This window comes from Lissotriton vulgaris, chromosome 5 (genome assembly GCF_964263255.1).
Source record: "Lissotriton vulgaris chromosome 5, aLisVul1.2, whole genome shotgun sequence".
Taxonomy (NCBI): Eukaryota; Metazoa; Chordata; class Amphibia; order Caudata; family Salamandridae; genus Lissotriton; species Lissotriton vulgaris.
Genome location: NC_141693.1, coordinates 161,025,505 through 161,097,593, shown reverse-complemented (window position 1 = coordinate 161,097,593; position 72,089 = coordinate 161,025,505).

Here is a 72,089-nt window from a genome sequence, read left to right as displayed (position 1 = left end):
AAGCACTCCTTTCCCTTCATGTTTTTAAGCATAACTTGCAAAGTTTGCAAACAGATATAGGAAGTTGGTATTCTGCACATAACTTGCAAAGTTTACCAAAGCATATATGAAGTTGGAATTCTGTTTACTTCGTAACTTTTCTCACATCCCTAGTCACAGGCCCAGATCTCATTTAGGCCAGCATAGTTTTTTATAACCTCCTAAGTTTGATAAAAGCAGAAGCATTTAGTTAGGCAATAATAACACGTCTTACAGCTCTATTCAACAGAGAAATTCTACCTCCTACGACGCAAAGTCTTAAAAGTTCTGCTTGAAAGGTAATTGCCACTGACTGGTGCTTAAAGGGTGGCTTCTGGTTCAAATGATTGTGGTAACTAGGCCCTGGCAACATTTTTTGTTACGTTGGCTGTAGGAAATTTGATTACTGGTTGAGGGTGGGGTGAAACCCAGATCCATCAGGATCCACATTCCATGTCAGGGCGAAGTCACAGACAAATACTAAATTAACCTGTGCTCAGCCCTTGGGTAGCTGAGCACAGAGCAGTCAGGTTTAACTCATAGGCAATGGTACAGTATCTGTATAACACCTCAAACAGTAACACAGTGAAAACACACCACAAAATGTTCTCAAACCAGATAACAAAAATAGAATACATCTTACTCTATAAAACGAGACCAAATAGACAAAAATCTAATGAAACAAGACTGAGAAGACAAAAATTAAATCAGTAAAACTGGAAATATGCAGTTTTAAAGATTTCAGTGAGAATAGCGCCAAAAAGCACAAAGTGCCAACTGGGGATATCTGGTCTTGCCGAACAGGCAAAAAGTCACAAGTTCAAGCTGACCGCAATGGATTGCGGGCTGGCTACAGGAACCAAGTTAGGCCTGCTAAATGAGAGTACCTTATATCCTGGTTTGCAGAGCATTGCAAAGTCCCTCATGAGGATGCGTCGCACAGTCGGGTGATGTGTTGGTTGCGAGGAGCTGTAGAGCTGTGATGAAACATCTTTCAACATCATCAAGGTTCCTGTTGACAATGGCTTGCGATGGGAAGTTGACATTGGGCTGAGCATCATGCTGGATGCTCCTGGTGGGGCCGTTATACCAACTTACCTGCATATCTTCTAATAAACATCTAAACTACATCTACAGCGTGGGACTTCATTACTACAAAGTTTGGTGTCAGGGATGTGCTGAACAGTTAGGCGATGCGTTGGTTCTGAGGAGCTAGAAAGCTGCGATGCGAGAATCTATCTCATCGAGACTGCCATCGATGAGATTTTTCCAATGTGACAGCCTGCGATGGGAAAGCTTTGCACAGGTGGAGGGTCCTCGAGGTCAATGTGGAGTCCTTGTGCTGATAGAACCCTAGCAGCAGAGGCGATGTGTCGGTTCTGCTCAGGATTGCACCGCACAGTAGACAAGATGTGTTGGTTCTGCTCTGGTACACAGATGGGCTGGCAAAGCAGGCTGTAGGACTGGGGTGGCACTGCTTGGCAGGGTAGAACTCAAAATTGGCAGAGTTCAGGTGCTGTGTTTAAGGTTGTTGGAGTCTTCTGTCCCTGAGGCTCTAGTCAATAGGCCAGCCACCTAACCCTTGGAGTAACTTTGGGGTACAGGGTTCAATCAATGCAGGTCCAGTGCTTCTCACCCAGGCAAGATGGCAGCAGGCAGCAGTACAGCACAGTAAGGCATAAGCCCAGCAAGCCATTTGGCCCACAGGGCAGCAGTCCTGCAGAGTAGTAAAGCAGCCCTGCAGAGTAGTACAGCAGTCCTTCTTCCTGTCGTAGTAGTCACAGGTCCAGAAGTGTACTGAAGAGTTGGTGTCTGAGGTTCAATATTTACACCCAGTTTGCAGTTTTCGCTTTGAAGTGCGAGAACTTTCAAGAGGTTTTGCCTTGAAATCCACAGTCTTCTTGCCTTCCCTGCCCGATTCCAGGTTAACTAAAAGGGGTATGCAGCGATTTGTGTGGAGGAAGGACACAGCCTATTCTAGTGTAGTAGGGCTGTGCCTATCTCAACCCTCTCATCCTGCCAGTGATGGCCCATCCAAGTACACTTAAGCTCTCTATTGTGTGTGGCTGTCTAGGAGGAATACACAAAGCCTAACTGTTAGCTACAGCCAGATATTCACAATGTATGCAAGCAAATTGTGATTCCCCTATTACCATAACTAGATAATCTGGATTTCATTAAAGACACGTAGGCTAACATTATTCATATAACTTTTAATGCAGACCCAAGCAGCCGCATACATCACAAAGCAAAAGTTCCACATTAGAACATTAGAAAACATATAAAAGGCATGAGCACTAGGCAATCAGCCTCTTTTAAATGTGGTGTAAAGAGAGGAAATGTCCAATAATCTTCCAGGAAAAGTCCAATAAACTTCAAGTAAAACTCCATAAGTTCTTTAGTGTATCATGAAGAAGAAAGAGATGAAAGATGAATAAATTGATCCGTAGGCCAAGATCATGAAGTTCCGAGAGATTATCTGAAAAATAGAGGGAGATATAAATGTTTCAAGAAAGAAAAATGCAAAAGAGGAAAAAACAATTCTGTAAGGAAGTATAACCATTACAAATGCAATGTAAGCATTCAAAATAAACATATCACAGTAGTAAATATAAGATACAAAGTATGTCAAAGTATACTGTAAAATGCAAAGAACAAGATGGCTGGGTAACAATTGCGCACAATTGTAAGAAAGTAAGTTGAGTCCATATAATTACAGCTCAAAGGATAAGATGACGGCCATCCACCATTCACCAGATGGTATGAAAAACCATACCATTAAGTAAAATCAAAGAATATATCCTGAGCTTATAGTCCCAATAAAGAATCCTTAAGGACAAGATGATCTTCCCAATCTTCTTTTTTTATTTTGTGGTATCTCTTCAGCACAAAAAGATCTAGCCGCCAACATGTGTTTCGTCCTATGTGGTGTCAGCCACGGACTTCCTCAGGGCTAGAAGATCAATAAATAAAAGTCCAATTACTTACTAGAACATACATAGAGTTGACATATATGCCATTACAATACCACTTGCATCAGAACCATAGTTATTTCACATTAGGAGAAACGAGAAACTTGATCAAGGAGCCTGGCAAATTGCTCATAAGGTCAGAACCAAGAAAAGCCTTATTTATTTGTTCAAGTGTCTCAGTTTTTTAGGTAGATACTCTGGGAGTTTTTTATATATATAAGATGAGAAAAAGCACCACATAAAGTGTATAACAAACCCACACCACCAATGTGACAATATAGAATAAATTGCAAAAGTGAAGAGATAAAAATTGTGTGAAAATCGCAAGTCATACCAAAACGTGCACAGACAGTTCCAAGTCCTAAGACACACATATTTATTGTGAAGTCAAACCAAGAACCATTCGTGAGTTGGTTACATATATTTAGATAAATCAAGTTGGTATAGTTTTACTCTTTATAGATTTTAAATAGTGATACTGTGTTATAATTGTTTTTAGACTATTGGGTGCTTGACAGATTTTCCTTTTGAATATTATATACCTTGCTGAACATTTGGAACAGGTGTTTTTGGTGATTAGGTGAGTTCTCATTGGTGTTTGGGTATTAGGCTGCCATAATTCCTTAAGCGCGTTTTTGATGCTTAACTAACTCATTATTGGTTCTTGGTTTGACTACACAATTCATTTTAAAGCTTTATTCGACATTTGTCATAAAAGCATTCACCTAACCCTAATACAATAAATACTACATATAAAAGATACTGCTAAAAATACATATTAAACATGAGATGTCGAATAAGTGCCAGATTATAAAATACATCGAAATACATCAAATTATCACAATTCATTAAAAATAGATTTTCTATAGAGTAAAATGCAATAATCCATATGGCACAGTGCAAAAATAAAAATAAAAATATGCATGATTTCGTTATGATGCAATTGCCATTAAGGATCGGGTACGAATTAACCATGACCAAGCAAGAAATTTTGCTACCCCGACCACAAGCAATGTGGAACAATCTGTTTCAAGTATCCTGAGGGCTTCAGATTGGCTGCGGGTTCCCAAGCTTGAGCACACAGGTTTTAACCATTTACGTCTGGGGGACGAGTACAGTGAACAACAGAACAAGAAGTGGGAAATGTGTTCAATTTGCTCATTACAATGGTGACAATGTTCATCCCATGCCGGGGTCCAATGTTTCTTAAACGCATTCAGCGGGAGTGTACCTATGCGGAATTGAAAATAAAGTTTTCTATCATGGGGTTTTTCAATAATGTCCCAGAAAGATTCGCAAAAAGGGTACATTTTTACATTTAAGAAGCGGGATGTTAAATTTGAGTTTGTACTGTCACAAAACATTGAAAAATAAACCATTTCCCAATATAGGTCTTTTAACTTTGCCTTCGTAGGGAAGCAGGTTACATCTTTGGTGTCCCATAGATAATCCAGTTTCAATTTTATAAGGAGTCCCCGAAGCTCCCTTAACCATGGAATACTATGGAAGCGGTCAAATTTAATGACATCCGTCAATGCCGCTGCATAGTGGCTCAATTCTGGGGTCACCATAATCCGTCTCCAATATAGAAGAGGGCGTAGCCTTGCTATGTCCTCTATGCATTTTCTTCCCAGATCTAGTTTTAACGGGATAGTCGGTGTGCTTTGGGGGACCATCACAATCCCTCGTAAAAACCTGTTTTCAGCTCGGCCCAGTTCTCTTAAATTAGAAAACCCCCAGAGTTCAGAGCCATATAAACAAGCCCCCAGGACTTTCATAGAGTACATTTCCAGCACACAGTTTACTGGCTTTGTCAGCGAGGTGCGATGTTTTAGGCTAATTGCACCTGCTAGCTGCCTGAACTTTAATAAGGTAGTGGTAATATGTTGTTTCCAGCTCATGTTTTCTTGTAAAGTGATGCCTAGGTAAGAGAAGGAATCCACTCTTTCTAGGGGTGTACCTTTGTATTTTATTACTCCTTTGAAGGTGGACTGCTGGTTAAGGCACATGAATTTTGTTTTGGTGGTATTCAGTTCAAGGCCCCTCCCATCACAGAACACACCAAAGGCATCAACCACTTTTTAGAGCCCCATGGGGGTGCGGTAAAGTAAGAGTGTATCATCCGCAAACATGAGGACTGGTACACGAGAGCCAGCAATTACTGGGGCGTCACTAGCAATCTTCTCTAGATGTTCAACAATGCCATTTATATAAATTGAGAAGAGAGTCGGCGCTAGGACACACCCTTGTCTCACCCCACGTTCAACCGGAAAGGGATCAGTTACTTCTCCCTGTTTGCCCCACCTTATCCTTGCAAAATTATTCTCGTGTAGGCGAACAAGGAGAACAAGGAGTGTAAGCAATTCCTGGCTTAGGCCTACGTCCGCCAAGGTCTGCCAGAGTTTTTCTCTGGGGACCAAGTGTTTTTGGTGATTAGGTGAGTTCTCATTGGTGTTTGGGTATTAGGCTGCCATAATTCCTTAAGCGCGTTTTTGATGCTTAACTAACTCATTATTGGTTCTTGGTTTGACTACACAATACATATGTATGTCTTAGGACTTGGAACTGTGTGTGCACATTTTGGTATGACTTGCGCATTTTACACAATTTTTAACTTTTCACTTTTGCAATTTATTCTATATTGTCACATTGGTGGTTTGGGCTTTTTATACACATTATGTGGTGCTTTTTCTCTTCTTATATATATAAAAAAACTCCCAGAGTATCTACCTAAAAAACTGAGACACTTGAACAAATGAATAAGGGTTTTCTTGGGTCTGACCTTATGAGCAATTTGCCAGGCTCCTTGATCAAGTTTCTCGTTTCTCCTAATGTGAAATAACTATGCTTCTGATGCAAGTGGTATTGTAATGCATATATGTCAACTCTATGTATGTTCTAGTAAGTAAGTGGACTTTTATTTATTGAACTTCTAGCCCTGAGGAAGTCCGTGGTTGACACCACATAGGATAAAACACGTGTTGGCGGCTAGATCTTTTTGTGCTGAAGAGATACCACAAAATAAAAAAAGAAGATTGGGAAGATCATCTTGTCCTTAAGGATTCTTTATTAGGACTATAAGCTCAGGATATATTCTTTGGTTCAAAGTATACTGTATGTTAAAATCAACCACCCAAGGGAAAGGGTGGGATGGATAATGTTAGCCTCAGCGTCATTAATGAAATCCAGATTCTCTAGTCATGGTAATAGGAGAATCACAATTTCATTACAAGACCGGAGGCTACCATTATACATGTTGGTAGCCTTGTGAGATAGTAATGAGCAAAAGTTCTAGAATTAGACCAATCAGCAGCTTTAGGAATATCATCCAACTTACCACCGGACCAGAAGGACTTACTGGCCATTGCATCTCTGATAGAATGTGGTTTAAAAATATTAAGATTGATACCTGCTAAATTAATAACAGTTTTAACCCATCTAGCAATACAGGCAGAAGTAATACCTTTATGAGGTTTAACAAAGGAGATAAGTAACTGATTCACACCAGACGGGTGAAGAGCATTCATTCTGTAGTCATATTCTTTCGTACAATCTACAACACAAAAAGCTTGGTTAACGGCCAAAATTATATCGCCGAGCTTCGCCTATTTTTATCGCTTAGGAGCCTTGATATTATCAAGGTTTATCTCCTAAGCGATAAAAATCGGCCGAAATGCATGAATATCACTGAAAAGTCAGCGATATTCATGCATTACCGAGCAAATGCTCTTAGCCATTGTATAACATGGCTAAGAACTGCTCTGGGCAGACGTTAGCTTTTGGAGATAATCGCGCTTAGCGCGATTATTTCCAAAAGTTGGTAATAGGGGATAGCGATGTTAGCGACTGTTTCCAGTCGCTAACATCTTGGCACGCCCACTTTGCATGTCATTAGCGATAATTATCGCTGACATGCAAAGTGGGCACCTTAATGCCCGCTATCGCCTATTAGCTGTCGCTAACTGGTGTTAGCGACAGCTAGGTAATAGGGCGATTAAATTATCGCGCTTTAGCGGGAAAAATTCCCGCTAAAGCGGCGATAAGGCCCTTGGTAATATGCCCCAAAGTTTTTTACATAGGCCAAAACTTGGGTAGAAAATCGAATCAGACATGGTCTTAGTTCTTCTATACAGTTCAAAATTGACTCCAAACATATTATAGGATCTATAAGAAATATCGAGAGCATTAACATCAGAGTACCTACGGCAAGATATTAAGCAAAGTAGTGTAGCTAGTTTGATGCAAAGGTTTTTTCTATTCAAAAGGGAATTATCAGGCCAGCTAGAGAAAAGGTCAAGAATTAATTTGATGTCCCAGAGAGATTGGTACCTTGGTTTAGGAGGTCTCCTTAGTCTAATACTTTTCGGAACTCTACAAATAATGGTATTTTTACGTACCGTTTTACCGTTGACCAGAGCATGACCTGCGGATATAGCAGATCTATAGCAATTGATAGATCTATAACTAAGGCCCTTTCAAATTGTTCCACAAGCAAATTAACTATATCAATGATAGGTGCTTCCACGGAATCCAGGTTCCTTTCCAGGCACCAATGTAACCAAACTTTCCAAATGTTGTTATACCGGTAATGTGTTCCAGGGGCCCATGACTTTCCGAGGAGAGTTGTAGCTGTCGACAAAAGTCCTGCGAGATCATTGGATCTCCTGACACTCTCCAGGCAAGAAGGCTCAAATTCCCTGTTTGAACAAGAGGATGAATTTGACCGTCTATGTCTGTAAGAAGGTCCGCGAGGGAAGGAATTAGGAAAGGAAGATCGTAAGTCAGCTCCAGGGTAGTAGGGAACCAGGCTTGGGATGGCCAAAAGGGAGTCACCAGGACAATGCAAGAGCATTGATGCCTCACTTTCTTGAAGGACTCTCTGGATCATGGCAAATGGGGGAAAAGCATAAGCGTTTATCCCTTCCCATTATTGGAAAAAAGCATTCACTGCTAGAGCTCCCGGGTCAGGCATCCAGCTGTAATAATTCTCTAATTGGAATGTGAGACTGCTCGCAAAGAGATCTATTTGGAGAGGACCCCAAAGGTTGTTGAGGGAATTGAACACAGAGGTGTTGAGTTTCGGTCACTGTGATCTAAGAGGAATCTGGAGTTCTTATCCGCACAAAGGTTCAACTTCCTTGGAAGGTATTCTGCTCTTAGAGAGATCTTGTGTTCCAGGCAGAACATGCCAAGTTTCTTGGCTAAGTTCGAGAGGTCTTCCGACTTGGTACCTCCCAGGCGATTTATGTAAGCTAATGCGGACATGTTGTCCATTTTTAATATGACTGACCTGCCTTGAAGAGAGTGTTTGAAATTCATTAGTGCATAAAGACCTGCAGTAAGTTCTAAGAAATGTATATGGTGTGAAGATTCTTCTTGAGACCAGACCTCTCCAGTGTTCTGATCTAGGAGACAGGCACCCCAGCTATGAAGGCTCGCATCTGATTCTAAGATAAAGTCCGGTGTTGAACCAAAGATCGCTCAGCCATTCCAGGCATCCAAATTGTCTAACCACCAGGTAAGTTCCAAAATGGCCTCCCGGGTTAGCGAAACGCAATCTCCATACCACTGGCCTGATCTCAGAGCACTCGCCTTTATCCTTTGAAGGGCTCGATAATTTAGGGGGCCCGGAAAGATAGCTTTTATAGAAGAAGAGAGAAGACCCAGGAGTCTGGCTAATTCCCTTTGGGATAGAGTTTGATGTTTCAGGACATGTCTTATCTCCTGATTTTGGAAAATCTTCTTCAGTGGAAGCAGGAGAAGGCAATTTGTGGTGTCTACATTTAAACCCAGGAATTCCATAGTTCCCGAGTGCGATAGAATGGATTGGTTCTCTAAGAGGTTTACTACAGTCTTGAGGTCTCAGGATCATTTGAGAATGATCCTGAGACATTAAGCATGGGCGGAAAATCCGTTCCGCTCGCGGATTTTGCGGATTTTCGGTAAATTCGCAATCCGCGAGATCCGCGAATCTCCCGCAAAATCCGCAAATCCGCGAGCAGCGGATTTTATGGCTTGCTCGCACTGTTCGCGTGAGTTCGCGGCTTGCCAGTACAACTTCGCACCCCGCGAGTAAGTGCTAAATTGCAGAAATACGATCTTAGCAAAACTGAAACTACTTACCAGGTTCAAAAGTTCAGGCTCATCATTAGTAGCCATTTCCTGTAGTGCTTCCTGAGGGGCCCCTCCAGAGTTCAGTTGCCAGTTGCAACTATTATGTGACCCTGCTCTGAACCTCAGAATAGTTACACATATGCCACAAAGGTCCTGAATTACAGCTAAGGGAGACAAGCAGGAGCCAGGCTGGAAGTTAAAATCCATTAATCAGCCCCTAATTCATTATTGTCAGTTGGGGCAGGGCAGGTGTTGTAACTAATTTTGCAACAATGAAAGCACTTAGCAAGTGCAAAAGATCACTAATCAGGAAGCACTAAGGAAGCAGGTGCCAGCTAAAAAAATATTCTGTGACACATTAATCAGCCCCAAATTAATTCAGGTCACTTGAGGCAGGGAAGGTGTGCTTTGCTTTGCCGAAAATAATGTACACTGGACAACCAGAGGGTGTGGTGATGAAACAGAGGGTGGCATGGGTGGGCCAGAGAATGGCATGAGTAATCAGAGAGTGGCAGTGGTGACAGAGAGTGGCAGTGATGAAGAAGAGTGTCCCAAACAGGCTGGACACGTAGAAACAACAAGTTAGCAAAACTTGCGACCCGACAGGTAAGTTCGCAAATTGCCAAATTGTAAAAACCCTCGCGAACTGGCAGAAACACACGCGAACACAAAAAAAAAAAATCCGCAAATTCGCGGGAATTCGCGGATTTTGCGGATTGCGAGTTCGCAAATCCGCAAAATTCGCGAACGCGAGATTCGCAAAATTCGCCCATGCTTATGAGACATAATAAGGATATCGTCTACATATATGATCATACGAATCCCTTTTTCTCTTAGAGATAAGGCGACTGCCCTCATTATCCTGGTGAAACACCAAGGGGCTGATGAGAGGCTGAAGGGAAGAGCTTTGAATTGAAAAATATGTTTTTTCCAAATAAACTGAAGGAAGGGTTGATGTACTTTGGCCATAGGGATGGTAAAGTAAGCCTTTTTCATATTTAATTTGTTTCAGATCTTTTTTATTTTCAAGCAAGGACACATACCACAGGTATATTTAAACACAGCGTTAAGCCTACAACCCTAAGCAGGGCTGGCCACGGAAAAACTTGGCACTGGGACCTTAAGGCATACACAGGAAAGGCAAGTTGTTACACGGCGTTTTGCCTACAACCCTGCTGGGGCCGGCCGTGTCTCAAGTTACATGCTGTACTAGCTTCCTGGCATTCAAGAAAGCAATACCCCTTAGATCTATTTAAAGGAACAAGAGGGGGACTAGCCCAAAATCTAATGTCAGCCGAGCAGGGCCCAATAATTATAAGAGTAGGAGAGAGAAGGAGGAGAAAAGAGAAACGGAGAGGAAAATAGGAGTAAAGGAGAGGAGAGAGCACAGCAAGAATGAAAATATTGTGCACCGGGGGTGAGCAATGAAAGAGTCCCATGTTCCAGGGGGGACTACGGAAGCAATCTACCAGGGTCAGGGGGAACTATGACATCCTCAAAAAGTTGCAGCGTTCTGAGCCTGGTAGGCATGTGGCATGCATATTCGGCAGTGCAAAGATATAGTGAACTAGGGGCTGCCGAACTGCCTGAAAACGTGTGTCGCGTGCCTGCAGTCGCACTGTAAAAAGCTCCATCATGATGACCTGCCAGAGCTGTACAAACCAAGCTGCTATTGGGGGGCTTCATTTCTCTTCCAGTACAAGGCTATGAGCTGCTTAGACGCTCCCAGCATCTGGAGCGTTAAGATCCAATCGCTTCGGGTGAGCGCCTTCAGGCTGGCAGGTTTGATGCCTAGTAGGATTGTGCTCGTGGCTTCAGGCAGTGGAACCTCCAGTACACCCTTGATGTGGCTAAGGACCTCCTTCCAAAATATGGTCAACATCGGGCACGCCCACCAGATATGAATAAAATCCCCAGATGCAGACCAACACCTCCAGCACAGGGGAGAGGATGCAAGGAACATCTTGTGAAGTCGCTGAGGTATATAAGACCATTGGGTCAAGAGCTGGTAGGAATTCTCCCACTGCGGGATGCTCTGGTATACCTTGGGGATGTTTTGCCATAGTCTACACCACTGTGAAGTTTAAATGTCCGCGCAGCACGCCAGCTGCCATTGGTGCTGGTATGGATGAGAGGGCAGAGACGACGGGTGTTGTAAAATCTGATAGATCTCTGAAATAAGCCCTTTTGGTCTCCCAAGAGCACGCGCCAACCTCTCGAAGGGGGTAAAGTCCCGGGTGGCCGCCTGGTACATTTCCCCTTCGGACACCCAATGCCGCAGCTGAGCATACTGCATTCTCACTTCCAATGGTACGCAAAACTCCTCCCTACATTGGTCAAAGCTCTTAAGTATGCCCCCTCATATAAATCACAGATCACCCTGCAGTCCCCCTGTATCCATTTTTCAAAGGCACAGGTTTGATGGGCCGGCGGGAAGAGTGGATTCCCCTCTATCAGGGTGTGCGGAGAGGGAAATGCTGTAAGGCCTCTGGACACAGCTATGTTGTCCCATATCTGTAAGACCATTCTTGTGGGCTCTGCTATGTAAGCGCTCCTAGAGCGTGCAATCCGGTGCAACCATGTAAGATCCCAGATGGTTCGCCCCATCACTGTTCGGTCCATATGCAGCCATCCCCTCTCACTCTCCCGCACCCCCACTCTACCACAAAGCGAAGGTGCGAGTCCCAGTAATAATCCGCTAGACTAGGGCAGGCCAACCTCCCCTATCCCGCGGTGTCATGAGGAGATTTTGGGAGAATAAAGGCCGCTTCCCGCCCCAGATAAAGGACATGAGCTCATGCTGCAGGCCTCGTATAGGGTGGAGAGGAATAGGAGTGGGGAGGTATTGGAACAAATGCAACATTTTAGAGAGGATCGACATCTTGATGGCATTCAGTCTGCCCAGCCACAATATCATCAGAGGTCTCCACCTCCGCAGGTTGTCAAGGATCGCTCTCCGGCACTCCTGCAAGTTCACCGATGACCATGTTTCCAAAGAGGGGGTCAGCAGTAGGCCTAAATAGTGAAAGTGCTGAGAGGTCCACTGATAGGGCACCAGGTCCTTCAGGGGGGGTATCTCCTCCCTCGGGATGGTTAGATTAAGGGCCCAAGACTTGTCGTGATTGATCTTGAGACCTGAGGCCCTCTCGAAAAGGCACAGTATAGCGTGCAATGCCGGAAGGGACTCTCGAGGGTGCGTGAGGGTGAGGATAAGATCGTCCACAAACGGCGCCACTTTGTTTTCCCTTCCGTCAAGGGGGATACCAAGAATATCAGGTGCCCAGTGAATCATCTCCACTAGGGGCTCCACTACAAGGGCAAACAGGAGGGGTGAAAGAGGGCACCCCTGCCTTGTACCCCTATGAATACAGAATGGCGCCGTAAGCTGACCATTGACCCAAATCCAGGCCTGCGGCCCTATGTTTGGGGCCATGATCCTCGTGATTATCTTTGGACCTATTCCAACCTTCTGAAGGACCGCCCAAAGAAAGGTCCAGTCCACTCAGTCAAACGCCTTCTGCGCGACAAACGATAGAAGGCAGGCCGGGGTCTTCCAGTGATGTGATTTCCTGACAAGATGCGCAAGCTTCGGCACATTATCTGCTCCCTGATGATTTCGGATGAAGCCAACCTGATACGGGTCCACAAGCCCCGACATGTAAGGATCCAGGTGTTTTGCGAGTAGTTTGGTATAGATTTGAAGATCAGTGTTTAGTGGAGCTATGAAGCGGTAAGACCCACAGAGCGTGAGATCCTTCCCATGCTTCGGTATCAACGCTATCTCCGCCATGCCCATGTCAGAGGACGGTCCCTCCACCTCCGTAAAAGAATTAAACAGCCGCAGAAGGTAGGGTCGAAGCTGCGATTGGAACATGCAGTAGAATGACAGGGGTAGGCCATCCGGCCCGGCGTCTTCCCAAAAGGGAGGTCCCTCATGGCTGCCGTTATCTCCTCCTCGATGATAGGGTTCTCCAGGGTCTCTGCACAAAGCGGGTGTAGTGGTGTCCCCGCGTAACTATTCAGGACATGCGCCACAACATCTGGGGGCGGAGTCTCCTCCTTGTACAGGGCGGTATAATAGTCCCAAAACGCCTCACATTTATCTCTCCCAGAAATGACCCTGGTCCCATCCGGCAGCTGTATATTGGCTATGTGGGCCTTGGCAGCACGCGCTCTCAGTCTGCCCGCCAGCAACTGGCCCACCTTATCGCCTCCCTCAAAATATCGCTGCTTCAATGCCAGTACAGAGTGTTCTGCCATTTTAGTACGCAATAGCCTGAGCTGACCTCTCAGGTTGGCAAGCCGCCGCCAGGACTCCAAAGAAGAATGCTCCTGGTCCTTTAGCTCGTCCCACTTTATGTCCTTTGCCAAATTCTCTTCCAACTTACAAGCCTTGTGCCTCCGCGCAATCGAGAGAGAGGTGATGTGGCCCCAGATTGTGGCCTTAAAAGCATCCCACACCACAGGGAAGGGTGTCTCTGGGAAGTAATTACTAGCAAAGTAAGAGTCCATGGCGACCCGGATGCTTTCAACGTGGGCTGCATCCCGGAGAATACTCGGCGGTAAGCACCATCGTGCCTCCCAAGCAGATCAAGGGGCCAGGTCCTGCAGGAGCAGTTCGACATGGGCATGATCAGACAGCGAGATATCCGAAATAGAAGCTCCAAGCATTTCCCACACCAGGGCATGCGAGGTAAAGAAATAATCTATGTGACAGTATGAACGGTGAGCATGAGAGTAGAACGAGTAGTCCCGCAGCCCCGGGGAGTGGTAGCACCATGCATCCAGCAGCCCCAGCTCTGTTATCTGTGTGCGCAGCACAGAGGACATGGCCCCAGTTCCGCTGAACGAGGCGCCGCTACGATCAATTTCTGGGTCCTAAACTAAGTTGAAGTCCCCTCCCAGTATCAATGAAGTGTTGCCATATGGAACGTGTTCCTGCAAAAGTGTCTGGAGGTATCTATCCTGCATCTGGTTGGGCGCATAAACATTACACAGAGTAAACTGGCGCCTTATAATCTCCACAGTAACTCTAAGGAAGCGCCCGACCCCACTCCTAAAAGGCCAGTCCTGTACAGTATCGCCACACCCTTTGTTTTAGTATCTGCTGCAGTCTATAATTGGAGAGGATATTTAGCGTGCGCCATGCGCTTCACATCCGCTTGCAACAGGTGGGTTTCCTGCAGGAATATGATGTCGGGATTCTGCGGGAGGAGGTAGCACCACATTTGCCTCCGTTTATTGGGGGAGTTCAGACCCTTGGCTTTGAGCGTTAAAACCTTCAAGGCACTAGGTAAAGTCGCAGTCATGTTGAGTGCCAAGCGGGGCCCACCCACACCCCTTCAGTCCACCACTGCAGAGACATAGACACATAAAGGGGCCCCTCCAACCCAGCCCATAAAGAAGGCCGCACCCACCGGATTCCCCCACCCATCGCACACTGAAAGGAGAAGAGAGAGGAGAAGAAAGACCAGTAGGGTCTTAGAAGAGGAAGAAAAGATCAAGCGTCCCAAAGGTGGCCAACAGGGCCACACAGCAATGGATGTCAACAAAGGCCAACAGGGCAACACTGTACTGTCCCAGTCACAGAGCATCCTAAACCCAAGGGTTCAGATGCACTCAGGAATGTCACTCCCTCAGTAACAGACTGGGGGAGGCCTGTAGTTGTCTCAAGGGCGATCAGCGATAGGATCCCGGTGTCTCCACCCCATTGGCTAGGAACTGGGATGCAGGTTAAGGATTCACTACACATGGCTGACCCAGGGAGGAAGGCACGGTATCAGCAGAGGAGCAGTGTTCAAGACATAGCAAATCGCTGGTCAATTGGTCATGGTGTAGAAGGGCGTGAAGGAGGTTCTTCCCGGTCCCCTTCGAGGGACCGAATGTGCGCAATGATGTCTTGTTTGGCCTGCGAGGCGATCGCTCATCAAGGGGCGGGGAACGGTGGTGGCGCCTGACGGTGGTCCAAGATGGTTTGGCCAGGAGCAGCTCCTGGCGCCGTTGTCGAGAAGGGCTGGTCGACGGCGACTCCGGCAGTCGAAGCAGCTGCGCCGCCTCCCGGTAGGACCTTATTACTCTTCGCTTGGCTTCCCACTGGAAGATGAGGGCAAAAGGGTGGCCCCATTGATAAGAGATGCCTAGGCCCGCAGCTTCTCCATCACTGGCCTGAAGGCTCGGCTTCTGCGCAAGGTGTTGGGCGCTAAGTCTTGAAAAAAAATCTGTATCTTGTGCCCCTCGTATCTGAGATCTGGCTTGTCCCTTGCCGCCCTTAATATAAACTCCTCCTCGGTAAAAAAGTGTACCCGTGTCAAAATTTCTGGGAGAAGTCCCAGTCTCCCCGCGGGCCCAGAGACCCTGGGCCCGATCTAAAGCCGGCGGGGAAGCGTCCTCATCCCCCCAGACCTCATGGAGGAGTTTTGCTGCGTAGGTCATCATGCCCTTCCCCTCTGCCCCGATAGGAACCCCCCAGATACAGAGGTTGTTCCGGCAGCTCCAGTTCTCCAAGTCCTCCTGCTTGACTTGTAGCTCGATGTTCTGCTCTTCCAACCCTGCCAGGCACTGCCACAATTGCTCCTGGTCCTCCCTGCGGGCGTCCACCGTTTTTTATAGCTCGTCTACCCTATCCCCCAGGTCGGTGACATCCTTCCGAAGTTCCCACACGCAGGATTGAACCTCAGAGCGCAGGGTGCCAATTTCCATCTTAAGTTCAGACAAGAAGGAGGTCATAAAGGCCTGGGTCACTGGCTGTGAATCCCCAGCAGCTTGCGGTGGTCCCTCAGCGGGCGTAAACGCTTCTGCTTTACCCCACATTGCCACAATTGAGTTGTCCCTGGGGGTTGCTGCCTGGTCGGCATTACCACCTTTGGAACGTGTCATCGCCAGTTCCACAGCGGCGGGCCGGCAGCCAAGCAGCGCACTCTGTATCTGTCAGGAGTTGTGTGCCAGGAAGGAACCCCATCCAGCCCCCGACACCGCAAGTCCTATCTAGCAATGTTCAAGGAAGCAACTAGAGGACCAGATGCGCAGTGGCCCCCCCTCAGCCCCCAATCCCCCAGTACTCAGGTACCGCCTCCCTAGAGGCCCTTATCCACCCCACCTCCCCAGAGACGGGATCACAAGAAGGACCCTGTTAACCCTGTTAACCCAGAGTCAACCCCCCCTCCCGGGCCAGCAAATTCAGGAACCCACTATGCAGAGATCCAGCCCTCCTCACCAAACAACATGTACCTCCCCTGCCCCCCCTGCAGTAAGGTATCAATGAGCGCAGTATAATCAAAGAGTTTGTGCAAGATGCGTCGCGCTATCCACCTGCTCCACAACCTCTCTCCCCCCCACCAGTCTCCCATGCACGGAGGCAGACCAATGTGCGGGGCCACTCAGCAGGGGGCCCTAATCGAGGGGGTGTGCCGGTTCACACCACTACTTGCTGCCCAATCCAGGCCGCGTCCACACCACCCCCAGCTCACCAGTCTCAAGGTCCACTTTATCTCCTCACAACAAAGGACGTAGACCCTCACAGCGCCACCACCGTACCACCAGATCAGCCCTAGACTCCGTTCCAGCCCCAATACAGCAGCACAGGGGGAAATAGGGGGCCCCAGCCGCAACACCAGTCTCCGGGGGCAGCAAAACGCCAAATCTGGGTCTCAAAATGGCGGCGCTCACCTGCAAGTCCTTCGGAGGCCTGCCACTTACTTCAAGGCCCCAACGAGTCGATCTGCTCTTTGCCGACAGATGGCCTCAGCAACCCCACCAGGGAGAGAGCCCAGGCCACTCAATCCAACGAGAGCAGCAGATCACCGCCACAGCAGAGCCGGCCGTCCTGAGTCCCGGGGCCGACCCGCCGCTCAGAATCAAGATGGCGGCACTACCACCCCGAGTCAGGGCGCCCCCCTTAGCATGGAGCCGATGCCCAAATGGTGGCACAGGGGGAGCGGAGAGCAGGGCCCCGGGGGCAGCAACACGCAATTTCCAGGGCCTCCTAGTGCCGACCAGGCCAGCGCTCTCAACTATGGCCCCCAGTCCTCACCACGCCACACCTGCAATAGGCCTCGGTGACCCACCGTGTCAGACGGTCCTCTCTCGGAGTCTGTCTCCCGCACCACAACCTGAGGGGCCCACCGGGGAAGCCACGCCAGTCCACGATGCCTCCAGGCCGCTCCTCTGGCTACCCCAGTGCAGGCCCAACCAAAGCAAATGCCGGGCGCTGTACGTCGGTCCTCCTCATCTGCCCCCAGGGGGTGCGCAGTCCTCAATTCCTCTGCTCTCACCTCCTCCAGGGACCGCAGGCCCCCTTGTGTCAGGGCCCAGATGAGTCACTCGGGTAGCGGAGAAGTAGGACCTCCAACCGGGTCCACGCCGATGGACGGCTCTCGCCTCACAGCTGTCTGTACCCAGCCAGTACACCGTCCCTCCGGGCAGCCACAAACCAAGTCTGGCCAGTGAACCCGCTCCCATGCCGCCTCAAACAGCACCCGCCGCAGGGGCGGCCTCCGTCTCATTACAGTTTACTCCACGGGAGAGGCCTCACCAGGCCGCACCGCCGTCTCTCACCGCATCTCCCGGTCGTCCTCTGCCGCGGCTAGCTCCCATCCAAGTTCCGCCGCCTCGGTCCCTCAGTGTACCACTGCCAGTTCGGATCCCACAGCCTGCTCCGGACTCGCACAGGGGACAGCTATCTCGCGGGCGGCACGGATCAGGCTCCTCCACCAGGCTTCACAAAATGGCAGGCACAGCTCTCAGTATTGTCAACCACGGCCGTTTCCAGCCCGTAGGTGTGCCTCCAAGCGATCCACTGCTCCCCACGGTTGCCTCAAGTCACAGTGGTCGACCTCCACCCCGGGCCGCTTTATAGCACCCCAGCTCCGCTACAATAGCTCACATGGGCGGCGGATCACCAGAGCTCCTCAAGGACACGCCTCACTGCAACACCACCTAAGTCACACCCCCTTTCATATATAATTTGACTGACCAATCCCCTTCTAACAAAAGATCTCCCAGAAGATGGATGCCTTCCATCTTGAAGTGTCTGTTAACAAGGTATTTGTTGAGTTCCCTCAGATTTATGACGTGCCTCCATTCCTTTTCTTTTTTCTCTACCAGGAAGAGTGTACTTACGATTCTTAGCAAGTCCATAGGAACTTCTACAATCCGCCTTTCTGAAGCATTGAAGAGATCTCTTCCTCTATTATTTTCTCCTGATCTAAGGTAAGGGGTATTTCCCTGGGGAGTAAATTTTGGATTGAAATGTCTATAAAATCTATAGTAAAACCGTTTACAGTATTTAGAACCCAAGGTTCCTGAGTAATTAGTTTCCAGTTCTGGATAAAAAATTTCTGGTCCCAATACAGCGTAGTTAGGAAATTGGTTAAAACAGATACAGATTAGGTCAGTAACAAGATTAATGCCATGATGGCGCTATGCATGTGTGCACGTGAGTATATACACATATTGGTACAACTATATAGTTGCCAGTACATATGAAAATTAGGGAATGTGCAAAACTTAAAACCCTAAATAGTTACACCAGGAACCAAAGCAAGAAAAGTCCTTATACTTCTGACCAATTCACCCTCTTTCTTGTTTTTTCCCCTCTTTCTATCCAAATAAGGGTGCAATAATAATGTAGACATGTGACTGAATGTATATATCAAATATATCAAGAACTACCACAGAATGTTTAATCTTGGACTGTTGTCAAGATTTGAAAAGTCTATCTTCAGCTTCATATCAAATATTTATATCTTCAAGTCTGGCTAAGGAATACTAGAAAAAGAAGCTCTATCTGACAGAAAAAAGAGTATTTATTAATTGTAACACAATGTACTGTATGTTTTGTGAAGTCTAAAAATGTTTAGTTCTCTACAGAGATTTGGCTGAACAATATTTGTCCTGATGAAGACATTATGTGTCGAAACGCGTTGACAGACAACAGCCCCCCTCATACAATCTGGGATGACTATATTGTTCCTCTAGTATTATTATCAGAACAAATGTCTTTTTTAAAATAATAATCAGAATATTTTATTGTATCAAACATATCATGTATATGGGATTATATGTGTTTAACCTTTTTTATCAATATAATTAAATTTTTATATATCAGTACAGTCCATTGTGTTTCTGTTTGTGTATATCTTGTTTTTTAATAGCCAGTTCCTGTTTTGTATTTCTGCCTGGGCTTATACCTTTGCATTAAAGAATTTTAGCCTGCGTCCCACTTTTGGGGAAGAAAAAGGGGGGTAAAGAGTTGTAGTACTCACTTTGAGACTTGGTGTCATTAGTTGCTCCTCTCGCTCTAAAGCCTCTTGAGCGGAATCCTCTTCCTCTTGGAAGGTAGAACTGGGGTTGATTGAAGGATTGGTAGCCTCTTCCACCGTAACCCCTGGACCTCGAGTAGGGCATGCGATTGAACTGGCCCAAAGATTGGCCCCTTCTTCTGGCCCTGCCAAAAAGGGTATTGGTGTTGAAGACCCTTTTCATAATTTGATGGGCCTTGTCCAGTGCTGTAAAGGTGGATACGTATTTACCTAAGGTTTTGATTAGGTCTTCACCAAAAAGTAAACCTTTAGGGTTGAGTGAGGGCTCCTTGTCGGCTAGGTCACTCAATTTGGGGCTTATCTTTGTAAGAACAACCCTTCTCCTTTCGGAGTCAAGACTGGCGGCATTGCCCAATAGCACTAATGCCCTTTGACTCCAACCTCGGATTACATCTGTGTCTAAAGGAGATCCATTGATATAGCTATCTTCAGCAGCGTTGATGATCTTAGCTAGAGGTCCTAAAACATCAAGGAGCCAGTCTTGGCAAATTTTAAGGGGCCTCTCCATACCTTTTCTAGGATCTCTACCAAGCTTGAAAAGGTATTTTATGAGTTCGGGATCTAGGTTCGGCTTTTGAAGATCTTACCCTCGATAGAGGGTCTTGAGCATTCTGCTCTTAAAAGATTATGGGTGTCTCTCACCAGAGGATTAATAAATTTGCTAACATGATCATGGGGGACCCAATCAGAGCTCCGGGGATGTTTGATGTTAAGAGGAGAGAACATCTCCTCGCCTAGAGGGTCCAAAATACTATCTTTCGAAGAGGAAGGGATATTTTCCTCGAATACATGAAAGTCAAAGTCTTGGTTGTCTTCATCCAAGTCAAGGATGTATTCATCAGGGAATTCTGAGGCATCATCATCATGAATATTGTCATGAAAATGAGTATCATGGTTGAATTCAAGATCATCACTTTGAGCACTTGGATAGTTTGTGCCACAGGGGACACCTTTATATTTTGTGCTGCTGAGGACACCTTTAAATGTTGTGCCGCCAAGGACACCTGAAGTATTTGAGGTGCAAGGACCTCCCATGTAATTCGAGGTACTAGGACCTGATATGGTGCTCTTTGGGGTATCATCGATATTTTTTGTCTTTTTGCTTTTTTTACCCCTTACTTCAATGAGATCATCATCATCCATAAGGTCATGTTGAATTTCTAGAGTATCATCCTCTTCAGGGGAAAAGACTCTTTTTAATGCCATAGCCTTAGACAGCATAGAAAACATACAAGATCTCATTTCTTTGTGGATCATGCTTTTGATTGCCTCATTTTCCATGTTAGGTAGGGGGGCATTGCCCTCGTCCGAATCTATATCAGACATTATGAGAGGAGTAAGGGATAGTTATAGATATATATATATATTTTTTTAAATATATTTTGTTATATATTATTTATTATATCCTGTTTTTTTTAAATAAAGTGTGGGAGAGAGAGCAGATGGGGTAGAGTTTAACTAAATAAGGTTAATATTATTAAAAAAAGTTCTAAATAATTTATTTAGAAGGATTATGGCTATAAAACAGAATAAATCTTTAAATAATGCTGAAAAAGGTCAAGTGGTGGAGAAAACGGCTGATCGTGTGGGTAACTGCTCGATGTCTCGAGCGCGATCAGCTGTTGCTGAGAGATGAACATTGTGAGCTTAAAAAATAGAGGAAAGGCCCCTAGCAAAGATACCACGCTACGCGTGTGTTGCTCATGGCCTATCCTCTAATAAGTGTAGTCAGAAGGGTCGGTGAAGAGCGCGCCGACGGTCAAAGTAAGTCCCCGGGCAGCGGGAGAACATAGCTGGAGTCGGTGAGAGTAAGAAAACACCATCATGAAGCGTGAGGGGCGCGGCGCAATACTTGCACGCGATGCGAGCGCGTGGAACTTTCAAAGCCAAACAAGGTTGGAATAAAAAGAGGACAAGGAAAAGGGCAAGCACGGAGCGACCTCCATACATTGGAGGTCGGGAGGCCGAGTCAGGGGTGGGTTGGGGGACCGTGGGTGAAACAGACTAGCGAGGCAAGTCAGAAGTACACCATTAAATACAAGTCATGAAATATCAGTAAAATAAGTGATCTAAGGCGTAATAACTAAATAGGTTATGAGGAACAAGTAATAAGTTAACAAGTATTAACCACAGAAAACAATTAGATGAACATCAGGAATAAAGTCAAGACAAATAAAATGATGGACTTATCCGCTTGGAGCCGCATTTAAAAGAGACTGATTGCCTAGTACTCATGCCTTTTATATGTTTTCCAATGTTCTAATGTGGAACTTTTGCTTTGTGATGTATGTGGCTGCTTGGGTGTGCATTAAAAGTTATATGCATAATGGTCTTGTAATGAAATTATGCACATTTGAACACCCCTAGTGGAAACCCATCAGTGAACATTAGTGATTTGAAGGCTTACATTGTTTATGTGTACTCTGAAAAAAGTAGTGCTTGTAGTGGCAAAGAGAAAATAGCTAAACAAATATTTACTGTGTTCGAATACCCTCTTTGTAAAGAAACTTAATTTATGATTTTTGCTTGTAAACTTAAAGTTATAACCATGCATCTCAGATATGTTCCTTGTCGCACTAAATTCATGTTGGTCGGATTTGGATAGGTGTAACTGGAGCCAAGAATCTCTGATTCCAGCTGGTATCCCTGCACCTAAATATAGCTATTAAACGTTATAATCCCTGGAATGGCATCACTCTATGAAGATGACCTATAGCACCTTCCTGTGCAGGTGGCAAATGTCAGCAGGGAACCTGTGTGTTTCGGCGGGTGTGGGTGTGCACAAGTGATTTTCAGACCTTGTGATTGCATGGCCAGCTGCGCCTGGATTGGGGGAGGGTTACCTGCATACCTGTGGTCCTGCAGGGGGGCTTGTGCCAAGCTATACTTATATCCATATCCCCTGGTACCTTCTCTGAAATGAATGAATGAAATGAAAATGAGAATTATACAGCAGACTGCTTACTACCTGAGGGTGTCTAGGCGATAAAGATTCAGGAAGGAGGGAGATAAAGAATTTTACTGGGTACAGAACCACATCCGGTAAAATCAAGCCCAAGGTTTTCGTTCTCAGTAATGTCAGAACGCCGAATCACTCGGGATCAGAATGAGTTCCTTTTTATGCCACAATGCACTTAGGCAACTCCACTGTTTCTATCCCTCTTAATTCATTAGGTCTGTACTCGCTCTCTTACTCAATGTTTGGAAATCATTGTTTCCTGTTCCATCTGTATTCTCCAACCTTAAGTCAACCACCCCGTATTTCTCCCGTACTCATCTCTGTTTTTCTATATTTTTCCCCTCGCCTCCTGAACAGCAGATCGTTCTAGCCCTCTATATGTTTCCTCACATCTCTCCTGGTGTTTCCATAAACCAGCTCACTCTCTTTATGGCATTCCTCGATCTCACTGCACCTGGTCTCAGTCTACCAACATCCTCAATCCCCTCTGTACATATGTGAGTGTTATTTGTATAGTGTGAATCCAGCTGAAAGTCGGCAGAGTGCTGTACATGTTCATACACAGAGATGCAATCAAAGGTTGATAGTAGGTGTGTGTCCTGGGCTCTGAGTGGTGCGGGAGGACTGCTTACTGAGTCATAAAGTAGTGTTTGTTAAAGAGGTGTGAGGTTTTGTAATTCTCGAGTCTGACTCCATTTTGTTCTGTGCCACCATTTTGTGTTGCCCCCACATAGGCCTGTGAAGGTAGCCTGGGGAACAAAGTGGCCTGGCCTTCTTAGTTCATGTATACATTAACTAGGTTTTTTTTTTACTCTGAAATGAACTGTAAGAAACTGACCTCTTCACCTGAAACTGACCTCGCAAAGCCAATTTCCCTGATCGATCTTTGTCTGAGATTGCCAATCAATGTTCAGGACATCGTTAACTTTTAGTTTCCTTGCACATGCCTTATCTTGATCAGCATCTGTTACTGTTTCTTTTTTATGTTTCTTCATTACATGGGTTATGCTTTCAATTATAGGTTTGTCCAACTTGTGGAGATTGAATTTGGGACATTCCTAATATTTAACTTTTGGGTTGGGATACTCTAAATTATGTTTTTGTTATGGGATACTTTGTTTGAAAATGTACCCTATTGGCTGGAATTTTGTGCAGTGGGTGTACATTTATAATGTGAATATTGGGTATAAAAGGAGACGTCTCGCCTAAGTAAAATGAGCAGTCTCCTGAGAATTTACACTGTGATGCATTTCTAGGATCACTGTTCCTAGCTGCAGCGAATAAACTTGGTCTCTGATGCCATGTTATGTTATGTTATGTTATGTTATGTTATTTTTATTTGTACCGCGCACAGCTGCCCCAGCAAAGGGGCGTCCTGGCGCTTTGAGAAGGTAAACACAACACAGCATTAAAAGCGGGCAGAAAGGAGAAGAGACACAACAGATGAGCTAAACAAATAAAAAGGTCTTGATAGCCCATCTAAACTGAAGGAGCTCATCGATGGCCCGGATTTGTGGAGGAAGAGAATTCCATCAGCTCGCTGCCAGGACTCGAAAGGAGCGGCCACCAATTCTGCTCAACTTAAAACACGGGACCACTGCTAAATTCTGGCCTAGCGATCTAAGAGTGCGAGAGGGGTTATAGGGGATCAGCAGTTTCTCCAAGATTTGTGGGGAAGTACCCTTGAGGATTTAAAATGCAAGGCAGAGAACCTTGAATCTAATCCTCTGCTGCACAGGGAGCCAGTGGAGAGAGCGCAGGGCATTGGACACCGAGCACCGCCTAGGCAGACCTGTCACCAGTCGGGCCGCACCATTTTTTAACCCGCTGAAGCCGCAGAAATTCTGACTGGTTAACCCCCGCCAGTAGGGAGCTGGCATAGTCCAGCCTGGACAGCACTGATGCTTGGACCACCAGCTGTCTTGTGGGTGCATCAAAGAATTTGAGGATGGGTCGAAGTCCTCTGATGATGCCATAGCAAGAAGCCGCCACCTTCTTGGTATGACAGATGAAACTCAGAGAAGGATCAAGCCACACCCCCAGGTTTTTTATCTCTGCCGCTGGGAGGGGAGTCACACCCAACTCCAAAGGCCACCATTTGTCACCCCACAAAGCCACCTGCTTACCAACCACCATAATCTCCGTCTTCTTGGTGTTTAACTGGAGACAGTTGGAATTCATCCAGTTAGCCACTTCCTGCAGACCATCACAGAACCTGGGAGCCTCTAGGTCTGAGTCCCCACTCAGCGTGACCGCCAGCTGCGTGTCATCTGCGTAAGAGACCATGGTCAGGCCCCACTGCTTAACGACCTCAGCCAACGGTCTCACATACAGATTGAAAAGGGTGGGACTCAGTGATGACCCCTGTGGGACTCCCTGATCTAACAGGTAGGATGATGACTTACCGGGCGGGATCGCCACCTGGAATGACCTATCCGTAAGGAAGGATCGAAACCAGTGCAAGGCGGAGCCAGAAACGCCCACCTCCTCAAGACGCCGAATCAGAATCCGTGCGAGACCGTGTCGAAGGCGGCACTGAGATCTAATAACAATAGTGCCGCCGTCCGACCGGAATCCAGCACGGAACGCAGAGGCTTGACCATCGAGAGAAGGGCCGTCTCCGTGCTGTGACCCGCATGGAACCCGTTCTGGGTAGGGTCGAGAATGTTAAGCCTACCAAGATGGTCTGTAAGAGTGGCATTATGTAGAGAAAGACAGTGTAGCAAAACTCTAAGGGTGTAGATAATCCCTAAATCAAAATCCAAACAGAATAATAGACCCTCTAAAACAATCAAATAACTGTGTGCTGAAACGTGAATTTATACAAAAATTCTTCAATTTATTTATTTTGATTTTAGTATATTTTGTTTGTTATTTTTATCCTTTGTGCAAAATTCATTTACTTATTTAATTCATTGTCCACATTTAAAAAGAACCTTGGTGTATGATACATGATATTCAGACACAGGCAAAAAATTAATTATTTACAACTAAGGGCGTACAAAGTCAATAAGTGAGAACAGAAAAAATTACATGAACACAAATACAAAAACAAATTAACCCAGTGATATACGAGATATTCAGTCGTTGGAATAATTGATGAAGGCAATGCGGTTGAATGGAACTAAGAGTGGCATTCACATGGGCCTCCGCTATTTTCGTGGCCCAAGGGAGAAGGGAGATAGGGCGGTAGCTTTCAGGTTTAAGGGGGTCAAGGGTCGCCTTCTTCAGAATTGGCGTGACTACTGCCTGCTTCCATCTGACGGGAACCACTCCGGAAGAGAGGGACAGGTTGATCAAGGACAGCACAGGGGTACGGCAAACCGGCGCCAGGGTCTTGAGTTGGGCCGGTTTCAGCGGGTCTGCCGGAGATCCAGACTTGATTTTGGCGCTGAGAGAGTCAAACACCTCCAGAGATAAGGGGGATAAGATAGAAAGACATTCCCCCTCACCTAAGGTGCGACCAACCTGCTCTAGCATCAGGGAACCCGTTGGAAAAGTGCGATAGATGGCTTGCACTTTTTCATGGAAGAAAGAGGCCAAACCCTCACAATGTGAGTCCGAGCATATTTCCCCTGCAGTTGCTCTCTTCGCCATCAGGTCCTTTAATACTTTAAAAATAAGTTTTGATGGATTAGCAGAATTCTGAAACTGTTGAGCATAAAAGGAAGCGCAAGTTTGACACACTGCCCTGTGGTAGATCTTGACCTTGGCCAGATAACATATCTTCAGATCTGGGTTGTACGACTTCCTCCATAATCTTTCGGCCTGTCTACAGGCCCTCTTAAGAGATGCCAAAGAAGTGTCATACCAAGGACTCGGTTCCTTCCGATGACACTTGGACCAACACATAGGAATCAGAATCGAGGGCACCAGATATCCACTCACAGAAGGAGTCGTATCCACAATCGACCTCGGTAAGCGGACCTAAAGGAACCTCCTCGAGCAGATGGTAAAAATCCTCCAGTCTTAATTTGTTCCAGTGTCGTTTAAGAACAAGTCTGTCCTGAGATAGAAAAGGAGAGTCAGACAAAGAGCATGCCGTTTTCACCAGCATGTGGTCTGTCCAGACCAACTGGGAGGAACCAAGAACTCTGAATCCTTCTAGATTTGTGAAGAACGGGTCAAGAGTATAACCACCTCTATGTGTGGGGAAAGTAATCATCTGAGAGAGCTGTAGAGCCTCAAGATCCGCCAGAAAGCTCCAAATAGAGGGTAAAGAAGGGCAGTCCAAATGGAGATTAAGATCTCCCACAACATTGAAATGTGCGCATCCTAGTGCCTCTGTACTAATGTACTCAGGAAGAGCAGCCCCAAAAACAGAGTCACAGCCCGGAGGCCGGTAAATTAATAAACCAGAGAAGGTAAACTGGTGACTATTTTAAATAGGGCACCCTCATACCCCAAAAGTTCAGTGGCTTTCCACTCGCAGGGATAACACCGTTTGGTGGCCATCGCAATGCCTCCACCTCTAGTCGTCTGATTTAAAGTAAAAATAGCATACTCTAGGGGAAAGGCTAGGTTAATTATCAAGGAGTCAGAGTCCTCCTGGAGCCACGTTTCCGTCAGAAAAAGCACATCCGGCGAAACATCAATGAGAAGGTCGTATACCTCCTGATGGTGCTTTACCACAGATCTGACGTTTAAGCTCCAGATACTCAGGTCCCGTTGTCCTAACCTCTTTATAACAGGTCCCAAGGAGCGTAAAGGAGAGGGGGTTCCAATGACCAAGCACCACACCTACAATGATATGGGCCACAAAGCAGGACTACATGCGAAAACTCGCAATGTGTACATCGGTCCCGAAGGGCCAGTAGATCGGCCCTACTATAAGTTCTCAAAGGTAAAGTCATGATGGCCAGGTCCAGAGTTCTGCCGCGGGCCGCGCCTCCTTAGCGCGGACGGGTGCAGACGGGCAGGACTCTGGCACGACTGAGGCACAGCGAAGGCACACCCACTGCGCGTAACCGCGCGTTGGAGGGAGCTTTAAATAGGCGTCCCTCCACTCAGCCGGAGCGCTAGACCGCTCGTCAGCAACACCCACCCAAAGTGAACACCACTCCAAGATGGCGCCCAAGGTGAACACCACTCCAAGATGGCGCCCAAAGCCAATCCCACCCCAGAAACCGGACCCGCCAAAACAGCGGTGAAGGAGCCGATTAGAGTGCAGGTGAGGGGGTTACAATACGTCCTATTACAATCAGGGCAAAATACAACTAAGAAGAACACAAATAGTTATAAGGGTAGCTTTAAAAATGATAGCACGGTATTTAGGCGCATAGCGCGATGCAAAGCGCGAGTACCTTCTCAGGGCAGTCCACAGGGCAGGTCGCCTTAAATAGGCATCCCCCCACTCAGCCGGAGCGCTAGACCGCTCGTCAGCAACACCCACCCAGAGTGAACACCACTCTCCAAGATGGCACCCAAAGTGAACACCACTCCAAGATGGCGCCCAAAGTGAACACCACTCCTAGATGGTGCCCAAAGCCAATCCCACCCCAGAAACCGGACCCGCCAAAACAGCGTTGAAGGAGCCGATTAGAGTGCAGGTGAGGGGGTTACAATACGTCCAATTAAAATCAGGGCAAAATACAACTAAGAAGAACACAAATAGTTATAAGGGTAGCTTTAAAAATGATAGCGCGGTATTTAGGCGCATAGCGCGATGCAAAGCGCGAGTACCTTCTAGAAGTATTCCGTGTCTCTGTATACCAAGACAGGTGAACTCGAAGATCTTAGGCGTGCCCCTGACGCTGCTGGGTTAAACCTCGGTTCTTCAACTGGCGCCCAACGTGGGGCGACTTCAGCAGCACTGGTCCAAGCCCGAAGAGTGTGAAGAGCCCAGTGGGGAAATTCTGGAGGACGGCCGCCACTTCATCGACCCCTGTATGTCGACGTGGACCGAAGGTTTTTTTCTGCGAGGCTTCCCCTTTCCGACGGCTGCGAAGGACTGCTGTCCTGACTGTCACCCTGTCTTGGACCCTCTTGTGATGATTTGTAAGGCGAGACGTTAGACGGTCTTCTGGTGGCGTGACAGACATTTTGGTTAAGTATAAGTGGGTCGCTCCCACGACTTTGTTTTGTTTCTTGGTTTTGATTCGGCCATTGCAATAGTCGAAGCTGAGGGGTTTGTATATTGCGAGTGTATCATTTTTGATAACCCCTTGAAGTTTGAAGCAAGACTAGTGAGCTAAAAGATGCCTGGTTTTAGCAAATTTAGGAAATGGTTTTGTTGTAGTTGTAATAGGGATTCCCGATTGAAGGACTTGTGTCCGATACCTCCGGTTGGAACTCCAACTTATGAGCTCTATTCAAAGCATGGTATAGGTCCCATTACCTTTAATGAAGTATGGGTCCGTTATACAAGGAAAGATGGTGTTTTACGATGACCCCAGCATGGTAGATTTTTATTCAGATGTTTTAGATAACCTAGAAGTTGTGCTATTTAAGAAGAAAGCCCGGCCGGCGATGTTTGACTCTTTCTGCCTTTGGCGTAAGGAAGCCAAACAGCGTGAAATTAAGCAAGCTAAGAGAGATAGGAAGGAAAGGAATATATTGGTAATGCAAGCTGCTAGGCAGTTTAAGGAAGAGGAAGAAGATCGTGCGATTGAAGTATCAGATAGACAACATTGCATGGCCATTGACAAATGTTACCCAGCTTTGCCACCCCCCCCTTCAAATGTGACTGAAGACCCTGAAAAGGATCCTTTGATGTCACATTTACTGAGATTACCACCCCCTTATGTGCAGGGTGCTACTGCACCTCCGTTACCTCCAATTGTTGCACCCCTTGTTGTCATTTAACCCCTGTTGTTGTTCAGCCACCCGTTGCTTCACAGGTGGTTCTTCCTCCCCCGGCGCAGCCCCCTCCAGGTCCACCAGCCTTGCCACCAGCCTTGCCTTAAACTCCTTTGCCTTACACTCCTTTATCTTCGACTTCTCTTATTTCTGTCCTTACGTCTCTGTCACCTCAATACACTTTGTCTCCTGTCCTCATGTCAACAACTTCTCCTTCTGCTCGGCAACGAATGACTGAGACTGTCACTAGTCTTTTGTCTCCTTTCTTTGGGTCACTGAATATGACCCCTGTTTCTGAATGAAAGCAGAGACGTAGTCAGCTCCCTGGTCCCGAAGAGCGGGCAGTGTTAGATCTCCTTGCTCGTAGATGGGTTTTGAATACCTCCAAGTACAGTCCACTAGTGGTTATGGATATCTTCCTACAGTGGGAGGCACCAAAACAAAGGTATGTTTTTGATGTCATGTGTACCTTCCTTCGTCAGGAGTGGGAAGATAATGAGTTGGGTTCAATTCCACTGGAAATGCTTAACGTTCAGTCTGAATTTGCTAAAGGGACGATAGTGGGTTCTGATGTTGAGGAAGCGGTAGAGACACTACTCGCTTTTAGGTCTAGACTTCCACCTCAGTCATTGTTCGAACCTGACCCTTCTGTTAGGAGAAAAGCGAAGCAGTATCCTATGAGAGAGGTTCCCCCTGTATGGAGAGAGGCAGTTGTGGCTGATGCCGCTCATGGTATTGTGGCTGCACTGGCTCATGTTCAGGGAGTGTGGGTGCATGTCCCTAAGAAGAGAGCTGAGGTCCTGGCTCTTATGCAGACCTTGCCTGAACCCCGCAAAAATCCTGCTGGTTATTACAAGGAGTTGTCTCAGACAGTTGATGCGTGTGTTATGAATTTAGCTGACATAGATATGTTAATGGGTAATGTAGTTCCTCAACCCTTGTGGGCGAAGATCCGTCACGAGGATCACACACCAGAGTTAGGAGATACGTGGGTTAATATTACTGCTGCAGATGGACGGCAGGTAGGAGGTGCCAAGCCGGAACCCCTAGTTGCAGAACTACCTGGTAGGATTATTAATTTAATGAAAACTATGATGCCTCCTCTGCGGGTGAATTGGGACAAGTTAGCAGCATGCAAACAAAAGAAAGACGAGAGTGTGTCTGATTTCTTCACTAGGTTTGAGGAAACATTCATTGATCATGGTGGTCAGGACATGAGTACAGAAGGTGGTCAGAGGTTGTTTGTAGATAAGTTTGTTTTTAATTTACTTCCTGAGCTTTCTAATAAGTTAAAGGACTCTGAGAGTTCATGGGCTGTTTCTTCTTCGGCCCAGATATTGGCTACTGCACAATACTATGAGAATAGAGATAAAGATGAGAAGGATAAAGTAGAGAAGAAGACTAGAGAATAAAAAAAAAAGTTCTTCTGCAGCAGGCTTATCCGCCTCGCCCTAATCAGTGTCAGTTTCAGCAACCTTCCCAGTTTCAGCAACCCCCACAGTTTCAGAAACTGTTGCAGAAGTCTGAGTCTTTAGCTTAGCGACTCCCGCTAGGCCCTAATCAGTGTGCTTATTGTAAAGAAGAAGGTCACTTCAAGAATAGTTGCCCAATCTTGCTACAGCGTGCGAATGGTATGTCTGGTCTGAGAGGTCGTGGTGGTTTCCAACAAGTACCTAGGGGTAGGGAATTTGGTACGTTTTCCCAGAATCAACGTTCCTTTTTCCCTCAGAATTCTATGAATTATTTTGACCAACAGAATGTTCCGACCGTCCAGTCCGCTCAGTACTACACTGATGATTATTATGTTGGAAGTGAGAGTGCTGGTTTTAATGATAGTTAGGACTGCCATGGACAAAGGGAGGGAGTAGTGTCAGTTCCAGTAGACCAGAGTGGGCCTTATGTTGAAGTGATTACATCAGGTGTGGCAGAACCTTTTCTTTTGGATACTGGTGCAGCAAAGAGTCCTATCATGCACTCTAAACTCCCTGGCGCACTTTTATCTGGCTTGACCAATGTTTCAGTAGGATTTTCTGGCGTCCCAGTTCGTAACCCGGTTTCTCGTCCTTTGCCCTTTTCTATTGGTCCATGTGAATTGGAGGCTCTCCTTATTCTAACGACTGGATGTGGCGAGAATCTGTTGGGTTTGGACTTGTTGAAAAGATTGCATGCGGCATTACATTGTTCTCCTTTGGGAGTACATTTTACGGTGGGTATGAAAGTGATTTCCCCGATGTATCTGTCTAAGAATCGCCTTCCACTGGAACTGCGTTCTCTCCCTGATACACTTTGGGCTACAGGTCCCAATGATGTTGGTCTCTTGCAGATTCCACCCTACATTGTTACCCTTAAGTCGAATGCTAAATTACCTCACAATCCTCCGTACAAAATTTCCAGTGATGGCGAAAGAGCTCTTTTAGCGATTATCTATGATCTGGTTGAGAAAGGTGTGGTTGAAGAAACAAGAGGTAATGTGTGTAACAGTCCTGTTCTGCCTGTTCTTAAGCGTACTGACTCTTCTCAGCCACCTGTGTATCGGTTTGTGATCGACCTTCGAGAGGTCAATAAGATCGTTGTGCCACAGTTTCCTGTTGTCCCGGACATTACTGCTTTATTGAATATGATCCCTGCCTCAGCTGCTTGGTTTTTTGTTATTGATCTGAAGAACGCTTTCTTCAGTATTCTGATTGCTGAGGAAAGTAACAATATTTTTGGCTTCTCTTTAGGAGGCCGCAGTTTCCGGTTTAAGCGCGCTCCTCAAGGTGATTGTGAGAGTCTCTCCATTTATAGTCAGGCTTTGAAAACTCAGCTTGATACTCTTGCATTGCCTTCTGGTGCTACTCTTATCCAGTATGTTGATCTGTTGGTTGCTGCTGATGATGAAGAGATTTGTAAATAAGTTACTCTTTCTTTGTTGCGACACCTGTCTGACCTTCATCATAAAGTGTCACCTTCGAATTTGCAGTATTGCCGCCAAGAAGTGACCTACTTAGTTCATCTCTTGTCGAAGGAGGGAAGATGATTGACCCCAGAGCGTATTCAAGCGATTGCCCGAATGACTGTGCCATGCACACAGAGAGAGGTGCATGCCTTCTTAGGTATCACCTCGTATTGTAGACAGTGGATTCCAAATTTTTCTTTGCTAGCGAAACCTTTGTTGGCACTTACTCATAAGGACACACCACACCCTCTTGCTTGATCTGACGAATGTCAGAAGAGTTTTTCTGAATTGCGTGATGCATTGTGTTCTGCTCCTGTGTTGGGTACCCCTGACCACAGTAAACCTTTTACACTTTATGTACACGAGAGAGAAGGTTGTGCGTTGTCAGTGTTGACGCAACAATTTGGAGACAAGCAGCGCCCATGTGCGTATTTTTCAGCTACTTTAGATCCGGTAGCTAGGGCGTTGCCTAGTTGTCTAAGAGCTACAGCGGCAGCGGCTGTTTCTATCCGACAGTCTGCTGGTTTGGTATTGGATAATACATTGATTGTGATGGTCCCACATGCATTGGATACCCTATTGAATAGAACGAAGACTCAACATCTTACCAGGGCGCGTTTGTCAGGTTATGAGGTGACGCTTTTGGCTAGCCATGTGCACATCAAGCGGTGCAACCCATTGAATCCAGCTACATTGTTGCCGATTTTTGTAGAGATAGATGCTCAGGAACAGCATGACTGTTTTCTCTGGACAGAGGAGGAAACGAAGGGTAGAGTTGATCTGAAAGATACTCCTCTTTCGAATCCTGATGGTACCCTATGGGTAGATGGTTCTTGCTTTAGGCTTCCGAATGGAGAGACGACTGCAGCATATGCTGTCACAACTTTGCACACGATTGTTGAAACAGCACGTATTGCACAGAATTCAGCGCAAGCAGCGGAGTTAATAGCATTGACTAGAGCATGTGTGTTGTCAAAAGGAAAGAGAGTGAATGTTTATACACAGTTTTGGTCGCTTGTGGAAAGAGAGAGGATTTCTTACTTCCCATGGTACGAAAATACAGCATGGACAATTAGTGAGGTAACTTCTTGAATCACTTACTTTGCTGACCCAAATTGTGATAGTGAAGTTTAGTGCGCATAAGAAGGTTACGGATGATGTGGGTCGAGGGAATGCGTTTGCAGATGAAGTAGCGAGAGAAGCGGCGAACGATGTGACGAGTCGGATGTATGTTGCAGGTCCTGCCAGATGGGTTGTGGAAGGAGGAATGTGTGAAGATACAACAGAAAGTGTGAAGATGATTCAGGCAGAAGCTACTGAGAAAGAATTGAGAATGTGGAGAGAGAGTACGGGAATGTTGGATTCAACAGGCTGTTGGATTGAGTTGTCAGAGCACCAGCGATGGTTGTTGCCGGATGCATATGTGCTTCTGGTGGTTACTATGGCTCATGGGTTGGCTCACATTAGTTCAAAAAGGATATGTAAGTTGTTGGCTCCGGTATGGCAGAATGGTGGAATTCCTAGGTGTGCTGAGAATTTGCTTAAACACTGCATTATTTGCTTGATGTATAATCCTGGAAAGGGAACCCCAACTCCAGCGGGTCATTTTGCTCCTCCAATGTATCTGTTCGAGGTACTGCAGATAGACTACATTCATATGGAAAGATGCAATAACTTGAAGTATGTCCTTGAGGTTGTTTGTGCCTTTTCCAGATGGATAGAGGCCTACCCCCTAAAGGATAATAATGCCTTTTCTACAGCCAAGGTTTTGCTCAAAGAATTCTTTCCAAAATATGGCTTGCCGAGGATGGTATGGAGTGATAATGGAAGTGAATTTGTGGGTCAGATTATGAAGAAAGTATGTGCGGTTCTGGGTATTAAACAGAAATTTCACACTGCGAATCACCCCCAGTCAGCAGGCCTGGTCGAGTGCTATAATGGCACTCTGAAGCTGAAGTTGGCCAAGGTGCAAGCGAGCTCTGGTCTTACATGGCCCGATGCCCTACCATTGGCACTTTTGTCCACGAGAACGACAGTACATTCTCGCGTGGGACTTAGCCCATAGAAGATTGTTTTTGGACGTCCAGCGAATGTCTGGGGTGTGCCGAGGCCTAAGAAGTACAGTGATTTCAAGTACCCTATGTTGGTTGACTACTTACATTATTTGACTGCTAAATTGCGTGTTCTTCACCAACAGGTCCATGACACTTTGCCTTCAGTTTCTGTAGACGCAGGGCACATGATTCAACCTGGCGACTGGATTCTAACCAGGAATTTCCAGAGGTCAAAGAACTTGGAACCAAGATGGACCGGTCCAGACCAAGTCCTGTTATCAACTCGGACTGCTATTAAGGTGTTCGGCAAGAAAAACTGGGTACATGGTACCCATTGCAAGAAGATACCTTTGCCCTTAACGCTACAACTTAAGGTCTAAAAAGGACAAATAAAATCTGAATTTTTTTGTGAATTACACTCTTTCAGACAAAAGACTATTTTTCTTTTTCTTTTTCGAACCACCATCCGGGTTCAGCTGCAGGGTCGCGGTATAAGACTTAAGGGGTGGCCCGTGTATTGCTGAAAGGTCTTTGGTTCTAGGGACGTCTAGGACGCCTGGACGCACACTTGAGTGAAGAAGGAAAATTGCCGCGAGCAGCACGTTAGAGGATGGAGTCTGTTGTAACTGAAAGAGATGTTGAGAGAATAGATCTTAAGACAAGATTTTGTACGTTGATACATAGCAAATGTTTTATAATATTGTGCTTTTTGACGTTTTTAAGTATCACGTTCGCTTGTATGGGTTGGACTGTCTATGCTACACAACAGACATCTGCACCCACCTCCCAACCTATGCTTTCTTTCACTACTGTTTCTTTGCACCAGTTTTATACGTTGCCTGAACATGAACAGACAAGGAGATAAGAATTTGTCAACAACTCGTTCATACAGTTGTTGCATCACCATCAGTTAGTAGTAAACACCACTAATTGTTGGGTTTGTGGTCTTATGCCTCATACGACAGATAAAGGTATGCCATATTTGGTTTTGCCTTTTTCTGTTAATGGGTCTGTGTGAGCTTTTCAGACCATGTTTATCTATGCAAATGAGGTATGCCCCTTACATTCCCTTAAAGATAACTCGAGCAATAGTGCCTTGATAAGGGGAATAGTAGCTATGATCCGAGATATTGATGCATATAATTCTATCCCTAAGGATGAGGTGCAGGCTTACATTGGTTGGAACGTGACCGGATATAGTACCAGCTTGACAGAGAAGGAGAGTCGAAAAAGGTCTCCCCCTATTTGGATTGTACCCCACCGAGGCCATTTTTGTTTGCAAGGTAATGGTGGAATCCGAAAGCTCAGCTAGGTAAGAGTGTGTGTGCTCAAACCTATGTCTATTCATCTCGGACTTCTCCACCATTTGTGCCAGCTAAAGGCACATATTTTGTTTGTCATGACAGAGCCTACACATGGTTGCCACCTGATTTTTCTGGAACATGTTTTGTGGCATTTCTGCTTCCCCCATATACACTACTGCTTCAGACTATCATAGAACGAGATATGGTAGAGGTGTCTTCAATCAGGAAGACACTGCAGCACACGAAGTAGGAGATTTCTTCAAGGGCTTCCTGCTCTTTTGGGGTCCTATGATCAATAGTAGGCATATTCGACAGCTTGTCCGCGTTGTTGAAGCTACTATTAATGAGACAGCAGGTGCTCTTAGTAATGTTACAGCTGAGCTTCAAGCGGACCACCTTAAGACTTTGTAGAACCGTATGTTATTAGACATCATACTTGCAGATCGAGGAGGAGTATGTAAATTGATTGGATCCAGTTGCTGTGTTTACATACCAGATAATGCCCCTACAGTGTACCAAGCCATCTCTAGGTTGTATAAAATCTTTGAGTCTATCCATGTAGACGAAGGAGACTGGTTATTGACGGGATAGTTTTGGAGACTGCTGTCCATATGGGGATGGAAGACTCTGACATTCCTTGGTATGGTTTTAACCATCCTTTTCTCTTGTTGTCTTTGCATCCAGTGTGATCCCACCATTTGTAGTCTTTGTGCTACTATATGTGTTCGGAGACCTGTCCCGAGAGAAGTAGAGAATAATAAGATGATGCTACAGCAACACCTTGATGACCTAATGAATATCGATATAGACCTAGATTCATAATAACATGAGTCTTAGGTTATTGCCTACGTAATGGCAAAAGGAGGGGCTGAGGTTTTGTAATTCTCGAGTCTGACTCCATTTTGTTCTGTGCCACCATTTTGCGTTGCCCTCACGTAGGACTTTGAAGGTAGCCTGGCGAACAAAGTGGCCTGGCCTTCTTAGTTCATGTATACATTAACTAGGTTTCTTTTTGACTCTGAAAAGAACTGTAAGAAACTGACCTCTTCACCTGAAACTGACCTCGCAAAGCCAATTTCCCTGATCAATCTTTGTCTGAGATTGCCAATCAATGTTCAGGACATCATTAAATTTTAGTTTCCTTGAAAATGCCTTATCTTGTTCAGCATCTGTTACTGTTTCTTTTTTATGTTTCTTCATTACATGGGTTATGCTTTCAATTATAGGTTTGTCCGGCTTGTGGAGATTGAATTTTGGGACATTCCTAATAATTAACTTTTGGGTTGGGATACTGTAAATTGAGTTTTTGTTCTGGGATACTTTGTTTGAAAATGTACCTTATTGGCTAGAATTTTGTGCAGTGGGTGTACATTTATAATGTGAATATTGGGTATAAAAGGAGACGTCTCGCCTTAGTAAAATGAGTAGTCTCCTGAGAATTTACGCTATGATTTATTTCTAGGATCACTGTTACTAGCTGCAGCTAATAAACTTGGTCTCGGATGCCATCCAGAAGTAATCTCTGTATACCAAGACAGGTGAACTCGAAGATCTTAGGCGTGCCCCTGACGCCGCTGGGTTAAGCCCCGGTTCTTTAGGTGTATCTTCAGCAATTCCTAAATTGTAGAAGGTAGAAGGGTAGAGTCAGTCATGATGGATACAGAGATGCCATTCCAAATCCTGGGGGTTACCGTACCACTCTCTCACTTCTCTTATACATATCGACTTTAACTCTCCGTACTTTACCTATTTTTTTCGTGCTTTTCCTATAAGCAACACTTTCTTTATATACCCACTTTATCCACGTATCTCTAACACGTGATACTCTGTGCGTCTCTGTCTTTCTCACACTGAATTCAAAGCACCCTAGGCCACCTTCTCACATTCACACCAGGCATCCATCTTTGTCTAACTCTTCTTCCCTACATTTATACTTCTTCACTGCATACATCTCTCTCTCTCTTTACTTGCTATCCACCTCCAGCTCACCCTCCCTCTGCCCCTACAGCCCATCACTTACATATCCTCAATCGTTAACACTCCGGTTGTCAAGCTCCGCATGCTCACCCTCTCTCTCTCCTACTGCACCCCATGTCCCTCTTCATCCTCCCCCTCTTCCTACTGTTTCCAGTTCTTTCTGATTGCAATGCACACTTTGCCACCCCTCCCATACTCTGTATCAGTTCTCTTGTACCCCAGCTTCTTATGTCTCAGGCTCCCTCAGTCAGTCCTCTCTTACTCTTCACTGCCTCAGTGCAGAGCCTGATGTTGCTTTATGCTCTTGCAGTGCATAAACCAATTCATTTAACCAGATATTTCTCCCAGTTAGAACTTCATATTGAGACAGCAGCGCTGGGAAACAGTGAGGAGGGTTTGCCTTTTCCTGTTTCTGAGCTGTGCTATCTAAGTTAAAGCACCCACTCTGAGAGACATTGGGTTAAATAAAGTGACTTTATGCACTACAGCGCATTGAAGTGGGCAACTTGCTCTCCGCTGTGCCAGCGGAGTCCATCATGATATGGCCCCAGATCGTTCCATGACCCACTCTCTTGTAGCGTAGGCTCCCTCCATTTCACTTTCAAATTTTCATCCCTCCTGCACTCCAGTGCCCGGACAATCCCTCAGCTCTTTCAACACTAGGGGTGTGGCTTCCATTGGTGCAGCAGCTGCAGTGGCACCTGGGTAGCGGGGCCAGGCATCTGGTATTTGCCAGGACAGTCATGGATTACACCGGCTGTCTGGACAGATTTCGGCTATTTTGGCTCTCGTCCGGTTTTTAGAGGGGGCCTGCTGAAACCAATTAGAAGCACTTATTGGGTGTTCTAAAGTTGTGCTAGATAGCAGCTGTTAATAGTGAGCAATTTAATTAACATGTATGATGCTGGTTTTAAAAATGACGTATTATTTTCTTCGTGCTTCTACTGTGTTCCTATATGTTGATAAGAGTTGACATTCTGATCAGCACCGTTGATGTAAAATTGTAGTACTTCTTCTATTTTTGCAAAATGTCCTGGTTTTTATTTCTCAAGATCTGGTCACCCTACATCTGTGTCCCGAGGGCCACTGAATCCTGATATTGCTGTAGTTCACAGTTTAAAGAGCGTCAGGGGCCCATGTCCATCCTTGCACTGGGGCCCATGACAAAGTTGCTACTCCACTGCTCAGCCCAGCTCGCTACCCCTGCTCTGACCCAGACCACACTGCCGATTCTGTACCCCTGCTCTCACCCCAGACCACACTGCTGTTCTGTACCCCTACTCTCTCACCCCAGACCACACTGCCGATTCTGTACCCCTGCTCTCACCCCAGACCACACTGCCGATTCTGTACCCCTGCTCTCACCCCAGACCACACTGCCGATTCTGTACCCCTGCTCTCACCCCAGACCACACTGCTGATTCTTTACCCTTGCTACCCGGAGTGCAGCAGGCTGCACCGGGCATGGTTCGTCCCTCACGGTCCACTCCTAAGCCCTGACATTCGTGGAGGAGCCGCGGCGCTGCTGTCTGTTGCTGGCAGAATTTATGCAGGCTCTAACCAGCTGTAACCTTCCCCTTCCCAAACATAGTTTGTGGATGTTTATAGAGTGTCAGTTTTGTCACGCCTTGGTGAGCAAAGGTAAATGTTTACATAAATCAGCGCTGCGGCTGTTAGCAGTATTATTCAAGGGACGTGGCAGGGACCGCAGGAGCTCCTAGGAATTCTTCTTTGGAGCCAGGCGTCAGGCCAGGGGCAAAACAAAGGCCCCTGCAACCTCTGTGGTGCGGGGGGGCCCGAGGCTTCCCTACATTTGAGGGGCCCCCTCAGCCCCACACTGAAGTGAGTGCTGAAGCACAGGCCTGAGCAAGGAATGCATCAGGTCTGTTTAGCTTCAGCCTTTCTAACCGGCAGGTAGCAGTGCTCTGAAGAGGGACATAAAAAAGAAACAGTTTCAATTTATTAGCTTTAGTTTCTTGACAGCATGGAGAGGCCTGGAAGGAACCCCCCAGCACTGAAAGAAACATTGAAGAGAGTGGCAACCAGGAGAGGTCAAAGGTCAGTGCAATGGAAGAAGCAATGCAGAGGGGAGAGAGAGGGTAGAACTGTGTGAATAAGGGGGGGGGCACACAGAGGGACTGGTGCAGGAAGCATGGGGACCCTTCAGCCTTGCACCTTGCTAGGGGCGTAACCACAACCAGTGGAGGGGGGGCACTCTGCAGTAAATGAAGGGGGGCCCTAAGCTCTTCAGTGAGAGCTGTGAGAGAGAGGCTTGCTCCTCTCTCAAGCAGCCTGCACGAGCTGGCCCAGGACTGAAGAGAAACAAAGTGTCAAGTTACATTGTTTCTCTTCAGTCAGAGCCAGAGCCAGGCTCCAACAAGGATGGGGTGGAGGCCCCAGAGGAGACAGCATTCCCCTCATGGCAGGGCACTGCTCAGGAGTCAGACCCTGAGATGGGTGGGGGCCCCAGAGGAGACAGCATTCCCTACAGGACAGGGCACTGCTCAGGAGTCAGACCCTGAGATAGGTGGGGGCGCCAGAGGAGACAGCATTCCCTACAGGACAGGGCACTGCTCAGGAGTCAGACCCTCCGAAGGGTGGGGGCCCCAGAGGAGACAGCATTCCCCACAGGGCAGGGCACTGCTCAGGAGTCGGACCCTGAGAAGGGTATTGGTGGGGGCCCCAGAAGAGACAGCATTCCCCACATGGCAGGGCACTGCTCAGGAGTCGGACCTTGAGAAGGTGGGGGCCCCAGAGGAGACAGCATTCCCCCACAGAGCAGGGCATTGCTCAGGAGTCAGACCCTGCGAAGGGTGGGGGCCCCAGAGACAGCATTCCCCACAGGGCAGGGCACTGCTCAGGAGTCAGACCCTGAGAAGGGTGTGTGGCATCCTGGCTCTGTGTGTCTGTGCCTCATGACATAGCTGCGCTGATGTCATGAGGCACTGGATTCTCATATGGAATGTTATCCTTTGATCACTAAGCAGTTGCTATCTTACTTTGTTGCTGGCTGGATGCTCACCTGTGGATGGGATCTTTTCTTCAAATAAACCTCTACTTTTTACCTTCAATTTGTGGATCCTTATTTTACATTTGGCGACGCAGGATGGGAAGAAGAAGATAAGATCTCAACACCTATCTCAAGATTTTTTTTTTAAAAAAAAGAACTTGTTCCTTTTGAAATTCCTGGATACTTGGAACTACCTGAGATACTTTGGTGACATTCAACTTTCAAGGTGGAAGATATTTGATTTACCTTGGACTGGATTTTAGGACTGGATTTTAAAACAAAAGAGACTTCCATTTCCACTTTCAGGGTAAGAAGAATTCAACTTAATTTTTAGCAAGAAAACAAACCACTTTGTTTTCACTTCTCAACATACGCGTTACTCTGTAAACGCGTTATAAACACCGCTGGTCATCGCTATTCTTCCATTTTACCCTGAACTTTCGTTATCATCACATTTATGGTACAAACTTTGCCAAGTTCTCTCAACCATTTAAAGGTACTGTTTTATTTAATTCTTTCTCCTGACACACTCACTGGGAACTCCTGTTGTGTATTCTACCGCTGTGACACACACACAATTTAAGCAAGCTGTTGTGTGTCCTGCCACTTGCTCTTGTGTGTCCTACCACTGTGACACACACACATATTAGACAATCTGACATTAGTCAACCTGTTGTGTGTCCTGCTACTGTGACACACACACATTGTAATTGGATACACTTACTTGGAACTGACTTTGTGTGTTCTACTGTGACACACACACATAATAGACATCTCTTTTCTTATTTTCATTTTGTGCTCTATTTCTTTTTGTTTAACAACAACATGCAAAATGTCACTGCTCCCCCTTTCTTTTTGTCCTCACCTGGGGATCCTCCTATTAGATGGAAAAAATGGCGTAAAGTGTTTGAAAGGTATGCAAGGGTGTGTGGTTCTAGCTTGAGTGCTGAAAGGAAGACAGCTCTACTTTTACACTGTTTGGGGGCAGAAGGACAAGAGGTATTCGATCATTTGCCTGACATTGATGACAGTACTTTAAATGAATACGAAATTTGTATTGCAAAACTAGATGAGCATTATCTTCCTAGAGTCAGTACAATTTTAGAAAGATATCATTTTGGTCGAAGAACACAAATGGAAGAAGAAACGATTGAGAACTATATTACAGCTTTAAGGAAACTTGCTTCCTCATGTAAGTTTGGGGCAAGTCTTGATGAGCATATTAGAGATCAGTTCATGCTTGGGTGTTATATTGAAAAGGTGAGAGAAGAATTGTGGCAAAAGGATGAACCTTCTTTAGAGGAAGTTCTTACTATTGCTAAGAGGATAGAACATTCTATTAAATGTGTAGAAGTCATCAAAAAGAATGGTGACAACAAAACTACGAAAGAAACTGTGAATGTTGTGAAATCTACTGCTACAACAAGTGAAAATCAGCAAAAAGACTCTAAAAATGAAAATGTTTCCAACAAAATTCCGTATAAAAAAAGGGAGAACAGTTTGGATTTCTCCCAAGTAAGATGTTACAGGTGTGGTAAAATGGGGCATTTTGCCACAGATAGACAATGTCCAGGTTGGAAAGCTTATTGTAGTAAGTGCAAAAAGAAAGGGCACTTCACCTCATGTTGTAAAGGGGGAAACTATAGAGGTAGAGTGAATGAAATATTTTATGATTTTGAAAATGAAGATAATCTAGATGAACACCTAGATTGTGGGCAAATTTATATTCAAACTGTAAGTGCTGAGGAAGCAAAGAATTCCCCTTGTGATGAAATTTTGGTGGAAGGTTATCCCACCAAAGTTTTGTTCGATTCTGGGGCAAAAATTACTATTGTAGCAAAAGATTTTTTTTTGAGTAAGTTGGGACATAAACTTGAGCTCTCACGCCCCGATATAAGACCATTTGGTTATGCTGGTCAACCCATTAAACTACTTGGGGTTTTTGAAGGTATGATTAATTATAAGAATAGGTTGGCCAAGGCAAAAATTTATGTTTCTCAAAAAGGAGATAGCATAATAAGCTGGTTTGCTCTTAAAGATTTGGGTGTTATGCTTGATCCGAACTCGACACCTCCTATTCTTCTAAAACAGCCCTTTCCCTGCACACCTCAGATTGTTTCAGTAGTTTCTCATGATTTCACTAGTGAACTGAAAGCCAGATTTCCTAAAGTTTTTTCGGAAAATTTAGGATGTCTTAATGACTATTGTCATCGTATCATCTTGAAGAAGGATGCTGTACCTGTCTGCTGCAAAGTGCGAAATGTACCTGTAGCAGTCAGAGAACAAGTTAAAGATGAACTTGATAAGCTGGTCAAGGGAGGCATTATAGAAACAGTAGAAGGAACGGAGTGGGTTGCCCCGATTGTCGCAGCCAAGAAATCGGACAACTCTCTCCGTCTCTGTGTTGATTTAAGAGAACTCAACAAGTGTGTAGTTACTGATCATTATCCTCTACCCAAGATTGCGGACATGCTTATGCTACTTAAAGGTGCTAAAATTTTCAGCACCATTGATCTAAGGTCCGCGTACCATCAGATTAGGTTGGAAGAAGATTCGAAAGACTTAACCTCTTTTGTGACACCTTATGGCACTTTTAGGTTCGTTAGACTACCATTTGGTTTAGTGTCAGCCGCATCGGTTTTTCAGAGGGCATTAGAGAAAGTCTTAAAAGGTTTACATGGTGTTAGAGTATATCAGGACGATATTTTTGTGTTTGGCATTGATAATTCTCAACATGATTTTAGGCTATTTGCTGTCCTAGGAAGGTTGTGTGATGCAGGTTTGACTGTCAAGATTGAGAAGTGTAAATTTAGAAAAACTTCTATTGATTATCTAGGTCACACTATTACAGAAGGAGGAATTTTGCCTAAGGAAAATCTGATCTCTACCATTTCTAAGATGTCTCCCCCACAGAACAAGGAAGAGTTGATGAGTTTTTTGGGACTTGCTGAATATTATAGCAAGTTTGTGAAAGACTTTGCCTCTTTGTGTGCCAATATGAGATATCTGTTGAAGAAGGGTGTTGATTTCATTTGGGGAGAGAGATGTCAGCGCGAGTTTGAGGTCGTCAAGGAGAGGCTAGCTTCTGCTCCGAAATTGAGCAGTTTTGATCCTTCTGAGAAATCTATTTTGATTACTGATGCAAGCTTGAAAGGGTTAGGTGCGGTGCTTGTACAGAAAGTTGAGGGCATTGAGAGGGTCATTCTTTTCTTGTCGAGGAGTTTAAAGGGAGCTGAAACTCGATACTCAGTGATTGAGCGTGAAGCTCTTGCTGTTTACTGGTCAGTCAAGAAGCTTAAAAACTTATTGTGGGGAACCAATTTTGAGGTCAGGACAGATCACAAGCCGCTTTGTGAAATTTTAAAGAAAAAAGGTATAGATGCGGTGTCTGGTAGGATCACAAAATGGGTTGTTGGTTTACAAGATTATGATTTTAGTGTAAAGTACCTACCTGGAGTAGAAAACAAAGTGGCAGATGCCTTGTCTCGCCTTGTTCCCAGTTCTGAGGTTGAGGATGAGGAAGATTGTGATGTTGATGATGAGATGGTTTGTGTTGTAGAAGAGGCTGCCATTGATAAAGAGAGGTGGTTGAAGATGGTTCAGGAGGATTCGACCCTTGTAGAAGTACTTAAACTCCTAATGACAGGATGGAAGATTAAACCTAAATGTAATGAAGGTCTTGAGAAATTTTGGCATGTCAAAGATCAGCTTTCTGAACAAGATGGCTTACTTTTTAGAGGGACTAGATTAGTTCCACCCCTAGCTCTTCGGGATGAGCTTATGTCTTTAGCACATATTGGCCATTTAGGAATCTCTAAAACTAAGGAGATTTTAAGGAGCTCATATTGGTGGCCAAATATGGATTTGGAAGTAGAGCGCAAAGTTAGGGATTGCATTGACTGTGCTCTTAGTGAGAAGGTAGCAAAGCCTAAAGTCCAACCCATGGTGATTAGAGACAGACCGGATGCGCCTTGGAAAGAAGTGGGTTTGGATATTTTGGGGCCTATTACATCAGCTGGTTGTGAGTGGTATGTTCTTGTTCTTGTTGATTTCTTTTCTAGATGGCCAGAAATTGCCATAACTCGTGGTATCGAGACTAGACATGTGGTGGATTTTTTGACCAAACTTTTTGCTAGAGAGGGCATCCCTAATACCATCCTCACAGATAATGGTCCCCAATTAGTCTCTAAGGAGATGGAAAATTTTCTGTTAGAGCAAGGTATTAAACACAAAAAGTCTTCCCTTTACCACCCAGAAACCAACGGTATGGTTGAGAGATTTAACCGTGTTCTTAAAGAAACTATCAGAATGGCTAAGTCTGCTGGCACGGATTGGCGGACAGATGTCTTTAAGAAGATTAAGGTTTACAGGTTATCTCCCCATGCTGTTACTGGGAAGACCCCTTTTGAACTTTTTAGATCACGCACTCCTAATACCCTTGTGGTACCTGCATGGGTCAATGATTTGCAACCACCTCCTCGTGATGACCGTGATGAGTGGATGTCGCATGAACTTTCTAGAATTGAGTCTAGAAAAAGGATGTTTGATGCGAGACATTCTGTTAAGGTCACACCTGTTAAAGTGGGAGATTGGGTACTTATTAAGAATCCCTGCAAAAACAATAAGGCTCTTTCTGCTACCTTTAAGAAGCCTATTCGTGTTATCAAAGTTTTTAAGAACGCCATCAAAACTGCTGATCATCGTGTTTGGAATTTGAACAGGGTGGTGGTGGTTAGCAATGATCTTGTGGAGGCTTCTTGCAGTCGTCATTCTCAAACTCCTGGTGTTGAGTCTTCTCCACTTCTTCGCAAGTCTGCGAGGGTTCCTCATTCTCCTAAGTATTTGAAAGACTATGTCACTGTGTGATCTATGCTTTAGTATTGTTTAGTTTTCTCTTGATTTATGTTTCAGTTTTGTTTACTTTTCCCTTATGATTTTCTTCTTATTGTTAGAAGGGAGATGTGTGGCATCCTGGCTCTGTGTGTCTGTGCCTCATGACATAGCTGCGCTGATGTCATGAGGCACTGGATTCTCATATGGAATGTTATCCTTTGATCACTAAGCAGTTGCTATCTTACTTTGTTGCTGGCTGGATGCTCACCTGTGGATGGGATCTTTTCTTCAAATAAACCTCTACTTTTTACCTTCAATTTGTGGATCCTTATTTTACAGGGTGGGGGCCCCAGAGACAGCATTCCCCACAGGGCAGGGCACTGCTCAGGAGTCAGACCCTGAGAAGGGTGGGGGCCCCCGAGACAGCATTCCCCACAGGGCAGGGCATTGCTCAGGAGTCTGACCCTGAGAAGGGTGGGGGGGCCCAGAGACAGCATTCCCCGCAGGGCATTGCTCAGGAGTCAGACCCTGACGAGGGTGGGGGCCCCAGAGGAGACAGCATTCCCCACATTGCAGGGCATTGCTCAGGAGTCAGACCCTGAGAAGGGTGGGGGCCCCAGAGGAGATAGCATTCCCCACAGGGCAGGGCACTGCTTAGGAGTTGGACCCTGAGAAGGGTGGCGGCCCCAGAGACAGCATTCCCCACAGGGCAGGGCACTTCTCAGGAGTCAGACCCTGAGATGGGTGGGGGTCCCAGAGACAGCATTCACCACAGGGCAGGGCACTGCTCAAGAGTCAGACCCTGAGATGGGTGGGGGCCCCAGAGACAGCATTCCCCACAGGGCAGGGCACTGCTCAGGACCCTGAGAAGGGTGGGTGGGGGCCCCAGAGACAGCATTCATCACAGGGCAGGGCACTGTTCAGGACCCTGACAAGGATGTGAGTGGGGGCCCCCAGAGGCAGCATTCTCCACAGGGCACAGCCTCTGAGAAGCTTTGGATGAGGCAGCACAGAGGAGAGCTGACAGGGGCCGGAGAAGGATTGCAGCTCCCTTCAGGAACAGGAACTGTTGGGAGGCATTGGAAGGTAAACACGCATTTGCAATATATGGTTTTGCAATATATGGTTTTGCAATATATGCATTTGCATATATGCATGTCATATATGGTTTGGATTGGAATAGTTAGCTGTGGAATTGTGTTGTGTGGATTGGATCTGTGTAGTGAAATAATGTGGCATGGTGTGTAGTGTAATTATGTGGATAGAAATTGTGTGGGATTGAGTAAACTAGAATTATGTGGAGTGGGATTGTGTGTCATGGAGTGGGATTGTGTGTTTTGGAGAGTGTTTGGGAGAGAGATTATCTGAAATGGTATTGTGTGCTGTAGAGTGTAGTGGTGTTTACTTATGTGGTGTGCTGTTAAATATTGTAGCATGATGTGGAATTTTGTGGTGTAGATTAGATGTATGTAGTGTGTTGTGTAATTGTGTTCTTGGTTTGAATTATGTAGTTTGTTGAATTATGTGATGTGGAATGGAAATGTGTAGAGTTCAATTTGTGTGACGTGGAATTGTGCTCTGTTGAGGGAAAATTATGTTGAGTGGTATTAGAAATGTTGCTACTTGGTGCTGAGTGGTATTATGTGTAGTATAATTATGTGGTGTGATGAATTGTGTGGGGATGAATTGTGTGACGTGTGGAATTATGTGGCATGGTGTGGTATATAATTGTGCGGAGTGGAATTATGCAGCATGTTGCAGAGTTGCATTTTGTGGAGGGTAATTATGTGTTTCAGAATGGAGTGTAAATATGTTGTGTGAAGTATAATTATATAGGTTGAAGTGGAATTTTTTGTAGTTGAATTGGGCCCGATTCACAGAATGAACTTCAGACTCAATCCTAAACTTACTACTGTTTTGGTATTCGCAGATTGCACTTACTACTTTTGGTATTCACAGAATTAACCTACTACTTTTGGTATTCACAGAATGCACTTACTACTTTTGGTATTCAGAGAATGAACTTACTCATTTCGGTATTCACAGAAGTTAGGACTCCTAACTTTAGGACTCCTAAATGCCTTCTGTGAATACCGAAAGTCCCAAAATTAGGATTTTTCTCAATTTAGTAGTAGTAAAGTTAGGAGTCCTAACTTTACTACTACTAAATGGAGAAAAATCCTAATTATAAGACTTTCGGTATTCACAGAAGGCATTTAGGAGTCCTCGGTCCTACACGTTTCCTCAGTGGGTTCCGCTTTTGAATCCAGTCCTGGATTTGTTCTGGTAAGTGCTCGGTCAGCATAGGCCCTTGACCATGAGGGATCATCCTCCTTGTCCCACCCCTAAGGACCATTGGAGTTTCAGTGGGTGGTAATTGGATAATTTGGAAATAGGGAGGGCATCATGGTGGGGCGGCGGGGGCCCGGCCGGCAATAAAAGTAAAACATAGTGTAGGGCGGTACATTCTTCACCCACTCTCCATCTCATGCCGGTCTTACACCTGAAGGAAATTCGTCAACATGTACTATAAAATCAATAGATCAATCTACAAGCAAAATGAAAGCCTTTCCAAACTATATCTAGATTTTAGTATTTCTACTAGTGGTTGTCTAATCTCACGTCGGGGCTCTAACGGAGTCAGTATATATTGATGAACATCATGATCCCTGTAATAGGCAATGTTTCCTTAATTCACTTACCGCTTTAATTTGTTTATCTACTTTAGTTGATCATTGTCGTACTAAATGCTATTTTACATCATTAGTGACATTCTAAAGTCTTTAATGTGGCTTTAAGTTTGGATGATATAATGTTTGCTGTGCTCTCATTTCTCACGTATGTCTCAGTCATGTATTAGTTATTCCTGGAAGACAGTCCGGCAGTTTACCATTCACCCTCCAAAACTTAGAGCTTCCTTTATCAAATGCCTCAGAGCATTCTACAAGCAGCAATGTGTATATATACCTATCTGTGATAAACACAGCACTTCTACCACTTGTGAGTTTAACCTGAGGAATTGCTGGACTGAGATGTTGAGATGATATACTGTAGGTGGTGGGCCAGGCTGCCGGGGGCCCCTACATGAGCTTTGCAGGGGGGCCCCCTCAAGTTTCGTTACGCCATCTGGCCTGGGTCCATATTTACTTCCAGCCTTCTGCCAGATGTTATTTAGGGAGGGCACCCTGGTGTGTGCCCAGTACAACGACTGGGGGTCCACACAAGCAGGGGCATAGGCCCACGCTTATGCTAGACTCGTGGCAGTCTCAAAGTTTAGCTCAGAAATGTGCAAAAATTAGACTTTAAATAGGTGATGTGGGTTTGAAAGGAAGATTATCACTTGAAGGTTGACCCTAATCCAACTCGTCACATCTCCTTCTCTCTCTTTTCTATATCCCTTATCTCTTTTGCTCTCTCTCCCTATCTTTAGCTCTGTTTCCTCCCATCTCTCCCCCACACACTTTTCCACCCCTTCCTCTGGTCTCCAGGGCATCCATTTTGGATACCAAATTTTTGTGGTCAAAGAAGCCCACTGGAAATACATAAGTCTTCATTTAAAGGCACCAGCAATATGGAGGCACAGCATTGCTTATCTAAAACTACATTTGACAGGATATCCTTAGGAATTTAATTGTCAGAAGGAAACTGGTTTTCAATTAAGTAAATGGGGTAGATCAGATGCTGGTTTGATCCCAGTGACTGCTTAGAGATGCAGTACTGGAGATGTCTGGCTCTTTTTCCAGGTCCTTTAGCAAAAGAGAAGCATCTACAATAGCAGTGGTTTCTCCTGTCTCTTCTCCAGGTTGTTCCCTGGGCTCACAGAAGTACTGTTGCAATAGCCAGTCATGACTGCCTTAATTTCATTGACTCGCTAGTGGCAGCTGTGATGCAGCGATCAAGTCCTATGCTAAAAATTCTTTAGGACTTTGGTCCCACATACAATATAAGGTCAAGTTATGCTTCTACACAACGTTTTTGTTAATGTTAGAGGCCAGTGATTATTGCTTAGATCAACACACTACACCAAAAACTAACCGTGGGCGTAGTTCGCTAAGTAGCGCTACACGTAGCTACGCGAAGTGCACTTCGCACTACGCGAGCTACGCCTAGCACTACACGAAATGCGTAGTAGCCTTTTTGCACTGTGCAAGATGCCATTTCCAATGATTGCACAGTGCGGACAAGCATCCGGCACTACTGTGCAATCATTGAAAACGGCATCTTGCACAGTGTGAGCTGTAGTTTTCTGCCACTCAAGTAGATATTTACTTGAGCAGCAGCTTTCTCAACGCGGACTGGTAGTTTCTCATTGCGAGCGGTCGCGAGCATATGCGACCACTCGCAACGAGAAACCTGACCTCCCTGCGTTCAGAATCTCGCCGGGAGGTTTATTTTCCACGCTCGCGATCGGCAACTTGATGTTGCTGATCGTGAACGAGTAAAAAGTCTCGCCGGGATGTTATTTTGCTTGCTCGCGGTCACCATCTTGAAGTTGAGGACCGCAAGCAAGTAAAAAATGACCGCTGCTTTTCGCTACGCTCTGCTACGCGTTTTTGCACTGTGCTACGTGCAATTCGCATATTGCGAAGTAGCGGAAACTTCGCAAACTATGCGAGCGTTGCGTAGTGCTTTGCCCAGGGTTACTAAAAACTGTGACAATAGTGTCTACCCCTGTATTATGAAATCGCTACAATCATTTAACCTTTTCCCCTTATATAGTCCCAGACTCACCATTGTGGGACCCCCTGTACCTCCTCCCCCCCACTAATGTTGTGTCACCAGGACCTTTAGAAAATGTATTCCTCACCCTTTCCAAAGATTTTTTGCCTAAAAACATCGAAAGATAAACCCAGACGGTAAAATATAGAATTGCAGTAATATCGAATTAAAAATATAGAATGGACACAATATCAAATGGACAGAATATAGACAACAAAAATATCGAATAGAATAGCAGTAATATCGAATTCAAAATATAGAATGGACAAAATATCGAATGTACAGAATATAGACAACAAAAATATTGAATTTGAGGTAAGTAAGTTAATATCGATTTTTTAATAATATCGATTTTTTAAAGTGTTTTTTCTGTTAGTATATGTGTGAAAAGTGTAAATTTATTTTATAATTTATTTTAAGTAATTAATTTTATGGTATTTAATGTTTGCGTAATATAATTTTGTAGCAGGTTGTGGGTTTATAGGGGAATAGGGTGGGAAGTAATTTAATTCTAATTAATTAAATCTTTTAATGTATTTATTGGTATTTATCTTGAATTAATTGTTAAATAATTTTTAATTGGTAATTAATTTATTATAATTGGTAATTAATTTTTATTAATTGATTAATTGATAATTATGTTAATTTTATTAATTTATTTTCTGTTGCGGGTTGTGGGTTTATAGTAGAATAGGGTGGGAAGTAATTTAATTGTAATTAATTAAATTTTTACATTTATTTATTGGTATTTATTTTGAATTAATTTTGAATTATTTTTTAATTGTTAATTAATTATTTGTTAATTGGTAAATAATTTGTATTAATAGGTAATTATTTTTAATAAATAATTTTTATGTGTATTTTTAATTGAATAATTATTATATTATATTAAATTGTTAATTACTAATAATTAATTTGTAATTGGCATTAATATTTAATTTATTTTTATTCATATATGAAGTATTTACTTTCCCTACTGTTGCACTCACTGGAGTGGCAATAGTAATTTTTACTCCTACGCTATCCAACGCTTTCCCTACTGTTGCACTCACTGGAGTGGGAATAGTAATTTTTACCCCTACGCTATCCTAAGCTTTCCCTACTGTTGCACTCTCTGGAGTGGGAATAGTAATTTTTACCCTCCCGCTATCCAACGCTTTCCCTGCTGTTGCACTCACTGGAGTGGGAATAGTAATTTTTACTCCTACGCTATACAACACTTTCCCTACTGTTGCACTCTCTGGAGTGGGAATAGTAATTTTTACTCCTATTCTATCCAATGCTTTCCCTACTGTTGCACTCTCTGGAGTGGGAATAGTAATGTTTACCCTCCCGCTATCCAACGCTTTCCCTACTGTTGCACTCTCTGGAGTGGGAATAGTAATTTTTACCCCTACACTATCCAAGGCTTTCCCTACTGTTGCACTCACTGGAGAGGGAATAATAATTATTACCCCTACGCTATCCAACGCTTTCACAAATGTTGCACTCTCTGGAGTGGGAATAGTAATTTTTACTCTCCCGCTATCCAATGCTTTCCCTACTGTTGCACTCACTGGAGTGGGAATAGTAATTTTTACCACTACGCTATCCAAAGCTTTCCCTACTGTTGCACTCACTGGAGTGGGAATAGTAATTTTTATCCCTATGCTATCCAACGCTTCCCCTACTGTTGCACTCACTGGAGTGGGAATAGTAATTTTTACCCTACGCTATCCAACACTTTCCCTACTGTTGCACTCATTGGAGTGGCAATAGTAATTTTTACCCTTACGCTATCCAACGCTTTCCCTACTTTTGCACTCACTGGAGTGGGAATAGTAATTTTTACGCCTACGCTATCCAATGCTTTCCCTACTGTTGCACTCTCTGGAGTGGGAATAGTAATTTTTACCCCTACACTATCCAAGGCTTTCCCTACTGTTGCACTCACTGGAGTGGGAATAGTAATTATTAACCCTAGGCTATCCAACGCTTTCCCTACTGTTGCACTCTCTGGAGTGGAAATAGTAATTTTTACACTCCCGCTATCCAATGCTTTCCCTACTGTTGCACTCACTGGAGTGGGAATAGTAATTTTTACCCCTACGCTATCCAACGCTTTCTCTAATGTTGCACTCACTGGAGTGGTAATAGTACATTTTACCCTCCCGCTATCCTACAGTAAAAATATTGTATATTTTGTATTAATATTATGTTCATATATAGATATATATATGTATTAAAAATTAAATTGTATGTTTTTAGTTTAACTTACATTAATTATTTATTAATTTTAAGGTTATCCAAGTAGTTATATTTATTATTTCATTAATTTACAATTACTTGTAAGACATTAAAAAAAATCGATATTTTGACTAACTATGGGGCATATTATCAAGGGGGTTTATCCCCACTTTTTTGGCTTTAAAAGCCAAGAAAGCGGAGATAAAATGATCTCCCTATTACCTAGCTGTCGCTAACACCAGTTAGCGACAGCTAGTAGGAGATAGCGACCATCTTGGGCCCCACTTTGCATGTCAGTGATATTTATCACTAATGACATGCAAAGTGGGCGTGCCAAGATGTTAGCGACTGGAAACAGTCGCTAACATCGCTATCTCCTATTACCAACTTTTGGAGATATTCGCGCTAAGCGCGAATATCTCCAAAAACTAACACCTGCCCTGAGCAGTTCTTAGCCATGTTATCCAATGGGAGGTGGATAACATGGCTAAGAGCATTAGCTCGGTAATGCATGAATATCGCGGACTTTTCAGCGATATTCATGCATTGCTGCCGATTTTTATCACATTTGCGATAAACCTTGGTAATACCAAGGTTTATTTGCGATAAAAATCGCCGCAGCTTAGCGGTAAATTTTTGTCTCTAACCAAGCAATAGCGATAATTATTGCTATTGCTTGGTAATATGCCCCTATATTTTTTACAAAGACATTTTTGATTCAATATTTTTGTACTTACCTGTTTGGAGATAGGGATTCGATATTTTTGCATTCTAGGGGGCATATTACCAAGCAATAGCGATAATTATCGCTATTGCTTGGCTAGAGCCAAAAATTTACCGCTGCGCTGCGGCGATTTTTACCGCAAATAAACCTTGGTATTACCAAGGTTTATCGCAAATGCGATAAAAATCGCCGCAATGCATGAATATCGCTGAAAAGTCAGCGATATTCATGCATTACCGAGCTAATGCTCTTAGCCATGTTATCCACCTCCCATTGGATAACATGGCTAAGAACTGCTCAGGGCAGGTGTTAGCTTTTGGAGATATTCGCGCTTAGCGCGAATATCTCCAAAAGTTGGTAATAGGAGATAGCGATGTTAGCGACTGTTTTCAGTCGCTAACATCTTGGCACGCCCACTTTGCATGTCATTAGTGATAAATATCACTGACATGCTAAGTGGGGCCCAAGATGGTCGCTATCTCCTACTAGCTGTCGCTAACTGGTGTTAGCGACAGATAGGTAATAGGGAGATAATTTTATCTCCGCTTTCTTGGCTTTCAAAGCCAAAAAAGCGGAGATAAACCCCCTTGTATATTTTTTCCTCTGTATTTTAGTAAGTCTATATTTGTGTCATCGATATTAAGTCAGTGATCAAAGTTACTGTGCCTTAGCTTGTTACTCCGGGTTCTCACTTGTTTTGCCCCGGCAGAGCAGGTCTGCAGAGAGATGGTGGTGGCTAGTCCAAGCAGGAACAGGCCGTGGTCTCAAACCTCACTTAGGTCTGTGAATTTATGAAATCATTGAAATAAAGTGGGTGTCCGAAAGGGCACACTTGTGATGGACTTTCAGAATGCTACATAGAAATATATTTATGACCATTACTCTTCTGTGAAGGGAGTGGCTGCCATGGCAGCTTTCTTCGCAGCAGGAAAGTGAGCCCAGCGGGTGCCATGTTGAAAACGTCCTCTTTGCAAACTTTTTTTGTTTAGGAAAGAAAAGTCCCAAAGTGGGAGTTTGATTTTTCCTGAATAAAAAAAAGAACATGTCGAAAAGTACAGGGAACTTTTTCCTTGTGCACGGGGGAATGCCACATTTTCCCTGCCCCTGTCCACAATGCATTGCAAGGTGGACACAGACTGAGAAAATGGAGGACAGTGGTCCTGCCCTCAAAAGGGACCCAAGGTCTTGCGGTAGGGCTTCAGTTGATGCTAACACAGCGTTTTCACCAGCTCTAAACAGACTGGGGGAGACCACAAGTTTGGCATGTCTGCAGGACCCTATTAAGGCCCCATTTTTGTCTCCTGTAGCAGAAGTGTAGTTTACAAACTAGGGACAGATCCAGCAAAGGTGTGGCTGGTTGATAGAGGTTGTTCTAGAAGAGAGTAGAGGTGTGGGCAGCTTCAGCGTACAGAATTGGACTGGGGGAAGAAGCAGGCCACTGTTAGATGAGGGAGGCATTTTGGCAGCCTTGTCTGTATTTCCACTTGGGAAACTGTAAAGTGAAAATGTGAAGTGCAGAGTATTTTAAAGGGAAACTGCAGCCATGAAGTCTATCTTTAGGAAAGAGTAGGGCACATAAAGGTACTTTACTAATAACTCTAGACCAGATAGTAACTATGCCTCAATTCTTACAATGCTTTCTTTAAAGTGATTTAACCAGCTATCACAGTGAGAAATATGGAAACTGTAAGCAAGTTAGAACTCTAAGGCCTCTTTCATCAGCAAATGACTTGCAGTAAACGTAGTAGCGCTACATGGTCTCCAGGGTTAGTTATTTTGCTTCACCATGCTGCTCCCAGGGTATCTATGTCTCATGCACACTCTAGCATTTCAAATCTTCATTAAGGATGTACAAAATTACAGAACTTTGCTTCCACAAACTTAGCAGCATTTTAATGTGAAGCCGCAAAATGATAAATTACGCCCAATTACGCTGGTGGGATTACAATTTCACACATGACTAGTCTCATATGATTATGTCGCGCTCTTGGAATACTGCTTGGCTGAAAAATGGTGGAATCTTGTACTGTTTTTTTCCTGCTTAGCAATCCGAATGTCTTCTTCATATACCAGCATCCTAAATGACACACTTGTATACATGTGCAAGCCTCTTCTTCTGTATGCAGGCCCGACATTAGTGCTGGTGCCCTGGTGCGACAATGCTTGTTAGCACCCCCAATGACCTCCTTCTCCATGGATCCCCTCAGTACCACCCTCTAACAGTGCCCCCAAGTCTTCAAAGCACTCTGACTCGCATGCATTTCTTTTGTTTTATAGCGCCAATGATACGAGTGTAGGGTGTCAGAGCACTTTACATCACACACATTACACAGAGACAATGAATCATACGTGTGTAAATCATTCTGGGAAATGTTACGTAAGACAGAGGATTACAAGGTGTAGGAGTCACGTCATCCATACTGGTAGGCAGTATAGTTTAAGAGTGCTTGGTCTGGGGAAGCACAAACTCAGAAATGTAAACATGCCACGGTTGTTGGGGTTGTCTTTACTAATAAGAATAGATTTCTATCAAAATGAATCCTTTTTGCGATATTAAGATCATGAAATATTGAGGGGAAAATCATAGACATCTAACCTATAGCTTGCAGTTTACATGCAGCTCTTTGGTGACAGTTAATAGCTCACTGTGTTATACTAGGATTCCAACCTATGAATTGCAAGTACCGAAAGTATCTCTGGGACAAAAGTAGTAACCCACTAAACAATTTACATTATACACACGTCTGTAATCTGCATGATACTGGTGTTTTCTAGCAGGCATATTAACCCTTTGTGCTATTTTTAGTCAAGTGTTCCACTAGACAAATCTCACATCTTTCTCCAACAGCTCCATTAATCACCAGAGTTATCTTGACATGTTTATTGTTACTTAAAAATTGCTGGAGGAGAGTAACATGTAGCAGGTGCTTTTAGATCCATAACATGTTTGAAAATACAGCGCCTCTCGAAGTCAGCGCCCGGTGCGGTGGCACTGTTCGCGTCTCCCTAGAGCCGGCCCTGGTTGTGTGTTGTGGTTGAAAACATGTATTTTTCTAGAAAACAGTTCAAATCTTGAAGTGGTGTATCTGCTGCTGTACCTTTCATAGCAGGGGACCTCCAACACCATCCAAGTCACCACCACCCCTCTTGCATAATTAGATTATGTGGCTGACAAACATGTTCCCTCTCAACCTCTTTCCCAGTTTCACCACTTCGTCATCAAATAGATGGGTTAACCACAACATTGCAATGTGTGCTTTGTACCTGAAGATATATAAATATACTGTAAGCGTTTTGGGCAGCCAATAAGGCCTCAGACACTCCAGGTTATTAACACCCCTGACATGATCACAATAAGTGTTCAAACTAAGAGAGAGAGCCCCTGTCCAGGCCAGGCCAAGCTGACAGCTCCTGCTTCTGTAGTACTGGCTAAGCCGTAGTTGGTGCCCTCAGTCTCATCGATACTCAATGGACCATGGAGTTAATCACAAATACAATAACGAAATATAGGGGCATATTATCAAGAACGGCGATAAAATTATCGCAACTTTAGCGGCAGAAAACTGTTGCTAATGCGGTGATAATGGGCTTGATAATATGTCATTGTGAATTCCCATAGCAGCACAGGTTAACACCAGAACCTGTGCTGCTATGGGAATTCACAAGGACATATTATCAAGCCCATTATCGCCACTTTAGCGGCAGTTTCCTGCCGCTAAAGCGGCGATAATTATATCGCCGTTCTTGATATTATGCCGCATAATTCCCTCCAAAGCAAATATAACATTAATCCCCCCATACCAAAGGCAGATCCAAGCCCCCACAACTATCACTAATTCGCCCTGAATGCTGAACGAAAGTGTACAAACTCCCCCCAGCCCCTCCAGTACCTGATTACCTACCTAACCTGTCTGCTGGCACTAGGCCACCATTAGGAAGGGGGTTTGCCCTCAGGGGCATGAAGCAATCTCTCATTCCTGTGGTGGTGAGGACATGAAGTACTTCACAAGTTACTCCCTGGCCAGTGACACCAGACCTGGAGACCTCAACCCCCTGATGTGCGGACTTCCAGGAGAACCCATCCTCAAACAAGGCGCATGCAGTCTTACAGCATAGTCTCTCAGTGGTGTGGTGCCCGTCCGGGGTAGCAGTACTGCACAGCAAGGGCCTGAGAGTCTTGCTAAAGGGTGATGTTTTTCCCCTGGAATTGATGTCATGTCTCTCCATCGATTCAAGGCTGTCCATGGTGACCACAGGTTCATACTCCCCTTCTCTATCCATTGAGCAATCGTCGCCTATTGTTATCCTCGGTGTTCACCAGGGACCAGTCTTTGTCTGCTTCTCTGTATTTTCTCCCTCTAATGCAGTGTAAGGTGCTGCAAGAGAGATTTCCCCACAGGCCTGGCCCCAGCTTGTCCCAAATTTCAAGACCGACCCACATCATCCTGAGGTTTATCAAAAAGTGACTCTTACCCTGCGCAAAAACTTTCAAGTGTACTGGGAAGACCAACTTGAACTGCAGGCTAATAGCTTTGCTTTAAATCAGCATAGGTTTTCCTCTGTCTTTGGACCTTCCTAGTGCAATCAGGGTAGATAGCTACTGCATGATTTTCAATGGAACACAATCTCGCCATAATAGATGCGTTCAAAAGACAATCACGATCTTCGTGATTCTGAAAGGGAGTTCTCGGCGGCCTGGGGGAGCTACGGGTATGGGATGCCTGGGCTGAGCCCTATGAGCTCTCTCATCAGTAAACATGTTCAATAGGCCATCAGATCTGAGCGGTGCCTGGATCCAGTCTTTCAGAAAGGATTCTAAGCTGTCTCCTTACACGTGTTCAGGAAACCTCCAAAAATGAAGATTGTTGCAGCAGGAGCAGTTTTCCATATCTTCCGCTCTGTTTTCTAAAATCCTCTTTGTCACAGTTAATTTAGGCATTTGGTAATTCAGCGTTTAACTTCCAATTAAAACTCCAAGACCATATCTTCAACTGTATGGACACTTTCTGCCACTTTACGCAGGTCTGTGTGCAGAAGGTGCACATATATAGAGACTGTCTCTAGCTTCCCTTCCAGGGCTCTTTGCTAGCCATGGACTGCTGCCATCAATTGTGCTCTAATTGACATCTCCAGTGGCGCTTCCTGCTCCTGTGCCCTATCAAACTCAGACTGCCTTGTTATTCTTTACTGAGGGCCTGTGACATTGTGTAGTGCATTGTGGTGTTGCCCACATGCAGCTTGGCCGTCTTCATGCTTAGGTGCCCGTAGAGACCATCTTCATAGGCTATGTGTGCCATTTCCTAGGCTTGTCCTCAGCAGCACTCAGATCAGCAGCTCCATGGCAGAAACCCTATATGGCACAGGCAGGTGATATATCAGCTCCTCCCAGTTCCTATCTTATCTACTTCTGTGGGCCATCAGATACCTAGTCAGACATGGGCAATGTGAGTCCCTGGGGCTAACCGCTTACAGGGCATATGCATCATCCCCCCATGAGTACTCCAGGCCCAGGGTCAGCTGTGACCAGTATTAAACCCAGGGCCAGCCACGTGTACCAGGCAGCTGATACAGCCTTTCTGTAAACATGGCAAGAGAGTTGTGGGTCACACCCTCCCCTCAGGCAGCTTTGCGCCAAACCCCCTATTGATTGTTTCTCTAGCAACGCAGATCCCCCTTTCAATATGGCTGCCGAGCCAACTTATGCACCGTCCACAAAGGGCCAGCAGTCTGTTTGTGCCCCAGATGATCGCAGCTGGAGCACTCATGTCTGGAACATCTGTTAAGGTTCATCTAGTCAGTATCAATTCAGTGAACCATTTAGATTTCGGAAAATTAACCATGGGACGATCGGATTTCAGGTCCAATCCGCCATCTTGAATGGCCATGCCCGCTTTCAGTTTGTTTTGATGTCATTATGACACTGTTTACTGTGGCACTGCCAGGCAGTTTCCCAGTGTGCATGCTGTATCTTTATACACATATGGTACACTTAATTATACTCAATTAGCTTATTTACGTTTACCTCAAGGCAATGGTTAAGGTTGCGCAGGAATTGCAAAAGTGACTTAGAAAAAACTTTTCACAAGTTCTATTTGCTCCACCCACATGTATAGCTAAAATGTTATAGCTCCAGGGACACCATTGCAGCCTATTTCTGTGCTATTTAAATCACTACATTATTGCAGGCCAGAAGAAAGTGCTATGTCAACTAGAAATAATCTATTTTTTACATCAACTAAGTCACCACAAAATTTGCCATGTAAGCTTTCGGGAATGAGTGTTTAATATATAAAAATGGGACATGCTACATATTAGTATATCCCTACAGCAAACAATTAAAACCACACACTTCCTCACTGCACAGGTAAAAGAGATATACCCAATTGGGAATAAAAAGGTGACTTAAAAGATCCTTTTTACTTTTTATCAAAAATATATTTTGGTTCAGCGGTTACAGTACATTTTTCATATCAGCACTTTTAAAAATCGTGATTTATGGTACCTGAACGCTTTGCAATAGTAACCCCATTCAGCTGGCTCAACTTCGCTCCCGGCCTGCTAATTAGCATCTTGATGAAAGTGTAAAAACGCCCTGTGCCAGGAAGCAATAAACAACCTTATGAAGGCAGGAAGATTGGGGCGACCAACAATTACTTAAATGGGATTGACCATCTGAGAGGGGGCAGGAACAAATGGCAGAAGAAAGGATCAGAGAAGAAGCTTGCCTTTTGACAATAAGATGAACCAGGCAAAAGTGACAGAAATCCTGAAATCAGAGAGACCTACAAGACATTTCTCTCTCCCACTAGCAGCAGGGAAGCCTACTCCCAGATCAAGGAGATGAGTTGATTTCGAATGTGTCTAGCTGGATTTGGCTGGCTCTCCACTTACACCCAGAGCGCAGGAATGCAAGGTCAGTTGGCTGACCTCCACAGACTGTCTCAGGGACACAAAAGGCTGAAAAAGGACTTGATACTTCGTGGAATAATCAATGACCATGTTGAGAGTGGACCGATCTAGCCCCTGTGTTAAGCCTGGCTGGAGAGAGATCTGGGGGCATATTATCAAGGGGGTTTATCTCCGCTTTTTTGGCTTTAAAAGCCAAGAAAGCGGAGATAAAATGATCTCCCCATTACCTAGCTGTCGCTAACACCAGTTAGCGACAGCTAGTAGGAGATAGCGACCATCTTGGGCCCCACTTTGCATGTCAGTGATATTTATCACTAATGACATGCAAAGTGGGCGTGCCAAGATGTTAGCGACTGGAAACAGTCGCTAACATCGCTATCTCCTATTACCAACTTTTGGAGATATTCGCGCTAAGCGCAAATATCTCCAAAAGCTAACACCTGCCCCTGTGCTGTTCTTAGCCATGTTATCCAATGGGAGGTGAATAACATGGCTAAGAGCATTAGCTCGCTAATGCATAAATATCGCTGACTTTTCAGCGATAATCATGCATTGCGGCCGAATTTTATCGCATTTGCGATAAACCTTGGTAATACCAAGGTTTATTTGCGATAAAAATCGCTGCAGCTTAGCGGTAAATTGTTGTCTCTAACCAAGCAATAGCGATAATTATCGCTATTGCTTGGTAATATGCCCCCTGGCTTCTAGAAGTCTTTGTGGAGACCCTGGGAGCTGTAGGAGAGAATGAGAGTGACTTTACCAACATCTACACAATTGTGAATTTGTCTTACCCCTTGAGGACCAGGGCAAGGCCCCAAAAGCTACCAGGAACTATGTGTCACCACGGGATAATGATTGATGGTTTTGACCACTCAGGAAGTTTTCCATTGGAATTTGGCTATCTAGGACTGAGGATATCTAAGCCCCCTTTGGGAAACAGCCACCTCTTCTGCCCTGATGGAGAAAGTTTCGAACTGGAAAAATGACTTAGGGTGTCATTTATAGTTTGGCGGAGCAGGTGAACAACTAGAGATTGGTGTTCCCTGCTTCCCGACAAGTTTGTACTCCTCCCAGCTCATTTTGAGTTGAAGACAGGGGCGTAGCTTCAAAAGGGGTGGTTGAGGTACACCCCCCTAAAAAATGTAAAATGAAATAAATAGTTGGGTACAGGAGCTTTCAGTCGGGAATGGTGAGGTGTCTGTCAGAATTTGGTGTTTGTCAGAATTTAGTGCCTGTCAGAATTTACCTGGAATTTTTAAATACTCACTCAGACAAAAACAAACTCACTCGCATCCCTGTACTGAAGGCCTTAAACATGGGTATTTTACAAAATACTTTATTTTAAGTATCCCTTACACTCTGCAGTCCCTTTCCTTTTCCACTGGCCCTTAAGCTCCACATCCTGCACTGCTCCCCATATATTGTTTCACATGACATGTCAGTGCGATTTTCGGAAAATATGAAGCTCAGACCCCCTAGTCTTTATGGCCAGGCTACACCCCTGGTTGAAAAAACCCCGAAGTTTTCTCTGAGGGAGCCCCAGCCTCTGCCAGTGTCTACACAGAGTCACCAGAACACAGTGGCAGCCAGTCCACCCTATTTAAAGTAGGTGACATTTTCTAGATTTTCCTGTTCCTGCCTGCCATATGAAGCACTGGAAGTCAATGCCCCCATGTTCAGGGAAAAAACTCCCAGCATGCCACATAGGCCCTATTTTTGTTTTTCAAAAGTAAACTAATGCTGGGGAAATTTGTTTCAGAAAAACAAAAATGTTTGCCAAGCTAGGCATAAAAAACATGCTGTCTGGTCAGCAAGTCTTCTTCCTTCTTAAATGTATTACATTAAATAGGGTACCAAATGCAACATCGGGGTGTGCTTCTGTGTTTCTTTTGAACTTCTTACGGATGGGAAAGTGTTAATATCTGTTCACATCTCTCTCAGTTTTTGTTTGCGAAAGGTGAGTGTATCTGCCTCCATATTGCTAACATTTTTACATATTCATTTGCAGCCAGTGAACTCGTAGCCTGGGGTTCTACAGACAGTGTCTTCGGATTTGTGCAAACGTGGCCAGGAATTGCTCCAAGCCCTGTTTTAATATGCTGCAGAACTGCCATTAAAAATCTGTATCTCCGGGCTGTGTCCTAAGTGCGAACAAACGAGTCGAACGGAAATAGACGGGTTATTTCCTATTATCCCACATTTAGAATCCGTGGTTACATATTTCTTACCTCATTTTCTTGCTCCTCAATGACGACAGAGGAAGTTCCAAGAAAGGACCAGTTCTGGGCACAATTGCCCTCTCCATTTAGCCTTTTGCTTTGAACAGCAATGGATGAATTGGCAACATGTAATGCTGCACCAAGTACTACAGCAGTGTGGATTAGATGCCTGACATACCTTACCCCTCTGTGCTCCACACCCACTCTCTCTCTCAGCCTCCTTGTCTTAATGTACGTGCAAGAGACAGTGTGAATCTGGCAATAAAGATTTCCTGAATTCTCTTCTTGGATTTTAATCCATGTCTGTGTACTTATGCAGCTTAATAGACTCATCTGTTGTCTCACGGTTAAGATATCTTGTTCCAGGTCTGAAAGTTCCAGTGTCAAGCACTGCAGGAGCTTGCATATTATGTCTAACAAATGAAGTGTCAATAGCAATAACTATCTCAAATAATTTGTTTTAGAGAGAAGAGTAAAATTCAAAAAATAAATCTGCTTTCTGATGAACACTTGTTATAGTATTTGCATAGTCTCAGAATGTAAGTATTTTAAAGACATGTAACAAATAAGTAAATAACTCTCCCCACCTTCTCTTTCTTTCTTTCTTTCTTTCTTTCTTTCTTTCTTTCCTTCTTTCTTTCATTCCTTCTTTCTTTCTTTCTCTCTTTCTTTCTTTCTTTCTTTCTTTCTTTCTTTCTTTCTTTCTTTCTTTCTTTCTTTCTCTCTTTCTTTCTTTCTTTCTCCCTCCCTCCCTCCAGCTTTCTGTCTCTCTCAATGTATCCGCTGTTCCTAGTAGAACCCGTGAAGCACGGTACTTTTCAAAGAGTAATTGAATTCTGTCTTCTTATGGCATAGCATTACTATGTTTTCTCAAACCTTATTTGCTAGCTGCTTGAGGCCAAATACTCACATACCCCTCCTCATATATATGTAAATAATGGCCAGACTCTCTAGGGGGACTTCTACTGTATTGTGGCAAATTTTGCTGGTTTCTTTTTGATTTTGGCCCCAGGAAGTCCATCTGGGCCCCCCTCCATGGGGCATGCAAGGCAGGTTATCCGTACCCTGCCCTCCTATATTACTTTTTTTCTAAAAGATCAAGGCAGGGGACTAGGTCCCAAAGTCTTGTTATGGTTGCCAGCAAAATGTTTCTCATGTTGCAGGCAGACAATCAGAGGGCTCGCACCCATGGGAGTTTGACTCCCACGGGAGGGAGATGGCACAAGGGGAAAAAAGCTTCCCGGGCAATCATAACACTCCACTTTTAAATTCACGCTCCTGCATGAATCTTAAGGAACTAACTTTCCGGTTATACAAATATCTTTAGACCTTAACTTCTCAAAAACTAGTGAAAAAATGTACACTGAATCACAAAACACACAATCTGTGGACCAACATCTAGCTTCCTGCCAAATTTGGTGCAATTCTGTCCAGCAGCGTTTGTAGTAGACCTTTTGGAAGAAGACTATGAGAAATGCATGGGGATTTTCCATACTGGAACCCCCCTTTTTTTCTTAGCCCGAGAATTTCCATATATAAACTAGACAAGAAAGAGCACTTTTTTGGAAAGTTTCATTGAGATTTGTCAAATTGTGCCAAAGTTATCAGCAACACAGAAAACGCATTTTCCTATAAAAATGCTGACCTACTATAACTATCTTATATCTTCAAAAGCCTCCAATGAGACCAATTGCTAGTATGATGGGATCTTTACTAGAGAATAGAGAACAGCTAGGTTGTTACATTTATTTTCATGCCATTACGTCATGGGTATTGCATTGTATATAGAGAATACAAATGATTTTTTTATGCACGATTAATACCATACTTCGGCGTAGTAGCTACATTATGGTAACAATGGATGTCTGTTCTCTGTATGCATCTAGCTCCCAAGACTATGATATGGTATGGTATGCTCAGACGTTAGTCCCTTGCTCACTTTCCCACTGGATTCAAGCAAGCCTGGCTGAAGACGGCTGTAATGCCAGAAACCGGTCCTAGGAAGCTTGTTTCCGGTCCAGGGAAGGCATGGCTTGGCAGTTTGGGCTGGTCTGTTCCCATGAGGCACAGGGTTAGACTGATTTGCATATGGCCATGTCTGAACTGGGGTGGCAGAGTGGGCTAAAGAACGGTGATGGATTAAACCCAGATCTCTTGACTGGGTGTGAGTGTTTGATTGGTCCAGATCCTCCATCCATCACCACCCCCATTTATAACAATACTCAAACATCTGTGTTGGGCATTACTGTGCATGATTACTCGATTACTGCAGTGCACTGTACACCGGAGATGACGGTAATGCAGATTCCACAACATGACAGTGTCCACAATGCAATTGAAGTTTGCATGATGTGCACAGTGCTGTTACAGACACATGTGGAGTCTAGATTGGGTATGATCGGTGGAACTTAGCTCCCGGACACGGATGTAAGTCAGTACAAAGCGATCTTTTAGATCGTGGTACTTTACAACGCTGCCATTACAACGCAAGTCGTTACAATGTTACAACGTTGCTCAGCACAATCACTCTCATACTGACCAATTTCTACTATTGATTCCGCACACAGTCAGGTACAGTGAGCCCACAAGCACAATATTGCAGCACAAAGAGAAAAATAATTAGAGGGAACATCGCTAATGACTTTATTCTATTAATTTATGGAGACCAGGGGATTGCAGGTTTAGTAGGCAGACATGTGCCTGAGCAGAGCATTGTGTGTAAGGTGCTCAGTTAATATGACCTGGTGAGCAGTGGTGACATGACTGACAAGAGAGTAAGGACAAGCAACACTGGAGCCTCTTGTTCAGAGTTAGAGGTCGCTGGCCTCATGGTAGTTTTAGTCATTTCAATCTCTCCTGCTCCACACTTGACCAATGGCTAACTGCATGTGAGGTGAACCTCATGGCTGACAAGTGACTATGGATAAACGGTACAAGTACATGGTGCAGTGACAGAATATCGACTCAAAGATATTGATTTACACAAATATCGAGTTAAAATTATTGTGGGTCAGAAATATCAATAGACAAATTTTCATGGTCAAGAATATCGAATTTAGGAAAGTAGTATTGATGTTAAAAATATCAAAGTGTAAAATATAATTTGCAAAAATGTAGTTGTTGCAAATATCAATTTTTTGTTAATGTTATGTATTTTAGTATATATTTTATATGTATATGATGTTTCTTTTGGATAAGGATGGTTTGTATTTTTAATATACGTGTTACATTTTTTGTAGTTATTAATTCATTTATTTTTTGCCTTTTTAGTTCCGTAGCGAGTTGTGGGTTTATAGGGGAATAGGGTGGGAATTAATGTAATCATATATAATGTATTGAATATTTTTTTATATATTATTATTTGTTTCATTCAGATGTTATAGTGTTACATGGGTAAATTAATTTAGTATCAATTAATTATTCATTGGGTGTTCATTAATTTTAATTATTTAACTGGTAATTAGTTATGATAGTTGTGTAATTAATTATTGGTCTAAAGGATGGGAAGGATGGGAAGTAATTTTAATTGATGAATTAATAATTTGTTAATTAATTTCAATTAATTAATTAGTAATTAATTATGGTAATTGTGTAAGTAATTTTAGGTGTGTTTTTGCTGTGTTTATATGAGTAAAGGGTGGTAAGTATTTTGTATTTAAATATTTATTATATAGTTGTGATTAATGTGAATTATTAGATATTTATTTTGTGTAATTGTTTATTTTTGTGTGTGTTGTTTTTACATTTAAAGGGGTAAAAGGTGGGTATTAAAATATTTTAAATATTTAATTATTAGTTGTTAATAGTAATAGTTTTTCTTTTAAAAATATTTATTTGTGTTTTAATATTTTATAATTAATTTTAGTTGCATGTTGTGGCTATTATAGTGTTAAAGCAATTCATGTTTATCTTTATTATTTATTAATAAGATGGTTTTGTTTTTAATTGACTATTAGTCATGTAAATTATGGAAATAAATGTAATACAAAATGCTGAAGTGTTTTTTATTGGTGTGGTGTTATAGGATAAGAAATAAAATAAATACATTTAGTTTTTAAATAATTTGTTTGTTAGTTAATATTTGTTATTTAAAAAATTAATGTATATAAATATATTTATTAATTTTTTTACATATTATTTCTAGGTTTTTGTTATATGTATTTAATATAAAATGTGTTTTTTAAATATGTTTAATATATATAATTTTATATTGTTAAAACATTGTTTATTTATTTTTATGATTTTCAAAATTTGGTAATATTTTTTGTTTTTTTTCAATTGTATGAGTGTTATAAGTAAAAAAAAAACTCTGCTATCCCACACTTTCCCTAATGTTGCAATCACTGGAGTGGGAATAGTAATTTCTACTCCTCCGTGATCCAGCACTTTACCTACTGTTGCATTCACTGGAGTGGAAATAATAATTTTAACCCCTTCACTATCCAGCACTTTCCCCACTTTTGCACTCACTGGAGTGGGAATAGTAATTTTCACACCTCGGCTATCCAACGTTTTCCCTACTGTTGCACTCACAGGAGCTAGAATAGTAAATGTAATTCCTTTGCTATCCAACACTTACCCTACGTTTGCAATCACTGGAGTGGGAATAGTAATTTTCACCCCTCCGCTATCCAACGTTTTCCCTACTTTTGCACTTACAGGACCTAGAATAGTAAATTTAAATCCTCTGCTATCCAACACTTACCCTACGTTTGCAATCACTGGAGTGGGAATAGTAATTTTTACCCCTCCGCTATCCAACACTTTCCCTACTGTTACACTCTTTGGAGTGGGAATAGTAGTTTTTTCATCTCCGCTATCTAACACTTTACCTACTGTTGCTATCCCTGGAGTTGGAATAGTATTTTTTACACATCCGCTATTGCACCGACCGGATTTTCGGACAAGATGGAAACAGTTCCTAGGAGCCCCTCTAACCCAATCGGAACGTAATCACCTCCCTCCTTAGAACATATTTACAATGGGTATAGATATAGGTATGTACATCTCGTACCTAAGGATGGGGGAAAATAGCAATAAACATGCATAAGTTTTCTACAATATCCTATTCATACCAGCTAGTCTCGCGGCCACTTAGGCCCAGACTAATCTACCCTGGGGCAGGTCTGATTATGTACCCTTACACACTGATCTCTCTCAGTGCTCACTCGACACGCAATCCGGCGTGCCTGCAGTCCCAGTGCTCTCATTTACTTATCCGGTCCACAATCCGGCGGACCTCCACACTGTGTCCCCCCGGTGCTCTCATTCACTTACAACACGATCCACAATCCGGCGGATCTCCACACCGTGTCCCCCCGGTGCTCTCATTAACGCCGCGTACCAACGACAATCACTTTCCTATGAACACCTATGGAAGAAATCTCTCATTGTCTACTCAGGATAAAACTACGATAATAGAAATTAGTACGGCTTTCCAAATTGAAATATGTACCTTCTGCTCTTGGCATCAAACGTTCCCTCTCTCCCTCATTGCTCAGTCACTTCTTACCTGATCGGGATTCGCATCCTTTCATGCAAACAATGTCTGACTAGAAGACCAGGTTACCCTGATTGAACAAGAATACAAGGCACATGTCGGTTCACAGAGAACTGGGGTATTTTTATTACAATAATTATAAACACAATACTATACGATAGCATATATATATTCTGCAAAGAAAAGTAAAAGGTTAGAATGTGACCCCAAGAATGGTGACCACATCAGGCAGCAAATACATAATCTAAGGCAAATATACAAAAAAGAAGTATGGACTCTAAAGAAAAAATATCAAACAGAAACCTGGCAACAACTAATAGAAGCCAGCAAATCCAACAACAACAGGAAATTCTGGGCAGAAATCAACAAAGTAGCCAACGGAGCAGCCCTAGTTTTTAATGCAAACATATTACAGGAAGACTGGATACACCATCTAGAGCAGTCTCAAAGGACCGACGCTAAAGTAAGGAATGAACACCCTCTCATTATCCAATTGACAGAACAGCACGAGGAAGACCATACCTTTGAAGGAACCTGGATAACGAAATGCCAAGTCCAAATGGTCCTGAACAAACTGAGGCCAAAAGGTGCCCCAGGCCCGAATGGCTTGCCTAATGGGCTCTTCAAACAAGATCACTCGTTCTGGGCAGAATATCTCTCCCCATTGTACAATCACGCATTCCAATCAGGAAGCATTCCCTCCTCATGGAGAGGGAGTATTTTGCACCCAATTTTCAAAGCAGGAGCGCGCACAGATCCAGCGAATTACAGACTGATCGCGCTCATCGACGTAGAGGCCAAGGTATACGCATCAAATCTCCTGATTGCGCTGGAAGATTGGATCAGCAGTAACAACATCCTTCCAATCACCCAAACAGGGTTCAGGCCTGGAACCAATACCTTATGCAATCTGACAGCACTCAACCTTCTTGTCGAGAGAGCAAATGCCAACTCAACAAAACTGTACACCTGTTTTGTTGACCTAAAAGCGGCGTTCGATACAGTGCCAAGGGAGACACTATGGGAAAAGATGGCCAACTGGGGTACCCCCCAGAAGTTGTTACGGGCCATTATAAATCTATACTCATCCACCTGGGTCAAGATAAAACTCGGCAATGGGGACAGGACAACATCAAAAATCCCCACCCGAATTGGGCTCAAGCAGGGATGCGTTTTAGCCCCCACCCTCTTCAACATCTTCACTGCGGACCTTGACAAGAGCATCTCAGAGATTCAAAGCGATCCACCAAAACTAGCCCAACACAAAATAAGGTGTATGCAGTATGCCGACGATATTGTCCTGTGCAGCCAGACCCCGCTGGGTCTCCAACGCGCTATAACAAAGTTGCATAAATATACCAGCATGCATGGGCTGCAATTCAACTATAAAAAAACAAAAGTGGTTTGCTTTGCGTCTCACCAAGGGCAGCAAACATTCAGATGGCACATCGCGGGAAATAACGTAGAGCAATGTCTCACCTATAAGTATCTGGGAGTACTTGTTGATTCAAGATGGTCACTAAAAGAACACACCTTGTACAGAAAATCTCAGGCAATCAAATTGCGGTTTGCCCTAAACATACTAAAAACAAAACTAATATGTCCATCTAACGAATACTTGCTGAAAGTGATTGCTGCCAAATTTTTACCCTCCCTCACGTATGGCTCCGACCTATACAGAGGCAAAGATGCGAATTTCCTGAATCTCCAACAGTCAGCGCTGATCAAATACCTCTACCAAATTCCGAAGTTTGCATCACAGGCGCAGGTACGCCTTGAATTCGGATTACTTAACCAGATTCACGCAAGACAAGCCGCCCTAATAAAAACGTGCTGGAAACTAAGAGCAGCACAAGCGGACACACTGATGGGTCACTGTTGGACTGAAATCAATAATCAAACCAAAGGAAAAAAGGCATGGATAAAAACACTGGAAGAAGCGTTGGAAAATCTTGACATGCAACAGACGTGGAACAATGAACATACCTTCGCGGCCTTTAAAAAAGCGGCCAATAGTGCGGCGAAACATAAATCCAGGATTACTGACAAAGCAACATTGGCCAAGAAAAAACACGGATGGATGGTACTGGCCACGTACGACAGAAGCATTCCACAGCCGTACCTAGTCAATTACATAACACCATCAACGCAACAAATGCTATTACGTCTGCGTCTGGGAACCTATTCCACAAAAGACCAGATCCCGGCATGGCGGCAAACTTGGCCAACATCATTGTGCAGACTTTGCGGTCTGACAGAAGAATCCCTGATCCACGTCTTGTGCATTTGTCCCGCTCTGAGCAACCTGAGACGGTATTATCTACTTCAAATATTCCGCCTCTTCCATAATAGAACTTGCCGGTCGGCAGTCATGTTAGTACTGAACAGTGAACAGCTGCAGATAGCCTGCAGGGCCACCCGTTTTTTTCAGAAAGTGAGCCTCCTATTGATGAAAAACGAAAATGAGGCAACCAATGGGACAAAATACAAAGTCTCACTGAAACAAAAGACTTTGAAGCCAAACAATGAAAGATAGACTTTTTTTTGTACTCTGAAATGGTCACATGTCAGTAGATGTATTCTTATTTATTTTATTGGAATAAGTTCTCTTAAATTCTCTCTTTTTGTAAAGGTTTTTATTAACCATATACAATAAAAAAATTTACTTACTTACTTGCAGAATGTGCACTCTATAAGGGAAAGGGCGGAGGTCACCTTATTAACGTGAAGTCGGGGTTCGGCAGCCATCTAGGTTCCCTTCTCATCTGTGTCTTGGCTCGTCTCGGAATCACACCTTAGCAGTCACGAGTACACGTCTGCACCGCTATGCTCGATCTCCTCTGCTTCCCTCCAAGTCACTGGACCCTCTCTCGTTATTAGCTGCTGTCTCTCTCTGTCTCTGATCGCTCTGCGCTACTTCTCCTTCTCCTTCAGTCTTTCTCAGAGAGTCTCAGTTTCATGATCTTTCTCGGGCTTCAAAATGGCGACTGTCTGCCTGGAAATAATTAATGGCATAGATGCTAACGGCTAGCTGTCGCCTACGGACTGACTGACTCATTGCCTAACACTTTGTCTAATATCGAAGCCTGTCCCTTCATGGAAAGTTACGGCCAGTAACCTGCCGCCCACCAAATTCTTGTACCTCCCCGTACCAAGGACAAGTTCCCAGCCGGCCGGCCTGATGTTGTGTTTTCGGAGTGGAGAAAAATACAGTCTTTCGATAAGGGCCAGCCTGAGCCGGTTCTCTCCAAGCGAACAACACCTCGAAACTAAAACATTACACTTGACCTAGAAAGCCTCTCAAGCTGCCGGGCAGAAAGCAAAATGGAGTCTGTCCCGTTTGAGGCCTACAAGGCCCGAAATAAGCAGAACTCCATAGAAGGTATACTAACACTCTTGCAAAAGGACGGATCATCACTAATACTAATGAATCTATCCCCTAACTTAAATTTATAAGCCCTGATCTAAAGAAAAGGGTACAAAAATGCACTACTGTGCCTCATGGATAAGTCCTGTTTATAGTCCTAATCCCTGTACTAAAAGGGTAATAGGCTGGAGTCATCTTCCATCATTCTCCCTCCAAAGAGGGCCAAAAAAGTCGGTCATTACAGCTATCTAACACTTTCCCTTTTGTTGCACTCAGTGGAGTTGGAATAGTAAATTTAATTATTCCGCTATCCAACACTTTCCCTACTGTTGCACTTATTGTATTGGGAAATGTAAGTTTACATATTTATAAATAGTTTAATGTTTTAACTATATATATATATATATATATATATATATATATATATATATATATATATATATATATATATATATATATATATATATATATACATACACACACAAAAAAGAAGAAGAGAACTCTGGGTAGTTCTCAGTTTAGGTGGAAAGGAGCTCCTGTTAGAGCACTCTCAACACCAGCGTCACTCTAGATATGCTCACCTCCAATGCCTGTTTTTCTTTCAAAGTCTGTAAGCATAGGATTAGCACTGTGCCATCCAAACCGAGATAGAAAAAGACAAAGTCTTTAGCCATTTCTACAGCAAAGTCTTTAAGCATAGGACTAACACAGCGCTGTCCTTGCCGAGCTGTAAAATCACAAAAGTCATTTATCACTCCAGGCGCAGTATTAAAGCTTTGAAATGGTAAAATACCCACTCAAGCCAAACTGAAATGAGTAAAAGCAACCCCTGACACACACATATATATATATATATATATATATATATATATATATATATATATATATATATATATATCTATATATATATATATATATATCTATATATATATATATATATATATATATATATATATCTATATATATATATATATATATATAGATATATATATATATATATATATATATATATATATATATATATATATATATATATATATATAGATATATATATATATATATATATTCACTGAAAAAACCATAGGTTTCACACCAGTCATAGTTAGGAATTAGCATTTAAAAAACCTAT